This window comes from Nycticebus coucang, chromosome 4 (assembly GCF_027406575.1).
Source record: "Nycticebus coucang isolate mNycCou1 chromosome 4, mNycCou1.pri, whole genome shotgun sequence".
In the NCBI taxonomy this organism is placed as follows: Eukaryota; Metazoa; Chordata; class Mammalia; order Primates; family Lorisidae; genus Nycticebus; species Nycticebus coucang.
Genome location: NC_069783.1, coordinates 66,678,630 through 66,750,718, shown reverse-complemented (window position 1 = coordinate 66,750,718; position 72,089 = coordinate 66,678,630). Strand labels below are relative to the sequence as shown.

At 37.9% G+C, this 72,089-nt stretch overlaps 1 protein-coding gene across 6 annotated transcripts; it reads left to right on the top strand.

The window, feature by feature from the left end:
- The first annotated feature begins 23,070 nt into the window (after positions 1 to 23,070).
- Positions 23,071 to 52,009, top strand: C1D (C1D nuclear receptor corepressor). Of its 6 annotated transcripts, none has more exons than XM_053589227.1 (5): positions 23,071 to 23,133; positions 34,574 to 34,720; positions 43,072 to 43,138; positions 43,450 to 43,505; positions 46,237 to 47,112. In XM_053589227.1, the coding sequence occupies exons 2-5, from the start codon at positions 34,583 to 34,585 to the stop codon at positions 46,399 to 46,401; spliced, it is 426 nt and encodes a 141-aa protein (XP_053445202.1). In that variant the 5' UTR covers positions 23,071 to 23,133; positions 34,574 to 34,582; the 3' UTR covers positions 46,402 to 47,112. The 6 variants fall into 6 exon arrangements, with proteins under 6 accessions (XP_053445202.1, XP_053445207.1, XP_053445206.1 ...); XM_053589232.1 differs by lacking the exon at positions 46,237 to 47,112 and adding an exon at positions 49,867 to 52,009 and having other exon boundaries at positions 23,089 to 23,133; XM_053589231.1 differs by lacking the exon at positions 23,071 to 23,133 and adding an exon at positions 27,770 to 27,783.
- Positions 52,010 to 72,089: the final 20,080 nt, after the last annotated feature.

Below are 72,089 nucleotides of genomic sequence, written 5' to 3'. Positions count from 1 at the left end.
CGCCTTTCAGAAAAATAACCACTGTATGACTCTGCCATTTTACACAGCAGGTCAGCTGTCACTCCTTCTCATCCTGTCCTCTCCCCAGTCCCAACTTCACCTCAAAACGTCTTTTCTGGGTTCTGTTGATATTGACATTATTTTCCATGACTTGTATCCTTTGTCCCCCAAAATGCCTTCGATGGAATTTTTTTTTTTTTCAAGACAGAGTCTTACTTTGTCTCCCTTGGTAGAGTGCTGTGTCATCACAGCTCACAGCAACCTTAAACTCCTGGGCCCAAGCGATTCTCCTGCCTCAGCCTCCCAAGTAAGCGAGACTACAGGCGCCTGGCACAATGCCCAGCTATTTTTTTGTTCCAGTTGTTTAGCTGGCCCAGGCCGGTTCAAACCCACCACCCTCGGTCTATGCGGCTGGCGCTGTAACCACTGTGCTACGGGCACCGAGTCATTAGACGGAATATTTTTAAGGACGGATTTTAAATATTTTTCCTTCAAATAGCTTTACAGAAATATGCTGACTATGTCTAAATTCTGAGTTTATTTGTAAGGATCTAGAGTACTTGTAAATATAATGTTGACTCCCTCAGAAATGCCAGGTGAAACTTTCAGAGATAATTTACTATTCTTGTCAGGGCAAGATAGACAGTTATAAAAAAAATTACAGTAATATATTACAACTAATTAGAAGAAATGTGGTCTTGGAAAAACATCAGAACAAACATTTTAACTGTTATAAATTGCCTTCCATTAATTTCCTTGTTTTCCATCTGTGAGTAGCTGGCCTGTTAGTTACCTGTATTCAGCAAATGTGCTTGTTCATGAAGTAACTGGGTAGGGGACCTACCACTTCCCACGTCCTGTCACTTGATCTTACTGACATATGTACAATTCCTTTTGATCTATGCTAATCATCTTTATCTCAATGCAAATCTCAGCTTCCTATCTGTTGTTTTTTTAAAATGCTTTAATCAGAGGGTAGCAACAAGTGGGGTTGAATTATAGGGTTTAGGTTTAGTATCCCCCCCCCCCACTTTGTTAGAAACAAAGCAACATCAGATTTGGGCTTCTTCTTTCAAACCACTTAGTCATTGCTATTTTGATGAGCTAGTTTGTGTTTATTTCTTGAAAAAAAGAAAGAAGAGATAAAAGAACTAAAGAGCTAAGTGGTAGGTGGGTAGATGGAGAATAATTCTAATTTAATTTAAATCACCAAAGCTAGAGATAGCCAAATCTTTTTTTCCTTTCTTTTTGGTTTTAGTACAAAGGTGAATCAAAGTTTATGTAAGTTTGCCTGCTACTTAAAGGATGTGTTTAATTGTCTAGGATTTAGGGCTTTCCAAGTTGCCTGGATGGGTAAGGCCTTAAGTATTTAATACATTGCAGCAGAAAAATTCAAATCTATCAGAAGAAGGCAGTGTCAAGCACTAAGTGAAAAGGGTGTTGACCGGGGGTTAAAATCCTTTAGTTCCTATGGGATCATGTATTTTGACCAAGGACAGGTGATAGAATGTAAGTTAAATGTTCCTACATTTTCCTATTCACAACATGGTGAGGAAAAAAGTTTTTTTGTAATAAACTGTCCACATAAATATTATGTTTGTGGGCTACTTTTTGTTCTATGGCAGAAAAGAAACCATGCCCCCTGGAGTTTAGTTAGATCTTCAGAAAGAAGGAATAGAGCATTTGAGATAAATGGGATGCTTGTTTCCTTTTCAATATTTCTGTTCTATAAACAGATGTTATACTATCAATTTACACACACACACACACACACACACATATGCTGAACAGACGAAGGCGTCAGTGAATAAATCAAAAGTTCATTGTAGACACTAAAATTGTTTCATTAAACTTTAGATTTAGTCATACCTAAAGCATGGGCCATGTGTATTATTTTACTAAGGTTTGTACTAATCACTGCTGATAAGAAAGTGTCATATAACACTTCAAACAGAATCGTACAATTACTTAAATAAGCTTTTACTTCATCACTGAAGGCACAAACTTAGCCGTTCAAGTATTTTTCCTTTATTATTCTGCTCCCTGGATTGCCATATAACTTTAGCCAGTTTTTAAAAACCATCTATTGTAATATTATTTGCTTTTGTATATAATAGAACATTTTTATAATAAAAATGTTTCAAAAATTTCCCACTCCACTGCCCCATTTTTTTGTTCAGGTAAATAAATTAGGGAGTCTCTTCTTTATGGAAACCCTTTAAACCTGCAGTCCCCAACTTCTGGGCCATGGACTGGTGCCAGTCTGAGACCTGTTAGGAATCTGGCCTCATAGCATCACCACTTGAGCTCCACCTCCTGTTCCATCCCCCCGCCCCAGACTCACCACTTTGTGGAAAAATTATTGTTCATAAGTGGTGCCAAAATGGTTGGATGCTGCTGCTTTAAAAACACAGGCTTTATTCAAACCCAGTAAATCCAGTTGTTTATACCAAATTCCTTTAAGGAGTTTATACTATTTGTTATACTTGGTACATAGTGCCATATGCGAAAACCCAACCAAAAAAAATTAGGAAGATTAGTAAAGTGGAGTCATTGAGTAAAGAGAAAAGACAAAGTAGAAAAAGGAAGAGGCATCATGATGAGAAAGGTAAAGACAGGGACAGAAAGTGTGAAAAATAAGAAATTTTGTTTAAATTTTTTAATTCATATTGTTAAGCTATTTCAGATCTGCTCTCTTGTAGCCCAGGAATATATTTAGTCAAAACAAAGCTAAGTGGGAAGGACTGACTTATTTTTATAGTCTCATTTTGTAGACTTACATTTCACAGTAACTTGTTCAATATGAATTCTTCACGCCACTATCATCACGTGATTGTTTATACCACCCTCTGTGAAGCCCGACATAGGAAATTGATCTTCAAGCCTTACAACTGATTTCAAATAATCTTCCAGATAGGCAAGATGATTTTTCTTTCTGAACAAAAAACATTTTCTCCATTACTTTTAATAGCAGTCAATGTCAGTGAGACAACTTATCTATATCCCCAAACTAAAAAGAATTTGTTTGTTTTGATCAGCACAGATTTCCACAGTTCACTTAAATATCATTAGTTCTTTGAGTCTCAAACTGTTGTCTCAAATCAGCAGTGTCAGTGCCACCTGGGAACTTGTCAGAGCCTCTCCCCAGACCTGTTGAATCAGAAACTCTGGGGCTCATTCTTCTCAAGTTTGAGAACCACTGCATTCATTTATTCACAGTAGTGGTTTTATTTCCTAACCACATTGTTCCACTACATGGATAAACTTTACCAACCAGGCCAGCTGTATTCTAAGATGCTCTCATCTATTCTGCAAAGACTGAAGATACCATGTTTGGTAGTGCCTCTGAAGGGCAGTGGGCACTTGACACTTGCACAAAAGTTCTACATTAGTAGGTCATATTTTCTTTTTTTTTTTTTTTTTTCCGGCCGGGGCTAGGTTTGAACCTGCCACCTCCGGCATATGGGACCGGCGCCCTACTCCTTGAGCCACAGGCGCTGCCCAGTAGGTCATATTTTCAATCATTAAATCCTTATTAAGGATTTTTTTTTTTTCTTTAAGACGTATTTGAACCAACTTCTTTCTTGAGCTGATGGGTCCATTTTAAAGTGCATAAACAATTATGCTAACCTGTGTAAAACATACATGATTTCTTGAAGTTGAATCATTCATTTTCAATGAGCTGAATAAATCTCTTCTTGGAATTATTGGATGATGTAAAATAAAAATGTAAAAGGATCTTTATTATATCCTTAGACGTGGGTGGCAGACTATAGTAAACATAATAAAAAATGTATAATTTCAAATAAAGCCTTTGAGAATACGTGGATACCGTTCATAAACCCTTACGGAAAGAGCTTCTAAAGGATGTACTTCATGAAGAAAGAAACCAAATTCAGAAGGAAGGAAAGGAATAAAAGTAAGCATAACAACAACAACAGCAGCAGCAAATGTATACTACCATACTGAGACATGATTGGAAAGACACCGTCTTTCCCTTTTCAAATTTCTCTCCACAATCCCAATGGTGAAAATTTAAATTTCATACACACAAAAGTGTGTTGATTGGCCATCTACTTTGTGCCAGGCCATAAAGGGTTGTAACATACACTATCTCATTCATACTGCACATCCCACCTGTGTGGTAGGCATCATTTTATAACACATGTTTTGAAGCTGAAAGTTAGAGACGTTAAGGAACTGATCCAAGGTAACACAGCTAGGAGGCTGAAGGCTCTGGGTTTGACCCAGAACTACCTAGTTGCAGTGCTTACCCACTAGTCTAGCCCCCTCAAAGATAATCAAGGTTCTGAGTACTTAAGTAGCTTTTCAAAATAAGCTGTAGAATTAGTCTTGATTTTACATTGCTGTACTTTTAAAAAAGAACCCTTAAAATGTGATGACCTACAAATGGCCAATAGCACTTGAAAAGATTCTCAGCATCACTGGTCCTCATGGAAATGCAAATTAAAATCACAATGGGATATCACTATACACTCACCCCCATGGCTAAAATCTAAAAACTAACTTTAACAAGTGTTAATGAAGAAGGCCCTGCCTCCTGTGGAATACCACACTACCAAGGTCAGAGGCAAAGAGAACTGACATGGGTTTCAGTCCATCCTCACTGTCTCCAGCTGGTGCTCCTGGGGTCCAGTGTGCTCCTACCCTCCTCCACTGTGCATCCACCCTCCCTCCTGGCCTGATGGCCTACCCTGTGAAATTCAAGCTCCAGCACCAGACAAGAGATAACAACCTTACAAAAAGCAAAACATTTAACTGGTTTCCAACAATTACATAGTGCCAAACACTTGTGACAAAGCCCTCATTCTGTACACATCTTCTGGTGTTTCTGTTTCTCTGGTTGAAACACAATTGATCCAGAATTTTTCACTGGACCCAAATCTGACCCATACCTGCTTTTGTATGGCCCTTGAGCTAAGAATCATTTTTACATTTTTAGACCAACAAGAGTATGTGACAGAGACCACATGTGGCCCACTCTATGCCCTTTACAGAAATATTTGCTGATCCTCGATGTAGGAAAAGTAGGAATGTAAAATGGTATGCCCACTTTAGAACACAGTTTGACAGTTTCTTACAAAAATAAACAGACACTTACCATATGGCCCAGCAATCTTACTGGTAGGCCATTTACTGAAGAGAAATGAAAATGTCTGTCCACACAAAGATGTGTGCCTGAAGTTTGTAGCTTTTTGACTCATTTATTTACTAAAAAAATTATGCTAAACAAAAGAAGGCAGATAAAATAGAGTACATATTGTGTGTGTCCATCTATATGAAGTTCTAGAACTGGCAATACCATTCTAATCTATAGTGATAGAAAAGTAGCCGTTGGGCAGTGCCTGTGGCTCAGTCGGTAAGGCACCGGCCCCATATACCGAGGGTGGCGGGTTCAAACCCGGCCCCGGCCAAACTGCAACCAAAAAATAGCCGGGCGTTGTGGCGGGCGCCTGTAGTCCCAGCTGCTCCGGAGGCTGAGGCAAGAGAATCGCTTAGCCCAGGAGTTGGAGGTTGCTGTGAGCTGTGTGAGGCCACGGCACTCTACCAAGGGCCATAAAGTGAGACTCTGTCTCTACTACAAAAAAAAAAAAAAAAAAGAAAAGTAGCTGTTGCCAGGTCTGGCAGTGGGGGAGGGGCAGGAGTGAACTTCCTGGGAAATGTTTTACAGCTTATCAAAATTCTCTGAATTACATAGTTAAAATGCATGCGTTTTATTATACATAAATTAACTTCAATAAAATTGATTTTTTTTGAAGCTGATCACTAAAGCATTTCCTCCTTGGTTCCTCATGATCCATAGTCTCAGCTTTTGATACATTTTGTGTGTGTACACACCACACTGGTTTTTAGCCTACACTTCCTATGTAGGCTGCCTGGTTGTGGTATTAGTTTCCTAGCTCTTGTAACAAGCTAGTTACAACTATGTAAGCCATGAGTTGTGTGGCTTACACAACAGAAATTTAGTGTCTCACAGCTCCGGAGGCCAGAAGTCTGATATTGGGATTGGCTCCTTCTGAGTGCTGTGAGGAAGAATCTGTCCCAAGACTCTTTCCTAGCTTCTGGCAGTTTGTTGGCAAGCTTTGGTGTTTCCCAGCTTTAGATACATCACTCCAATCTCCACCTTCGTGTTCACAGGGTGTTCTATCTGTGTGGATTTCTTTGTGTCCATTTTTTCCCCCTTTTATAAGGACATCAGTCATATTGGATTAGGGCCCTTCCTAATGAACTCAACTTGATCATGCAACAACCCTGTTCCGTAATAACAAGGAGGCCTCAGTCACAGGTACTGGAGGTCAGGACTTGAACACATTTTGGGGGAACCCAGTTTAACCTCTAAGAGTTGCTTAAAAATTAAAAATTAATGTAGAGTTATAAGGTTTGGCTTTATGAGTGCATCTCAACAAGTTCCACTGTTCCTTAAGCCAAAGTCCTTGGAATCTTTGTCTATGTTTCCTGCCTGCTATGTTATCTTGATCTAGGCCAAATTCTACAATGTAAGCATAATGAATGAAATGCTTAGGGTTTAAGGCAAAATGCTATAGACAAATACAAACATATGTAATCAGTTTTTAGCTATACTGTTCATTCATTCATTGATTTACATGAAGGACTTAAAGTAAATACCACATATTTAGTCTAAATAGTACGGTTGCTGCAGTTGCTGCTGCAGCTATAATAGCCATAGTGCTACTAATAACTCATTGACAACTTTTTTATCAGTATAATTTTACTTACTTTATCAAAGTAGAAAGTTTTTAAAGGCTGCCTTTTTGTCTACCTATTTTTAAATGCAATATTTATTCATTCTAAATTTTTTAATGAAAGCATCAAAAGCATTTTTAATAGGCAAAACTGTTTCTGCTTTGCTTTTTCCTTAGTATTTCTTTTCTTTTATTTTTGTAGCGACAGAGTCTCACTTTATGGCCCTCAGTAGAGTGCCGTGGCCTCACACAGCTCACAGCAACCTCCAACTCCTGGGCTTAAGCGATTCTCTTGCCTCAGCCTCCCGAGTAGCTGGGACTACAGGCGTCCGCCACAACGCCCGGCTATTTTTTGGTTGCAGTTTGGCCAGGGCCGGGTTTGAACCCGCCACCCTCGGTATATGGGGCCGGCGCCTTACCGACTGAGCCACAGGCGCCGCCCAGTATTTCTTTTTTTAAAATTTTTTTTGAGACAGTCTGACTCTGTCACCTAGGCTAGAGTGCCATGGCATCATAGCTCACCAGCAACCTCAAACTCTTGGGCTCAAGTGATTCTCTTGCTTCAGCCTCCCACTGGGACTACAGGCATGCACCACCAAGCCCTACTAATTTTTCTATTCTTTTACTGGAGACGGGTCTTTGCTCAGGATTGTCTTGAACTCCTGATATCAGGAGATCTATTTGCCTTGGCCTTCCAGAGTGTTAAGATTACAGGTGTGAGCCACCATGCCCAGCCTCCTTTCATTTTTAAATTTCAACATAGCATAAAATTTTCACAGAATATTTTGAAAATAGAATAAAATACCACCCAAATGTCATTACCTTATATAGCCATACATTTTTCTGAATTTCTATACATATGACATTTAGATGTAATGATTGAACAAAATATATTCTTTTTCCTTTATCGTATAGATGTCCTTGTAGTAATTTTGTTATTTTATTTCTCATATATATGTATATATCTGTATCTATATATATATTTTTTGTTTTTAGGCAAAGTCTTACTCTGTTATCTGGGCTAGAGTGCTGTGGTGTCATTATAGCTCACAGCAACCTCAAACTCCTAGGCTCAAGCAATTCTCTTGCCTCAGCCTCCCGAGTAGCAGGGATTACAGATGTACTTTCACTGTATTTTTATTCCTGCTGAGACAATGATGCCAGGTTTCTTTATACTAACTAGTTCATATACATTTCCTAGACTTTTTTTTGGTACGGTAGGCAAGCAATTCTTCCACCTTGACCTTCCAGAGTGCTAGGATTATAGACGTGAACCATCGCACCCAGCCATAATTAATGTTATTTTTCTCTTCCAGAATCCAATACAGAGGAGGCGGAGCAAGATGGCAGCCGAGTAACAGCTTCCTTGCATCTGGGCACCGTGAGTCTGGGGAGATAGGACTCCAGGCGTCTCTGGCTGGTGGGAACTGCCTATCATCACTCCTATGAGGATACAGGGAGTCAGCGAGAGACTTCTGGACCCCAAGAGGAGGACTAAATCCGTGGAAAACCGGCAAGTGGTCGCGTGTGTTCAATCCGTCTAAACCCGCCCACAACTGCAAGTTCAGTAGCAGCGAGACTGCAAACCAGAAAGGCCTTACCTGTGAACTGTTTTGATGTCCTTGGACTTGGCACTGAGTTGAACTGCCTTGGGGAAGGCCTGAGCGGGAGTGCGAGAACTTTGGCCGTTGTCTAGGGCCCCAGTCTGAGCCGCTGAGCCAGACGGAGCTAATAGTGTTTGGCGGTGGGTCACACGGATCCATTGTCAGCGATCTGCCCCGGCAAGCTCCGCCCTCAGGGTCGCAGAGCTAGAAACGGGTGGGAGCTGGTAACCCAGCAACCAAGTAGCCTAAGGGTGGGGTCTGAGCCGCCTTGCAGCCCTAACCCTCAGGGGCAGAGTGAGACCGGTTTTGGCACACTGAGTAAGTGGATAGCCACTTCAGCAGCGATTCTAGCAAGAAAGCTGGGAAAGCTTCTGCTCAACAAGTTTACAAGTTCGAAGTGCCTTTTAAGTAGGCTGAAGAGAGATTCAGGGTGTCTACCTGCTGGGGTTTGAGTAATCAGCAGCCTCCAGTCGTATCAGACCTGTGACTAACATCTCATACCCCAGAAGACCACGTGTTGCCCAGACAATATTCAATAACATATACAAACTGCTTTGTTTTTGGTTGTGTATTTTTTTCTTTCTTTTTTTGCTTGGTTGTTTTTTTTGTTTGTTTATTTTGACGTTGCTGATATTCTTTTGTTTTTTTAATTTCAATCTTTTCCACACAGATCCCTTTTTCTTTCTCAATTTTCCTAGTTTAATTATAATTTCCCATTGCTGCTTTTTTTAATAACTTCAACTTCATTTTTGCTAGTGTTTCTACCGATATAATTTGGTTTTTCACCCAATTTTATCCCCGTAAAGTTTTCTGTTTGCTTCTTTTGGTTTGATTTATAGCATTTTTGTCTTTCCTCTCTACTTGGTAGAGGTGGGATACTGTGTCTGATCAGGTTAGCAAAGAGCTGCTGACCTCAAGGGAACCACGCAACTGGGCACCCCCAGAAGGTGGGGTTTTTTAAGGTTGTGTCAAAGTACCCTACTGTACACCTATATTGCCCTGTCTCCCTCTTTCTGTGCCTCTCTTCTTTTTGTCAATATTCCTTATACCCACCCCCTCTCCTTTCTCTATCTTTCTTTTTTTCTTATCACTCGGTCCTCCTTTCTTTCATCCCCTTTTTTTTTGCTCTTCAACCTTCTCACCCTTCTGGTCCTGTAACCTTTAGTCCACAGGCACAAGAACTTAAAGAGCAAGAGGAAGTGAAAGGAAAATTAGGGCAAGCAAACAGATAAAAGAAATCACTCATGAGGAAGAATCAGCAGAAAACTCCAGGCAACATGAAGAACCAGTCTAGAACAACCCCACCAAGGGACCATGAGGTAGCTACTGCAGATGATTCCACCAGTATAGAAATGTTAGGAATGACAGAAAGGGAATTTAGAATACACATGTTGAAAACAATGAAAGAAATGATGGAAACAATGAAGGAAATTGCTAATAAAGTGGAAAATAACCAAAAGGAAATCCAAAAACAGAATCAAATAAGAGATGAACGATATGAAGAATATAAAAAGGATATAGCAGAGCTGAAGGAACTGAAACAGTCAATTAGGGAACTTAAAGATGCAATGGAAAGTATCAGCAACAGGTTAGACCATGCAGAAGAAAGAATTTCAGAGGTAGAAGACAAAGTTCTTGAGATAACTCAGACAGTAAAAGAGGCAGAAAAGAAGAGAGAGAAAGCAGAACGTTCACTGTCAGAATTATGGGACTTTATGAAGCGTTCCAACATACGAGTTATAGGAATTCCAGAAGGGGAAGAAGAATGCCCCAGAGGAATGGAAGCCATACTAGAGAATATTATAAAAGAAAATTTCCCAAACATCACCAAAGATTCTGACACACTGCTTTCAGAGGGATATCGGACCCCGGGTCGCCTCAACTCTAACCGAGCTTCTCCAAGACACATTGTGATGAACCTGTCCAAAGTCAAGACAAAAGAAAAGATTCTGCAAGCTGCCAGGAGTAAGCGCCAGTTGACCTACAGGGGCAAATCCATCAGAGTGACCACAGACTTCTCTAATGAAACTTTCCAAGCAAGAAGACAATGGTCATCTACCTTTAATCTACTTAAACAGAACAATTTTCAGCCCAGAATTCTGTACCCTGCTAAGCTAAGCTTCAAAATTGACGGAGAAATCAAATCATTTACGGATATACAAACATTGAGGAAATTCGCCACAACAAGACCAGCTCTACAGGAAATACTTCAACCTGTTCTGCACACTGACCACCACAATGGATCAGCAGCAAAGTAAGAACTCAGAAACCAAAGGACAGAACCTAACCTCCACACTGATGCAAAAGATAAAACTAAGCAATGGACTCTCACCAAATAAGACGAATAGAATACTACCACACTTATCAATTATCTCAATAAATGTTAATGGCTTGAATTCCCCACTGAAGAGACATAGATTGGCTGACTGGATTAAAAAACACAAGCCATCCATTTGCTGTCTGCAAGAAACACACCTGGCTTCAAAAGACAAATTAAAGCTCCGAGTCAAGGGTTGGAAGACAATTTTTCAGGCAAATGGAATTCAGAAGAAAAGAGGAGTTGCAATCTTATTTTCAGATACATGTGGATTTAAAGCAACTAAAGTCAAAAAAGACAAAGATGGTCACTTTATATTGGTCAAGGGAAAACTACAACAAGAAGACATTTCAATTCTAAATATTTATGCACCCAATTTAAATGCTCCCAGATTCTTGAAGCAGACCTTACTCAGTCTGAGCAATATCATATCTGATAATACCATCATAACAGGGGACTTTAACACACCTCTTACAGAGCTGGACAGATCCTCTAAACAGAAATTAAACAAAGATGTAAGAGATTTAAATGAGACCCTAGACCAACTATGCTTGATAGACGTATATAGAACACTCCACCCCAAAGATAAAGAATATACATTCTTCTCATCACCCCATGGAACATTCTCCAAAATTGATCATATCCTGGGACACAAAACAAATATCAACAGAATCAAAAGAATTGAAATTTTACCTTGTATCTTTTCAGACCATAAGGCACTAAAGATGGAACTCAACTCTAACAAAAATGCTCAACCCCACCCAAAGGCATGGAAATTAAACAATCTTCTGTTGAATAACAGATGGGTGAAGGAAGAAATAAAACAGGAAATCATTAACTTCCTTGAGCATAACAACAATGAAGACACAAGCTACCAAAACCTGTGGGATACTGCAAAAGCAGTTTTGAGAGGAAAATTCATCGCTTTAGATGCCTACATTCGAAAAACAGAAAGGGAGCACATCAACAATCTCACAAGAGATCTTATGGAATTGGAAAAAGAAGAACAATCTAAGCCTAAACCCAGTAGAAGAAAAGAAATATCCAAAATCAAATCAGAGATCAATGAAATTGAAAACAAAAGAATCATTCAGTAAATTAATGAAACAAGGAGTTGGTTTTTTGAAAAAATAAATAAAATAGATAAACCATTGGCCAGACTAACTAGAAATAGAAAAGTAAAATCTCTAATAACCTCAATCAGAAACGATAAAGGGGAAATAACAACTGATCCCACAGAGATACAAGAGATCATCTCTGAATACTACCAGAAACTCTATGCCCAGAAATTTGACAATGTGAAGGAAATGGATCAATATTTGGAATCACACTCTCTCCCTAGACTTAGCCAGGAAGAAATAGACCTCCTGAACAGACCAATTTCAAGCACTGAGATCAAAGAAACAATAAAAAAGCTTCCAACTAAAAAATGCCCTGGTCCAGATGGCTTCACTCCAGAATTCTATCAAACCTTCAAGGAAGAGCTTATTCCTGTACTGCAGAAATTATTCCAAAAAATTGAGGAAGAAGGAATCTTCCCCAACACATTCTATGAAGCAAACATCACCCTGATACCAAAACCAGGAAAAGACCCAAGCAAAAAGGAGAACTTCAGACCAATCTCACTCATGAATATAGATGGAAAAATTCTCAACAAAATCCTAGCCAATAGATTACAGCTTATCATCAAAAAAGTCATTCATCATGATCAAGTAGGCTTCATCCCAGGGATGCAAGGCTGGTTTAACATACGCAAGTCCATAAACGTTATCCACCATATTAACAGAGGCAAAAATAAAGATCACATGATCCTCTCAATAGATGCAGATAAAGCATTTGATAAAATCCAGCATCCTTTTCTAATTAGAACACTGAAGAGTATAGGCATAGGTGGCACATTTCTAAAACTGATTGAAGCTATCTATGACAAACCCACAGCCAATATTTTACTGAATGGAGTAAAACTGAAAGCTTTTCCTCTTAGAACTGGAACCAGACAAGGTTGTCCTCTGTCACCTTTACTATTCAACATAGTGCTGGAAGTTCTAGCCAATACAATTAGGCAAGACAAGGAAATAAAGGGAATCCAAATGGGAGCAGAGGAGGTCAAACTCTCCCTCTTTGCTGACGACATGATCTTATACTTAGAGAACCCCAAAGAGTCAACCACAAGACTCCTAGAAGTAATCAGAAAATACAGTAATGTTTCAGGATATAAAATCAATGTCCACAAGTCAGTAGCCTTTGTATACACCAATAACAGTCAAGATGAGAAGCTAATTAAGGACACAACTCCCTTCACCATAGTTTCAAAGAAAATGAAATACCTAGGAATATACCTAACGAAGGAGGTGAAGGACCTCTATAAAGAAAACTATGAAATCCTCAGAAAGGAAATTGCAGAGGATATTAACAAATGGAAGAACATACCATGCTCATGGATGGGAAGAATCAACATTGTTAAAATGTCTATACTTCCCAAAGCAATCTACCTATTCAATGCCATTCCTATCAAAGTACCTACATCGTACTTTCAAGATTTGGAAAAAATGATTCTGCGTTTTGTATGGAACCGGAAAAAACCCCGTATAGCTAAGGCAGTTCTTAGTAACAAAAATAAAGCTGGGGGCATCAGCATACCAGATTTTAGTCTGTACTACAAAGCCATAGTGCTCAAGACAGCATGGTACTGGCACAAAAACAGAGACATAGACACTTGGAATCGAATTGAACACCAAGAAATGAAACTAACATCTTACAACCACCTAATCTTTGATAAACCAAACAAGAACTTACCTTGGGGGAAAGACTCCCTATTCAATAAATGGTGTTGGGAGAACTGGATGTCTACATGTAAAAGACTGAAACTGGACCCACACTTTTCCCCACTCACAAAAATTGATTCAAGATGGATAAAGGACTTAAATTTAAGGCATGAAACAATAAAAATCCTCAAAGAAAGCATAGGAAAAACACTGGAAGATATTGGCCTGGGGGAAGACTTCATGAAGAAGACTGCCATGACAATGGCAACAACAACAAAAATAAACAAATGGGACTTCATTAAACTGAAAAGCTTCTGTACAGCTAAGGAGACAATAACCAAAGCAAAGAGACAACCTACACAATGGGAAAGGATATTTGCATATTTTCAATCAGACAAAAGCTTGATAACCAGGATCTATAGAGAACTCAAATTAATCCACATGAAAAAAGCCAACAATCCCTTATATCAATGGGCAAGAGACATGAATAGAACTTTCTCTAAAGACGACAGACGAATGGCTAACAAACACATGAAAAAATGTTCATCATCTCTATATATTAGAGAAATGCAAATCAAAACAACCCTGAGATATCATATAACCCCAGTGAGAATGGTCCACATCACAAAATCTCAAAACTGCAGATGCTGGCGTGGATGTGGAGAGAAGGGAACACTTTTACACTGCTGGTGGGACTGCAAACTAGTACAACCTTTCTGGAAGGAAGTATGGAGAAACCTCAAAGCACTCAACCTAGACCTCCCATTCGATCCTGCAATCCCATTACTGGGCATCTACCCAGAAGGAAAAAAATCCTTTTATCATAAGGACACTTGTACTAGACTGTTTATTGCAGCTCAATTTACCATTGCCAAAATGTGGAAACAGCCTAAATGCCCACCAACCCAGGATTGGATTAACAAGCTGTGGTATATGTATACCATGGAATACTATTCAGCCATTAAAAAAAATGGAGACTTTACATCCTTTGTATTAACCTGGATGGACGTGGAAGACATTATTCTTAGTAAAGCATCACAAAAATGGAGAAGCATGAATCCTATGTACTCAATCTTGATATGAGGACAATTAATGACAATTAAGGTTATGGGGGGGGAAGCAGAAAGAGGGATGGAGGGAGGAGGGTGGGGCCTTAGTGTGTGTCACATTTTATGGGGGCAAGACATGATTGCAAGAGGGACTTTACCTAACAATTGCAATCAGTGTAACTGGCTTATTGTACCCTCAATGAATCCCCAACAATAAAAAAAAAAAAAAAAAAAAGAATCCAATACAGAACAAAACATTGCATTTAGCATGTGACAGTTTTGTCATTAAAAATGCCAATCAACATTTGATTTTGTTTTTATTCACTCTAAGAATTAGTGTGTTGCAGTTATAACCAGAATTTTGTTAGATACATTTTAAATCATATTTTGTATTACAACTTTCAAATTAGAGTACCAATCAAACCATTTTTTATACTATTTATTATCAAAGTTTACTTACCATTTGTCAAAAATTAACTCTGGCCGGGCTGGCCGGGGTGTGGTAGCTCATGCCTGTAATCCAGCACTTTGGGAGGCCGAGGCCTGTGGATTGCCTGAGCTCAGGAGCCCAAGACCAGCCTGAGCAAAAGGAAAGAAAAGAAAAGAAAAAAAGAGAGGAAAAGACTTGCCCTTGACTCGAGAAACAATATGCCATTAAAGATTGTGGCACTAATAGGATTTTCCACTAACAAGCTGGAGGTTGTTTTGTTTTGTTTTGTTTGCAGTCTTTGGCTGGGGCTGGGTTTGAATACGCCACCTCCAGCATATGGGGCCAGCACCCTACCCCTTTGAGCCACAGGCACCGCCCTGGTATTTTTTTTTAATTTTTAATTTTTTATTAAATCATAGCTGTGTACATCAATGCAATCATGGGGTACAATGTGCTGGTTTTATATACAATTTGAAATATTTTCATCAAACTGGTTAACATAGCCTTCATGGCATTTTCCTAGTTATTGTGTTAAGACATTTATATTCTACATTTAGTAAGTTTCACATGTACCCTTGTAAGATGCACCGTAGGTCTGGTATTATAATTATATTTTTCTGTGGTTTTGGACCAAGACTAATATTTTGCCGTTCCTTTAGTAGGGTATTTTTACGAATGTTTGTGTTTTCTTTTAAATGCAATCATTTTCACAAGTTTAAAAATTCATTTTATAAAGGATCTAGAATGCTAAGTAAAGATAAGTCTTATAGTGGGACCCATGATACTCAAGAAAGAAAAACAAACTCAACCTGCAAAAATAATTTCTTACATTTACCAATGTCACTTTTCAATTTTTATGAAATGAACCCTAGTGGATTAACCTACAAGCTTATATGTTGGCATTTTTATATTTTTTAAGTTGATAAAAAAACTCTTAATATCTAGGAGAATTAACATTTTCCAAGAGCTAAACTCACTCTTCTTCTCCTTTATATGTTTTTACTGAAGGTGGCAGTTAGTGCCACAAAATTGCTGTATGGCACACAACATATGTAATAGATTGAATTGTGTCCCTCTCAAACCCAATGTGGCTGTACTAGTTGGAGACTGGGCCTTTAGCAGGTAACTGAGGCTAAACAGGGAAGAAGGGTGGGGCCCTCACCAGTAGGACCAATGTCCTTAGAATAGTGGAACACATACACCAGAGATCTCTCTCCTTCTGTGCACAGAAGAAAGGCCATAGGAAGATACAGCGAGAATGTAGCCATCTGTAAGTCAGGAAGAGAGGGCTTCACCAGAAACCAACCATGATGGCATCTTGATCTTGGACTTACCAGATTCCAGAATTGTAAGAAAATGAATTTCTGTTGTTTAAGCCAGCAAGTCTGTGGTATTCTGTTATGGCAGCTTGAGCAGGATAATACCACAATATATATTGATTTCTCAGGAGCCTTTCTCAGAAAGGTTCAGCCAAGTTGGACTTCCTGTGATCTTGACTGGGGTTCACTCGTGTACCTTGGGGACGGGCTACGAGTCAGTTGTGAGTATAGACCAGTCTTGCCTGGGGTGACCTGGCTCTGTTCCATGGGTCTCTCATTTTCCTCCGGGGATAATGGGCTAGCTAGCTGGACCTGTTCTCACTGGGTTAGTAGGAGCACAACATAGCAAGACCAGATTTTTAAGCCTCTTTCTGCATCACATCCACCACTAGCTTGTTGGCCAGAACAAGTCAAATGGCCAAACTCAGAGTCAAGGGGTGGGAAAATATTCTGTGACCTGCTGATGGAGGGAACAGCAAAGTCACATGACAAAGTCACAGTCACAGAGGGCCGAAAACACAATTGATCAACTAACTGCCTGTTTGTTTCAATGATTTAGGTGTCTCATAACAGGGGCCTAGCTTACCTACAAGCTAAAAATTCAGTAGAATCTCATCTTATAAGGAGTACATATGGAAATATTTTCAAATCCTTAAATTTGCAAAACACAGGACCTAATTTGTAGCATAACATGTAGGAAAAATATTACTGAGAAATGTTACTCTTCTACCCTGACTTCAAGTTTGTTGTCTTAGAAAAGTTATATCATAGTTATATAAGTTGAAGAAAGGTTAATCCATGATGTGAAACTTTTCACAGGAAACATGACTTTCTAGAAAGAATTCAACAGAAACTCAGAACTTAGACAAACAATTTTGTGAAATTACTCATTTGATGAACAATTTCTGCACCAGCTAAAGTTATCACTGGGTAATTTTTCTGTGTACGTGAACTCATGTATGTCTTACACCTAAGTCAAATATGAAATTCTAAATTATACGTTCTGATTTTTCCACAAATTTTGCTTTCATGTTAAGATTTATCATTTAATTAAATTTTTAGTTTGATATTTTCACTCTTACCAGTAGCGCAAGCTGCTAGATTTCTTTTGGGAGTCATTGTTCACATACAGAAAACAACATTTATGTCTCTCTAGAGCAGTGGTTCTCAACCTTCCTAGTGCTGGAGCCCTTTAATACAGTTCCTGTGGGTTGCGATCCTCAGGTTGAGAACCGCTGCTCTAGAGTTACAATACACATGAGATGCACAAAGAAGATCGGAAACCTGATCAAAAGGAGACGCTAGTTGGCCATCTAGGCATATTCATGATCAAAGTGGTTTTGAAAAGTAGTTTTCATCCACTTGTTAGGAATATCAGACACTGATACAGTTTGGAGAACTTGGAGGTTTTTTGCAATAATCAAAAATTTGAAAATTAAATTCACATACGCCAAGGACTTCTTGAACATTTCCAACTTGAATAGTTTAAACTCCCACATTCCTTTTCTCATTTTTCCTCAGAACAGTTGTTTTAACAATAAATGAGATTTCTCACTTTTCCTCATAATTAGTAGGTCAGGAATCATTATTTTACGGAAGTAGGTTAGAAGTACTTAGCTGAACAATCACCTGTGGTTGAGATCTGATCTCTGAATTCTGATCAAGGCTTTTTTCTTTATACTTTGAGCATCAGACCAGAAAATTCAGGTTATTCGTGATGTAGGAATGGCAGGAGGTAGTTTTGGAATCAGAGCAGATAGTTACATTCAATCACAGAAAGTGTTCATTCTGAGTAATAAATATACTTATTTTCATTATGCCTATAAACATTGATTTTTTTGAAGGATGTTGGATGTTATTTTGTGGCAAGGTTTCAAGATGGTTTAAAGAAGTATGACAGAAATCGATTTTTAAAAAAAGGATTGCCTTTTCGTGGTTAATTTTTTGAAATAGCTAATTTTAGGCAGGTTTTGGAATCCTGTCTTTATTTTTAAAAAATATACATATCATTTAGGAAAATAAAACACAGAGAGGTGAAGATTAGGAAACAAATACAATTTTGCAGAGTCTTTAGAATGATGTTTTTTTTGCAGAGACAGGGTCTCTCTTGCTCTGCCACCCAGGTGTGAGTGCAATGGCCTCATTATAGCTTGCTGTAACCTCCAACTCCTGGGCTTCAGCCATCCTCCCATCTCAGCCTCCTGAGTAACTGGGACTACAGGTGTACACCATCATGCCCTGCTTATATTTTTTATTTTTATATGGAACAAGGGTCTTGTTATTTTTCAGGTTGGTCTGGAACTCCTGGCCTCAAGCAACACTTCTGCTTTGGCCTCCCAAAGCATTTGGATTACAGTCATGAGCTACCACGCCTGCCCACTTTTCCCTTGTTTACTTTTAATACCCAACCAGGGAAGGGTGTAGGAGAGTGATTCATCCACTGTTGGCTCAACATCACAATTAATAAATGAAATTACTTAATGAGAACATGCTTCCAACTGGTCATGTGAGATAGTTCAGTTATCTCTGAATGCAAGTTTTATTTATTTATTTGTAATTGTTGGGGAATCACTGAGGGTACAATGAACCAGGTTATACTGCTTGCTTTTGCAGTATAACCATTCAGCTGCAGAGGGTGAAGTCCCTCTATTACTAGCTGCAGAGGGTGAAGTCTCTCTATTAATAGTGTCTCGCCCCCAGGAGGTGTGTCCACGTTGTGGCCCCACACCCGCCTCCCTCCTTCCCTCTCTCTAAATGCATGTTATGTTTAGAGACAAAGCTTGATAATAGAATTCTTTATGTCAATAGGCCCGGGCTTTTCTTCACAAAATTGGAGAACATTAACATTTCTGAACTATAGGCCAGTTATTTTTTAACAATACCCCTAAATTTGCATGTTTCTGATATTTCCCTGGGCATTAGATTCAGGCAATACATTTTGGTAAAAATCATACACTAGTGATATTGTCATCTTCCTTAGTGGATCACAAAACAAGGCACATGACATCAGCTTGTCTCATTATTAATGATGCTGACACAGAACACTTGGATCTGTGTCTACCGGCTTTATCCATTAAAAGTGTCCACTTGTACCCTTGTAATTCAAAAATAACTTGTGATGAGATGATGTGAGGTGGCACAAGTATCCACTTTTACCCAGTAGTTTTAGTATCTATGGATGAGTTTCACCTGAGGCTATTATTGTTACCATGGCTGTAAAATGGTGAATTTCTTATGCTACCATTCAGAAGACAAAAAATGATGTTTATGTTCTGCTCTGGTATTACTTGGGAACTGATTTGTTATTCTTAATTTGAATGCTAAGATTTAAGAAACTTCCTAAATTCCACTTCAGAACTTTCCAACTTTTTCTTTTACAGTGATAATATTATATCACCACTACTGTTACTAATAATTCATGTTTATTAAATGCTTATTCTGTGCCATGCACTGTGGTATGTTTTCAGATACTCTGTCTCTTTTGGCCCTCATAGTGCCTACAAAATAGGTACCATTATTTCTTCTATTAATATTTTCCAGAAGAGAAAACTGAGGGCCAGAGAAGTTAAATAACTTGCGTAGGGTCAAATAGCTAGGTTGCCCTGAATAGCTGGTTCGGCATCACCCACCATCTTTTGTACTACTGGGTATTCAAATGGAAAGAAATTGCTCTGTACTGGGGAAGTGCTTAGTGCCTTTATCTTTAATTTCCAAAGCCAGCTATATCGTCCCCTGTCAACTTTGTCACTAACACTTTGAGGCACACTCACCCTTCTGATGTTGTGAAAGGGGGTAACAGAAACTGTGAGGTGGTACTATATAGTGGTTTTGCAATGTGATCAGTAGGAGGCTTTCTTTTCTCCTCTGAGTCCTGAGGCTGTGATTAACTTTTCTTTTCTCTATTATTATTTAGGGAGATGAACAATATTAAGCATGCATCAGAAAGGTTCAATTGCTTAAATGGACAAGGATTTAAGGAGGAAAAAAATGGCAAAGGGAAAGAATGGGAGAGCAAAATGGAGTAAAGTGGAGAAAAAAGAAGAGGTAGAGGGATTCTTAGTGAAAAATTTGAATGTATGCTCCATAGGGTGAGGGACTTCACTTCGGTATGTGTAACACATAGAACAGAAGCTAACACATAATGGGGCCTTAGTAAATATTTGCTGTACAAATTATGGGATTGTGGTGCTGTTGTTGTGTGGTTATTTAGCATATGACAGCAAAAGAGCTAAATCCCTTAGATCTCCCTTAAAGAAATAATTTACCATTCAGCTGCAGGAGTGCAGTTAGCTGACAGCCTCCAGGTGATAGCACCTTCAGGATGTGCCTCAAGCTGAAGCCACACTCTTGCCGGACAGTCTCTATCAATGACTGAACATGGCGGAGGGCATAGTACCTGGCCATTTCTGCCCAAAGTGATCTTCTTAAGAGGTTAGCTTTCCTCTGGAGCTCACTGCTAGGTGAATTAGCCATTATGGTCTGCTAATCTCTCTGCCCAATCTTGTTTTTTGCCTTTTTACTATCCAGAGACCACCTCCCTCCACGTTAACCTCTTGCACTCCTAACTCTATTTTAGTGTTTGCTTCCTGAAGGACCAAAGGACCCATGGTGTGACAATTGGACTTGAAACTTCAGTATCACCTTGGTGCAGGACAAACTGTCAAATTCTGCCTTATTGTGAGTGATGCTTTCTGTCTTCCTTGGTCTTTCCCATCTTTGTGATAAGCGTGTACCCAATTCTCTAGGACAGCGCTTCTCAAAGTGTGGTCTGTGTTTGTCAGTCCAGGAGCTATTTGTTATTACCTCTCCATGGGATGAGTGTAGAGAATAACAATTTAGAAAATTTTATAGCAATTCTACATTGCTGCAACAGTCGTGATCAGCAAGTTGGTTTTCTTGACTAGGAAACAAATTAGTTTGGATATTGTTGAACTCATGTGGTGAGTCCCCTGTTGTGTAAACTGTGTACCAGTCATACACATCAGGACTACATTCCATTCCATTTCATATTTTATGGCTAGTTTGGTCATTGTGAGACTAATAATGTCCAAAATCTGGAATTAATTTCTTTGATCAAAATATAATTTAAATTTAAAGATAACTTTAAAGGATGGATTGTTGGAATTGGCAACTGATAGAGGATTGAAGATGAAGTTTGAAAATAGGGCCTTCTTTGTTTTATTCTAGATAAAAGTTAAAAATGAATATCCTTAGCTTGCTAAAATAACTTCAAAATCTCCTCTTATAATCCCATAAATGTAGCTATGTGCTACTTGTTTCTTTACTATGGTGTTAAAACAGAGAAACAGTTTGAAATACATGCTATTCTCTGCAAGTCCCACAAGAAGCAATGTCATTAATCCAATTGTAGAAAAACAAAGCAGAAACAAAATCATGTAGTACTTTCTGAGAAGGGACACTATGAAAGGGGGCTCAAAGGGGATGGGAGGAAAACCTAGTCTGTGGAACCAGAAAGTCTAAAGGGCCCATAAAATGGGAGCATGGGGTAACCAATGACCAATAGAAAAAGACAATAATCAATGACTAATAGAAAAGGGCAATAATGCCTGGGGGAGCTGAGAGGCCAATGAAAGACTTGCAACCAATCTGAAATGGAGAGAAAGAGAATTATTTATACCTCTGCAGGGCCTTTACATCTCCTGTCTCATCTCTGTTTCACCTTTGCTTCTTCACAAGAGGGCCCACTTCCAACTCTCTTTGGATGTGCTCTAAACTTTCTCTTTGCTCTTTTTAAACTTCTTTGTTACTCTGAATCTTGTGGAGGTTACTTTTACTTTCCATTCATGCTGCCTGTGCTGCTCCAGTTTTATTTTCTGTTTGCATTCAGTTTTGCTTTCAATTACCCAGTGCTTTGGTTGAACTTTCTAGCTCAGCTGAGTAATTGAACCAGGTAAACTGGATTCAGGGAACTGGGACCCCCCTGACAAAACCCTTTCAAAACTTCAAATCTTGACATACATGATGCTTATTCAAAGTGTTTTTATAGAAATTTAATATGCTATGCAAACGCTGTCTCATGCATAACTTTTATTAAATTACAACTGTGAAATATACCCTTGCATTATGCACATTAGGTGAGATTCCCTAAGAGTAAATTTTAAATGTCTTACCACAAAAGATAAGTGAGGTGATGGCTGTTAATTAATTTAAGCATTCCACATTGTATATCAAATCATCATATTGTACCCCATAAATGTATATAGATTTTAATTAAAAATTAATAAAATATAAAATATAAATAAATTTATGAAAAATTACAACTGTGAAAGACAAAGTTATGAATGTAAAACAATGCTGTTAATAGCCGATAGTACACTTTCAATTAACAGTATGTACAGATCTTGCAATTCTTTCTCCTATTGTTTTCATTGTACATACAGAAATGTAATTTTACGTTTATTGCAACTAATAATTAAAACTCCAGGCTTATATTTTGCACATGCTTATTTTTTTTCATTTTTCTAGTGTTTCATTTTCACTATATTTTACAGAAGTGCCATTTAGCGATGGATTGTCAAAATAAAGAAACCATTGTTCACCACCAAAGCTCTAGGAAGCTAATTTTGAGGCTCACAATGAAAAAAGTGAGACCACGGCCCTGGAACAAGCGTTAGCAAAAGTAAAAACTTGAACAAAGCTTTAGTAACTAACATTTTTTTCCTGGTTAAATATGCCAAATTTGTATTTTGGGTGGGTGATGGACAAGTACACATCTAGCCAAACGGTCCTAAAGCGTCGCCCCAAACTTCCACATTTGTAAAGGTTTCGGGGGTAAAGTGAGCAGAGCGGCGGACCGGCGGCGTGACGTCATCGGAAAGCGCCGCGCCGCGAGCAGAGCCAGCGCGTCATTGACGTCATCGGCGTCCGACGGCTTTCTGGGGGAGAGAAGTCGAAGACCGAGAGGTATTATTCAACGCTGTGGTTTGAGTTTTTCTTGAGCTCTTGTCTAAGTCTTCGTCTCGTGTCCTGCGATTCCCCTTTCATCCTCCGGGCAGACTGGGAGGAGCGGGTCTGGCTGCACAGTCTTCCAGGAATGAATGCGATCCCTCACAGCTGAGCGTTGGGGGCAGTATCCTTCTAGGTCCCTCCTTCGGCTTGTCTCGTGGTCGCTTGGTGGCTTTGGCTTGGTTCTACTTTTCTGTCATGGTCCTGTCTCTTCGCTTGCTAACTTCGCCTCTCAAATCTTGGAGGGCAGAGAAATTAAAAAAAAGAAAAAGGACTTCACAATTTTCGGCTACCTTTAAACTTTGTTTCAGGGAGCAGGGCTAAAATGGAAGGGGTAGAGGAGCAACTTGCCTACGTTACCTCCCGTTTGTCATCACATTCATGATCGCAAACTGCCGCTGCAGTATTAAATTATCTGAGTTAGTGGGCTAATTTTGACCTTCAGTTGAAATCGTAGTGGATAATCTCGAGAAAGCAGCCCCCCCCGCCCCTTTAATGGCCCAGGATAGTTCAGGGTGACTTAAACTTTGAAAATAGCTTTAATGTCTTTATGTTTGTTGATCGTAGTTCTCTTTTGGCTTGATAAAGATGTGTTTGTCCCACTGAGATGTTTGCTATCCACTTATTAACTTGTTTTTACTATTTGACAGTAGTACCTCACTTCTCTTTCCAGCCACACATGCCAGTTAGGTGTTTTAAAGATGCGTTTGCAGGTCCTCTTTCCTCTGCAGCCACTAGTCAGTTCCCCACTTCGGGTAATTTTAGATCCAGGTCTACTGAAATTGCTAAGGTAATTGTGGAGTAGTGACAAGAATAGAAATTGAAGGTGACGTTGGAGTAGAGGGGCAAAAGTGGGAATCAAGCTGGGATGGGTGAGAGGACCAGACTTTGAAGGATCTTATGTGTCATGTAAGAGAGGATTTTGTCCTGAAAGGGTGAGGAACCACTGAAAGAATTTGGGGGAGATGCTTTCCTCCATTAGCTCTGGATTCCATACTGTCAAGTTTTAGGAGTTATTAGCAATATTATGTTAAGTCTTTATTCTGCCATCCATAAAGTGAAGTTGCTGTCAATACCCAGTCATAGCGTCGTGAGAAGTTCCCCCACTACCAGTTTTGTGTGCTTAATTCAGCTCTGTCATCAAGAGTGCTTTCTTTAGGAAGAATTGTGTTCCCTCACATTAAGGGATGTCCTTGTGTTTATAGTCTCTTAGCACCATGCATTTCTCCATATCATTATTGTAATTTTATATTTCTGTGGTTATTTGATTAATGTCTGTCATCCACACTAGACTGCAAGTGCAATGCAGGCAAGTTTTTGCTCACTGCATGTCATAGATGTAGATACCTGTTGAATAAATGAGTCCATAGTGTCTGGCATATGGCAAATGCTCAGAAAATGTTATGCATTACATGGCACTACAGTATGTGCTGGGGAGTTACTCGAGGATAAATAAGGAAATTGTCTAGCAACTGAGAGAGGACCCAGTTGAGGTTGGATAGCATTAATTTATGTCTTTTGTGAATTTCTTTAGGAATGTTCAGTAGGCTTGGCGTTAGAATGGTTACCTAGAACTGGGAATTGGCTAATGGACACAAAGGAAGGACAGGAACTTGTAAAAGCATCTTTAAAAAAGCTGACTGAGAGGCATGGCCATGTAGGAAGCAAGGCCAGAAGAGGATTTTCTACCATGAGAATAGAGGGAAAATGATCTCATGGTGTCTAGAAAATGTAGGCATAGGGAATATATTTATATGGTTTTTTATATACGGGATGCCCCAAAAGTCACCCCTAAAGTCACCATACATAAGGGAAAATGGGAAATTATAGTAAATGTATAATAAAAGTACTAAGTGTACTTTTACAAAATATTCATTACAAAATTTACAAAGAGGTGGCCAACACATAAAGAATATTTTGTAAAATTTTGTAGTGAACATTTTGTAAATAAAGGTACATTTAGCTACAATTTCCCATTTTCCCTATGTATTGTGACCTTTAGGGACACCCTATATAAAGAACTAAAGAATATAGGTTTGATTTAGCTGCTAAGTTGGGGAAAATGACATTCTATCTGGCATATTTGGGAATAAAGCAAATTTCAAAATTTGAGATAATTGGAATTTTTATTTATAAACTTAAATATTATTGTAATATGTTACATTATTGTTTTAAAATTATAATTTAGAGAAAGTAGTAGAATGCGCTGTCTTTTATGTGTTTTGTTTCCTAGGAGTAAGTGTAGTTAACAGCTTCTTTTGGATCCTTTAAGAAAATTTACATGCATATTACCCTACAAATATACCTTCACACTCTTTTATCTTTTTTTCTTAAAAACAAATGTATTTTCTTAAAAACAGGATTATTATACATGCTGTTGTTCAACTTTTCATATACCTTAGGAGTCTTTCTAAAGCTTTGCTTTATACTTTTTCACCACTGGAGAGTATTTTATTGGATGGGCACACCATCATTTATTTAACTAGCCCCTGTTGATGGTTGTATAGATTGTTCTGCTTTAAATTTTCACTGTTTTGAAGAGTGTTGCAGTGGAAGTTCTTGAACATTTATCTTGCACGAAAATATACACTTAGTGGAGTAAAATTACAGGTCAAAGAATATATACATGTACAATTTTGAAGCATAGTGCCAAATTACCCCACAAAAAAATGGCTCAATTAATTTACATTCTGACTAATAGTGAATGAGAGGCTGTTTCTGCTCACCTTTGCCATATTAGGTACTATTAATCTTTTTAATTTTGGCCTGTTTGACAGATGAAAAATGACATCTTGTTTAAGTGTTTTATGTTTCCTTAATTATGAAAAAGGTTGAGTAGCTTTCTTTATGCTTATTGGTCATCTGGATTCCTTTATTTCTGAACTGTTTTCTTTGTCCATTTTTCTTTTGGGTTGTAGGTACCTTTTTTTCCTTTTGGTTATTGTTAAATTGATTTGTAGAGGCTCTTTTTATCTGTCTTTGGGTTGCAAATATCTTTTCCTAGTTTTTCATTTGCCTTTAGACTTGGTCTGTTTGTTTATTTTCACATGCATACATTTTTAAGGGCCAAGTAAAGATATCAGAAATTAGGAATTTTTTTTAAAAAGGAAATTTGTGAAATTCTTGAAAAAAATAAATACTCTAATGTCAGCCTTTGTTGGAGATGTTAGTTGTAACAAATTTCATTTCAGGCCATAGGCTCCATCTTGTTATTTTAAGTTTTGTTTAGCAACTATCGCAGATGTAATAAGCATCCAGTAACCTTCCTCTCCCTCACACCTCCAATTATCCTTGGAATTGAACTGAGATATAATAGAGCTTCTTAATATTACATTACACCTTCTCTTTCAGTATCCTCCAATATATAAACTGAGTTATATTCTAAAAGTTAATTTATGAGTTTTCTAATTTCACTGTAGAAATAATATATGTAGGTTCTTATCTATACTTTCAAAGTTTAATTAGTCCATGAAGGCTACTTTCTTTTTTTTTTAAAGCAAATTTAAGATGTTATGTAATTTTATCCCTCTGTACTCAGTATACATTTTTAAATGATAAGAACAATTTTTTTATATAACTATAACACCATTTTCATAGAATTATCGATAATTTGTTCTTTTTACTTATTATCTATTCTATGTTCAGATTTTTTTCTCTCAAAAATATTATATTACATTTGATTTATTTGAATCAAAATCCAAACAAGATCTCTATGTTTCATTTGGTTGTATTTCCCCTAAATCTCCTTAATCTCTTCTTCTACCTCCCCTCCCTTTACTTTATTTTTTCTTTATGCCATTGACTTGTTAGGGAAACCTGGTCAATTCATTTGTTTGTTTGCTTTCTTGTGGCATTAACTTGTATTTTTATCCTCCATATTTTCTGTAAAATAGAAGATAGTCCTAAAGGCTTAATTAGGTTCAGATTCTACTTTTTTGGGAGTTGGAAATGCTTTGGAGATGGTTCTGTGTATGTTACGTTGCTTCACGTCAGACGGTTTGTAATACTTGTCTTGCTTTTGGTGATGTAAATATTGGTAAGTGGTTCAGGTAGTGATAGTCTCATTTCTCCATTGTAAACTTCCCCATCATCTTTTAATCTGTCGTGATTATTGCCTGAATTGGTAATTTCATTAGGGGTTGCAAAACAGTGATTAAAAAAAATACCATTTCTTCCACATTTGTTAGATGGAATTTGAAGTCTCGTTTTCTTGGGAAGTTATAATTTGGAGGCTTAACAGAGTATAAAGGTCTTTTTAATGTGTCAACTGGATCTTCAGTTAGATGTGTATCTAGGTGTTGCTGGAAGTTATTTTGTAGATGTCATTATACTCCATAACCAATTGTCTTTAAGAAAGAAGATTATCTCAGATTATCTGGGTGGGCCTAATTCAATCAAATAGAAAGGCCTATGGGGTGTCGAACGTTTGGCCTTTGGACTGCATGTGGATTATTTGAAGTCTGTTTTGCTTGTCTGTGTTGAATTTTGTGACAATTATCCATGGACTTTTTTTTTTTTTTTTTTCTTATCAGCTTTTATTAGTGTTTCTGTATTTCATGTGTGGCTCAGGATAACTCTTTTTCACTGTGTGCCGGAGGGGAAGAAAAAGTTGGACATCCCTGCTAAAAGCAGAACAGGCTTCTGTGACAGAAAAGAAGAAATCCCACCTGTAAACAGCAGCTTCAGTTTGTGGCCAAGAGTTCCAGCATGCCCTTCCTTGGTGGCCTTCCCTATGCAAACCAATCCGTGTCATAGCTCTCTTAAAAATTCCTGCTGCTGGTTCTGCTTCTGTGGTTGAACCCTGACTGCTATAAGGAGCAACTCCTCTTACTCTCTTGATCTCTTACAAAATGGGATGGGGAGTGGTGGTTAAGAGTCAGAGGACCTACTTTGTTTTGCATGTCTATGTAATTTCTTTGTTGAAATTGGTACTTCTGAGAGAAAAAGGAGAAGCTGACCCAATGGCAGGCTGACACACAGACGTAACACAGGACTACCCTGGGCAAATTGAGACATAGTCCTCCTGTGTGTCAGCCACTGCACATGCAACATCAATGTGACTCAAGGAGCTTATAGTCAAAGGGGAAGTCAAGGGGAAGTCAAGTAAATAAACAGACATTGTAAGATACTGTTTTAAGGGACCTGACAGCTTGCAGTTGTTTATCTACACAGAGAAAATGGGAGGAGGACATGTAGAGAAGTCTTTGTTGAAGTGAAACTTGGTCTTACCTCCAAAACTAAGCAGGGTTTGAACAAGTGGAGTTGCAAGGGCATTTCAGGCATAGAGAACCACAGTCAAAGTTTAAAGTGAGAAAACATGGCACATTTGGAAAACTGCCATCATGGCTATAGCTATAGGATTGCAAGAGGGAAGCCAAGAAAGACGGGGTTAGACAAACAAGGCCTCCATCATAACATGTCTTGTGTCCATGCTAATTGGTTTGGAATTACCTTCCATTGTGGTAGGGAACTATTACAGAATTTTAAACAAGGGAGTATCATGACCAGACTATTTTTACAGAAAAATCATATGTTATAAAGTTCTAAAATTGTGAGTGGAAAAATTCTAAAATTCTAAAATTGAGAGTGGAAAAAATCAACAGTAGGGAGACTACTCAAAGGCCCTTGAGATAATCTAGTTGGTGAGAATGGAGGAAAGCTTATGGTGAAAGGAGTTTAAGGAGCCATATTGACAGGACTGATTGGATTTGGGGCCTGTGGGAGGAGTAAACAGTGACTCCCAGGTTTCTGGTTGGACTAACACCTGAAGCTGATGTCTCCAGTTCTGTATGTGATGCTCTACACCCTTCCTTTTCTCCTGTCAGTGCTTTGGCTTCCACAACCAGTGAAGGGAGTGGGGATTATGCCATGTAGGGATACTGGGCAGTGTTCCTTTTAGTCTCAGCCGTACCTTACTGAGGGGTGTGGCTCGTAAGTGTTCTCATGCCCTCACCATTTATTTCTACCCTTTCAGCCAGTGCTTTAGGAAGAGTAAGTGGAGGGGTGAGGAGTACCTCTAGAACCCAGAAGAGGGTGAGGAACAGAGCTAGCTGAGTTCTTTTTTTCTTTTATTTGGAAATTTTAGCATGGACAACCTTGAGCAAGTTCTTTACCCTCACCGTAGGTCAGTTTCTTCTGTAATCATTATCTGAGCTAGTGGGTCTGGAGTGCTTAGAATAGTGCCTTTGGCACACAGTGCTATTCAATTGTTTGCTCTTGTTGCTGATTCCACAGGCACTGCTGGGCCTTCGGGACAGAGGAAAATTTCTGCACTTCTCCTGTGGAAGATACAAATATTCAGGAACTGCATATTTAAAATGGAGTAGAAATAATTTGAATTGGGAGGAATTTCAGATGAGAGAAAAATTTTTATTTTTCAATCCTCCTTGCCTTTATTTTTTAGTTATGAAAAAGGCAAATGGTTCCATTCAGATTTAATGAGGGCAATTATTCTTACTTACTGCCTTGCTTTCAGTGTTCAACCTAACCAGTTTCAGCAATAAATAACTGCTTGTTCACTGGGGCTTAGGGACAGGGAATAATTGCAGGAAAATTCTCTACCATGTTCCTATTTTTCTAATAGGAAAATTGGTTGAAAAAAATTTACTTTTAAATAAAGACCTTTTTGTGTTTTTTAATACCTATAGCATTTGTTAAAAGCCAAAATTTTTTTTTACAAAATATACCTTTATTTAAATTTGATTGTTTATTTTTTTATTTCACATTTAATATGTGCTCTTTGAAACAAAATTTAAACAATGAAGAATGGAGAATTTAAAAAATGAGTCTGCTTTGAACCTATTCCTTAATCCCTGCCTCTTCTCAGAGAAAATGTCTGTTTTTTTATATGTGTTCTTCCAGATCTTTTTCTACATATATATGCATGTACAGGTTTTTTTTTTTAAAAAACAAATGTTATACTTTATGCACATTATATGCTGTATATAATTTTCTATGACTTTTTTCACTTCTCTTCATGTGTCACTATCTGGATTTACTTCTTTGTTTTTAATAGACATATAATATCCTAAAAAATAGATGTATTATAATTCATTTAACTTTTCCTGTATGTGAATATTTAGATTATTTCCAGTATTTGACTGTCAGGCAGTACTTGTAACAAAACACAAAAATTTCTGCTTTCATGTAGTTGCTTCTTTTACGGGTAGATAGACAATAAATGAATAAGAAAAGTAAATTTATGTCAGTCATTATTGAGAAATGTAAGGTGGGGCAGGAGATGGGGGGTGAGGGGGAGGGGTGTGCATTTTAAAATGAGGGGGAGTCAGGAGAGGTACACTGATGTGGCATTTGAGCAGAGATTTAGTGCATTTGGTAAGCTGTTGGTAGGGGAGGAGGAAAGGAAGAGAACATTCTAGAAGAAGAAAGGTACAAAGGCAGACAGCCTTGATGGCTGACATCTATAATCCCAGCACTTTGGGAGGCTGAGGTAGAAGATTGCTGGAGGTCAGGGGTTTGAGACCAGCCTTGGCGCCCAGGGGTTCACTGTGTGTGTGTGTGTGTGTGTGTGTGTGTGTGTGTGAGAGAGAGAGAGAGAGAAAGAGAGAGAGAGAGAGAGAATGGAGGTCCTGAGGTAGGCATAGGCCTAACATAATGGGGGGAAAGTACTGAGACTATTATGGCTGGAATGAAATGAGCAAGGGGAGAATGAGAAGAGATGAAGTCATAGGAGGGGAAGGGAATTAGGGCCAAAATTTGTTGGGCTTTTTTAGGCCACTGTAAGGACTTTGTCTTTTACTGTAAGTGCTGGGGCAAGCCTTTGAAAGTTTTTGCATCGAGGCTGATTTGCATTTTGAATAGTCTCTCTGCTTCCTTGTTAAAAGACTCTGGCTAGACGCAAGGAGGCTATTGCAATAATTCAGACAAGACATGGTGGTGGTTTGGACCAAAGTATTAGCAGTAGGATGTGGTAAGATTATGGATATGTATTGAAGATGTAGTGAGAGAAGAGTGGAGAGTCACTCGGAAATTTGGGGTCTGCACAATTGGAAAGTTGGAGTTGCTGTGAAATAAGATGAAGGTATGGCAGTAGGCAAGATTAGGAATTCGGCTTTGTGCCCGTTACATTTGAGAATTTATTAGACATCCAACCAGAGCTATTGAGTAAGCAGTTGAAAATATAAAATTGGAGCTCTTTGGAGAGGTCAGGGCAGAGAAACAAACCTGGGAGTCATCAGTTTATTAATGCATTTTAAAACCCTGAGCTTACCTAGGAGTAAATTAGAGAAGAAAGTCAAGGACAGTATTTCGACACTTCAAGGCTGAGGATATGAGAAGGATGCTCATCAAACAGTCCCAGAAGGCAGCCAGTGAGGTAGAAGAGAAACCAATAAAATGTGTTATCTTGGAAACCAAGAGAAGGGAGTCAAGATGTTACATGATGAGAATTGAGAATTGACTATTGAATTTAACAATGTGGCAGAATGAGGGACCTTGACAAGAACAATATTGAGTGAAAAGTAGGAGATTCCAGAAAGAATGGAAAGAGGGGAATTAGAAACTGTTAGTTTAAACACCTCTTTTGAGGAGTTTGTTTTAAAAGGGAGAGAGAAAAGGGGCCTTTGCTGGAGAGGATACAAAGTCAGGATATTTCTCTGTTTCTTGGAAAAATAAAGTTTTAAGCTTATGGGTAATGATCTAGTAAAGGGAAAATTTGATGTAATAGAAAGTGGGGGAAATTCAGGAAAGTGTTAAGAGTCCATTTTAATAAATTTATGTGGATATGTACAAGGATTTCGGTAGGCTAGATTCTTTTTTTTTTTTTTTTGTAGAGACAGAGTCTCACTTTATGGCCCTCGGGAGAGTGCTGTGGCCTCACCCAGCTCACAGCAACCTCCAACTCCTGGGCTTAAGTGATTCTCTTGCCTCAGCCTCCCGAGTAACTGGGACTACAGGCGCCCGCCACAATGCCCGGCTATTTTTTTTTTTTTTATTAAATCATAGCTGTGTACATCAATATGATCATGGGGCACCATACAGTTGGTTCCTAGACCATTTGGCACATTTTCATCACATTAGTTGACATAGCCCTCCTGGCATTTTCTTAGTTACTTTGCTAAGACATTTACATTCCACATTTACCAATAGGCTAGATTCTTAAAAGGATTTCCCTAGTCAAAGGGAATGTGCATTTTAAAAACTTGCACCAATTTATATTCCACTTTTATTGTATATCCTTGCTAACATTATAAATCTTAATCTTGAAAATTATTGCCAATCCAATAGGTGATGATATCTTCGTTATTTTAGTTTGTTTTTATTGCTTGCTAGGAACTCTTTATATAATCTAACTAATTCTTTTATATATTTTGCCAAGTACTTTCTCCTAGCTATCTCTTGCCTTTTAACTTTGCTTATTATATCCTTTTATTGTATAGACTTTCAGTTTTTATGTAGTTAACTTTGTAAGCCATTTCCTATTATGCATTTGGGGTTCATTTGGATATAAATATTTTATATAATCTAATACATTTGTACACTTATATTTTTAATTCATCTGGAGTTTATTTTTGTTTGTTACGAAATAGGTATCTAAGTTTTCCATCTTTCTCTATATTTTTAAACAGTTAACTACCACAGGAATTAGCTGTTTCTTGAAGGTTTGGAGGAAGTTACCTATAAAATTTTTTAGGCTTAGAGCCTTTTGGGACAGTAGGTCTTTGACTATTTTGTAATTTTTTTTCTTTCGATGGTTAATGATCTATATGTTTTATGTGCTTCTTTTTACTTTGGTAATTGGTAACTTCCGAGAGTATCACTGTTTTCATCCATATTTTCAAATTTACTCATTTAAAATTCTCATAAAAAGAGGAATATTAAGTCTTCTTTATATTTTCAGTATATTCTAATACCTTTATCTGGGCAGCAAATGGTGGAGCTGTTCTTTCACAGATCTGGAGATTGGTTTAGCTATTTTCAGCCCTTGTCACCTTTTATCTTGGGGTCATTCCTAGATTCTCATTTCCTTTTGATTGTAAGATGCCTTGGCTCTGTTTTCTATCATTCTGATCCTGTTTGCTCTTTAGCTTACAGAATTTCTACTATCGAAGTCTGTTGGTGGACCTGCCCTTCTTGGTTTCAAGCATTTTTATTTTCTGTCATATTGGAGGGATATGGGGAGGGCTGATGGGCAGATGCTTTCAGTTGATGTTTTGAAATAGAAACATCATAGTTCTTTCCTGTGTAGTTTTCTTTTATCATAGTCTTTGTTTAATTGTTGATTGAACAGTAGTTGGAGTGTAATTTCACAGCTCAGGTGGTGATAGTAAGACAGACTTCACCTTTTTTCTTTTTTTTAATGAAACCAGCTCTGGTGGAATATATTGATTGAGAAGAAATGTTAATATAGTATGACTAAATATTCAAATAGTACTTATAAACTTAAAAGACATAGCTATAACATTTAGAAAGTAAGAGACTTTACAGGTCATTATACCAGCTGCCTTATTTTATCAATGGGGAATTTGAGGCCCAGAGAGACTCAGTGATTTAACTAAGCTGCCAGAGTCAGTGATCAACCAAGACAGAAAACCCAGGTCTCTACTTCCAGTCTGCTGTGTTGTTTGCTGTTACACATGTTCTTACTGTTCTCCTTAGCTAATGAAAAAAATAATTTTTTTTTAACCTAAAGGTTTAGAACTGCCTCTGAAATTTGGTCTTAGATACTTTTATTTAGTATATTGATAAAGATTTTGCTTTTTCTCACATACTTATTAATTGTGATATAAATGTGAATTTTAAAAGTATGGGCTGCCAAAATTGTGCTATAGCCTAAATTAAAATCATACTGTTTTCCCCAAGTTTCCTCTTTATAGGCTTTATTTGATTTATGGACTCTTTGGATTTCTTATTAATATTTTAAATAAGCTTAAGGAATATAAATATAGATACACGTAGGCTTGAAAAGTGATTTTGGTGAATAATGAGGATATTACAGACCTAAGATTTCTAATTTTTTAGTTTAAATATAGCATGCTGCTAGATCAACACCTAAATTTAGAAGAACTAAAATATGTAAACTTTTCAAAAAGAAAAAGTGCTTTGCTTATCATTTCTTCAGCAATCATCAGGGAATGTATTTATCAAACAGTTTTTCAAATGTAAAGACATGACTGATATCATGTCTTTAGTGCTCAAGTGTCAAGGGTTTGTTATGTGTAACGTTAGTGGACTTGGGTAGGTTTCCCCCTCATCCTGCAAGAAACTTAAGAGAAGTTAGAATGTAGTTGCTATAGAATTGTATTTTAAAGTTTGATATCTTCAGGTTTTAACTGTTTTAGTCCTTGAAATATATGACCTATTGACTTTTTTTTTTTGTAAACTAAAGAACAAGTTCTATCTCCAATATGAATTTTAAGAATTTAATTTTTTTTTCTAGTTGGTCCTAATGGCAGGTGAAGAAATTAATGAAGACTATCCGGTAGAAATTCATGAATATTTATCAACATTTGAGAATTCCATTGGTGCTGTGGATGAGATGCTGAAGACTATGATGTCTGTTTCTAGAAATGAGTTGTTGCAGAAGGTATTTTTATTTCTATTTTATTTTGTTTTTTAACTTAATTTTTATTAAATCATAACTGTATACATTTATGGGGTACAATGTGATGATTTGCTATACCATGTGGAATACTTAAAGAAACTAATTACCATAACTGTCACCTCATTTACTCTTTTTTGTGGTATGACATTTGTAATGTACTCTTAGTTGTTTTGAAGTGTACCCTTGCATTGTGTACATTAGGTGAGATCCCACCAAATACCCTCCTTTCTCTTGCCTTTGCCCAGCCCCTCCCCTCCCCTATCCCTTCTCTCTTCTTTTTCGTTTTGGATTATCTTTGTATTTTATAATTCGTATGAATGTGTAAGTGTTTATATATTGGTTTCATAATAGTATTGTGTACATTGGATACTTTTTTTCCCATTCTTGAGATACTTTACTAAGAAGAATATGTTCCGGCTCCATCAAGGTAAACATAAAAGATGTAAAGTCTCCCTCTTTTTATGGCTGCATAGTATTCCATAGTATACATATACCACGCTTTGTTTATCCAGTCACGGGTTGATGGGCTTTTGGGCTGCTTCCATGGACTTGGCTGTTGTGGATTGGGCTGCAGTAAACATTCTGGTGTAAATATCTTTGTTGTAAAATGATTTTTATTCATCTGGGTAGATACCTAGTAATGATATTATAGGATCAAATGGTAGGTCAACTTTTAGTTCCTTGAGAATGCTCCATACTTTTTCCCAAAAAGGCTGTATTAGTTTGCAGTCCCCTCAGGAGTGTAGAAGTGTTCCTTTCTCTCCACATTCACACCAAAATCTGCAGTTTGGGGATTTGGTGATGTGGGCTAATCTTACTGGAGTTAGGTGATATCTCAAAATGGTTTTGATTTGCATTTCTCTTATGATTAAAGATGATGAGCATTTTTTCATGTGTTTGTAGGTGATGCACCTGTCTTCTTCAGAGAAGTTTCTGTTCAAGTCTCTTGCCCACAAAGAAATGGGATTGTTTGTTCTTTCCTTATTGATTATTTTGAGTGCACTGTGGATTCTAGTTATCAGACCTTTGTTGGAAACATAACCTGCAAAAATCTCCCATTCTGAAGGCTATCTGTTTGTTTTACTTACAGTGCACTTAGCTGTGCAGAAGCTTTTTAGTTTGATCAGATCCCAGCAATATATTTTTGGTGTTGCTTCAGTTGCTAAGTGGCTCTTCCCGGGCCAATATCTTCAAGCATTTTCCCTGCACTCTCCTTCTAGTATTTTTATAATTTCATGTCTTACGTTTAAATCTTTTCCAGTGAGAATCAATTTTTATTAGTGGTGAAAGGTTTCAGTCCAGTAAGAGGGTCCAGTTTCAGTCTTCTCCAGTTCATTAGCCAGTTCTCCCAGCATTATTTGTTAAATAGGAAATCTTCTCCAATGTATATTTTTGTTAGACTTAACAAAGATCAAATGACAATATGTGGCTGGGTTCATCTCTAGGTTCTCTATTCTGTTCCATGTATCGACGTTCTCTATTTTTGTGCCAGTACCATGCTGTTTTGATCACTATAGATGTATAGTATAATCTGAAATCTGGTAATGTTATGCCTCCTGATTTGTTTTTATTTCTAAGTAATGTATTGGCTATTGGAAGTTTGTTCTAATTCCATATAAAATGAAGTGCTATTTTTTCAAGTTCTTTAAAGTATGACATTGGGGCTTTGATAGGGATTGCATTAAATATGTAGATTGCTTTGGGTAGTATGGACATTTTAACAATGTTCATTCTTCCAGCCACAAGCATAGTATGTTTTTCCATTTGTTAATATATCTTCAGCTATCTCTTTTCTCAGGGTTTCATAGCTTTAATTATAGAGCTATTTCACCTTCTTTGTTAGATAAATTCCCAGGTATTATATCTTCTTTGGCACTACTGTAAAAGGGATAGAGTCCTTGACTATGTTTTCAATTTGACTATAGTTGGCATATATAAAAACTACTGATTTGTAAGTATTGATTTTGTATCCTGAGACACTGCTATATTCCTTATCACTTCTAAGAGTTTTATAGTTGAGTCCCTGAGGTTTTCCAGTTATAAAATCATGTCATCTGCGAAGAGTGAGAATTTGACCTCCTCTGACCCTATTTGAATACCCCTGGTGCCCTTCTCTTGCCTGATTGCAATGGCTCTGATTTCCATTACTATGTTGAATAGCAGTGGTGACAATGGGCATTCTTGTCTAGTTCCAGATCTAAGTGGAAATTTTTTCAGTTTTACTCCATTCAATATGATATTGGCTGTGGGTTTGCTGTAGATGGCCTCTTTCAGTTTAAGAAATGTCCCATTTAAGCCTATTTTCTTAATTCTTCTAATCATGAAAGGATGCTGGATATTATCAAAAGCTTTTTCTTCATTAATTGATAGAATCATATGGTCTTTGTTTTTTATTTTATTTATGTAGTGTATTATATTTATAGATTTATGTTGAACCAACCTTGTAACCCTGGGATAAAACCAACTTGATCATGGTGTATAATTTTTTTGATGTATCATTGAATTCTGTTTGCTGGGATCTTACTGAATATTTCTGATATATTTATTAATGATATTGGTCTATAGTTTTCTTTCTTTGTTGGGTCCCTTCCTGGTTTGGGGATTAAGGTGATATTTGCTTCATAGAATGTGTTAGAGAGGATTCCTTCTTTTTCTATGTTTTGGAAAAGGTTATGTAATATAGGTATGTTCTTCTTTGAAGGTTTGGTAGAATTCTGATGTTAAGCCATCTGGTCCCAAACTTTTCTTTTTTTTGGGAGATTTTGTATAGTTGATGCTATTTTAGTGTTTGATATAGGTCTATTCAAAATTTCTAATTCTTTCTGTTTGATCAAGGAAGGTGTGCTTCCAAGTATTGGTCCATTTCCTCCAGATTATCGTATTTCTGAGATTAAAGTTTTTTGTAGTAATCATTGAAGAGTTTTTGAATTTCTATGGTATCTATTGTTATTTCTCCTTTGTCATTTCAGATTGACGTTATAAAAGATTTTACTTTACTGTTTCTGGTTAGGTTAACCAAAGATTTATCAATTTTATTAATCTTTTCAAAGAACCAACTTGTTGCATTGATCTCAATGATTCTTTTGTTTTCAATTTCATTTAGTTCTGCTCTAATTTTGGTTATTTCTTTTCTTCTGCTGGGTTTGGGGTTGGATTGTTTTTCTTTTTCCAGTTGCTTGAGATGTCCCATTAGGTTGTTAACCTCTTTCTGTTTTCTTTTTCTTTTTTTTTTTTTTTTTTGTGGTTTTTTGGCCGGGGCTGGGTTTGAACCCGCCACCTCCGGCATATGGGACCGGCGCCCTACTCACTGAGCCACAGGCGCCGCCCCTCTTTCTGTTTTCTTAATGAAGGCTTCTAATGCTATAAATTTCCTTCTTAGGACTGCCTTTGCAGTATCCCACAGGTATTGATAATTTATGTCTTCATTATCGTTATATTATAGAAATTTGATGATTTTCTTCTTACTTTCATCTTTGATCCAGTTATCATTCAGCTTCCATGACTTTGTTTGAGTATGAAGATTTCTGTTGCTGTTGAGTTCAACTTTTATTTCATGATGGTCCAAGAAAATATAAGGAATAATTTCTATTCTTTTAAATTTGTTGAGATTGGACTTGTGTCCTAAGATACAATCAATTTTAGAAGATGATCAGTGGGCTGATGAGAAGAATGTGTATACAATTTTATTAGGATGAAATGTTCTGTAGATATCTGCTAAGTCCATTTGTTCCAGGGTCAAGTTTAAGTCTATTATTTCTTTGTTTAGTTTCTTCTTGGAGGATCTATCCAGAACAGACAGAGGGATATTAAAATCGCCAACTATTATAGGGCAGGAAGATATCAAGTTGTTCATATTCATTGGGGTTTGCTTTATAAATTGAGGAGTATTTAGGTGGGGCACATAAATGTTAATTATTGAAATCTCTTCATGTTGAGTGTTTCTCATGACAAATATGTAGTGTCTATCCTTGTCTTTCCTTATCTTTGTTGGTTTAAATCCTATTGTATCTGCAAATAAAATTGCAATCCCTGTTTTTTTCTGATTTCCATTTGCCTGTGTTAAAGATATCCATCTCTTCACCCTGCATCTTTTTTTATCTTTTGAAGTAAGATGAGTCTCTTGTAGATTTTGTATCCAGTCAGCCAACATGTGCCTCTTTAGAGGAGAATTTAACCCATTCACATTAATTGAGAGAATTGATAGGTATGGTAGTGCTTGGAGTGTCATGTTTTTCAAAGGTCTAGTGCATATTTTTAATCCTTTCACCATTGTGGAGGTTGGGTTTTGTTTGATAAATTCTGGGTGAGTTTACTTTGATGATTGACCATTGTACTGGTCATTATGGAAATTGGGTTTGAGTATTTCCTGGAGAGCTGGTTTAGTTACGGCAGATATCCTCAACATGTGTATGTCGGTAAAGTATTTGATTTTGCCATCACAAATGAAACTCAGGTTAGTTGGATACAGGATCCTGGGCTGAAAGTTGTTTTGTTTTAGGAGATTGAAGGTCGATGACCACCCTTTTCTGGCTTGAAAAGTGTCAGCTGAAAGATCTGCAGTCATTCTAATATTTCTCCCTTTGTAGGTACTGCTTTTCTTATGTCTGGCTGCTTGCAGAATTTTCTCCTTCATATTAACTTTGGCAAAGTTAATCACAGTGTGTCTAGGAGATGCTTTATTTGGATTGAGTCTTGCTGGGGTTCTGAAACTGTCTACTATCTGAAATTCTGTATCTTTTGCAATGTTTGGGAAATTCTCCATAATATCTTGGAGTGGAGCATTTGTGCCTTCAGGACCATCCTCTTCTTCAGGAATTCTTTTAAGTCAAATGTTTGTTCTTTTGGAATGATCCCACAACTCTCTGAGGAAATGATCTGTTTTTGCTTTCCATTTCTCTGCCTCTTTGAGTGCTTGGGATTGTTTAAAAGCCTTGTCTTTAATTTTAGAGATCTTTTCTTATGTCTGCTCAACTCTATTATGGAGGGATTCTACTGTATTTTGAAGCTCCTCAAATAATTGTTTCATTTTCTTGAGCTTTGCTATCTCTTTTCTCATTGTGTCCATATTTTTGGTGATTTTTGTCTTTGAATTCATTAATTTTCTTTTTCTTTTCTTTTCTTCTTCTTCTTCTTTTTTTTTTTTTTTTTGTAGAGACAGAGTGTCACTTTATCACCCTTGGTAGAGTGCCATGGCATCACAGCTCACAGCAACCTCCAACTCCTGGGTTTAAGTGATTCTCTTGCTTCAGCCTCCCGAGTAGTTGGGACTACAGGCACCTGCCACAACACCTGGCTATTTTTTTGTTGCAGTTTGGCCAGGGCTGGGTTTGAACCCACCACCCTCAGTATATGGGGCCGGTGCCCTATTCACTGAGCCATAGGCGCCGCCCTGAATTTATTAATTTCTTGAGACAACTTTTGAACAACTCTTTGGATTTCTATTTTCATCTTTTCCTCCATTCTATTCATTTTATTTGCCATCCATATTCTGAATTCTGTTTCTGAAAATCCACCCATTTGTCTGTGATTGACATCTTCTGTTGTATCTTCTTTGTCATTCCTTGGAGGAGTTGATCTACTCTGATTATTCATGTTGCCACAGTTCTTCCACTGGTTCTGCTCCGTGATTGTTTTCTGTAGTTTGGTTGGTAGAACTGGTAGGCTGAGATTGTTTTGAGGGCCTCAGGAAATGGAGTTAACTAGCCCTTTACAATGAGCTGAGGCTGGTGGTTGTGGCTTTTCCCCTACAGCTTTACAAAGGTCCATTTCGGAGCTGCAGCTGGAGACTCTGAGCTGCAGAGTCTGCAGCTTGGTGTGATAGTGCTAGCTGGCTCTGTCTTGCAGTCAGCCGGTCTCTGTCCAATCCTAGTGAGTTGTTGTATTGGGCTGAAGTCTCAGCTGGGGAGAGATACAAGCAACTGCTTCACTCTGCCCCCAGCCAGCAATAGCTGGAAGAGGAGAATCAGTCCCTCCCACTACAAAACTAGCGCCACTCAATGTTGGAGGGTCCCCAGGTGGACAGCCCAGGTCAAGAGTTCTAGTCTGATTGTCCCAGGTTATACAATCACTGCTCAACAGGAAGAGTTCAAAGGGTCTCCAGCGACCTGATAGTAGGGATCAGGCAGTTCCGTCCCAAAAACCCAAGGGACAGGAGTCTGGTTCCCTCTGGTGAACCATGGAGTTAGGAAGGTGCACCCCGCAAGAGTCTGTCCAGGGGCGTCAGTACCTCTACCCCCTGTCATGCCCCACTGCTGGCAACCCCGCAGGGCTGGAGCCTGGTTCCCTTCATTGACCAACAAAGTCAGGGAGGTACACCTGCCAGAGTCAGAGGGGAGCCAGCATCTCCTCCTCTGCCACACGCTGCCCTGGCAACCCCAAGGAGCTGAAGCCTGGTTCGCTTGGTGGGCAACCAGATAAGGGCAATGTGCCTCCAGATTCAGACCAGAGGCATCAATGCCTCTGCCCGCCTCACGTGACACGTTTCTCTCTTCTCTCTCCTGCATAGTTAACGCCTCACCCCCACTGCACACTGCTGCCAGCAACTCAGAGGAGCTGAAGTCCAGTTCCCTCCACTGAGGAATGGGCTCAGGGGAGTGCACCACCAAAGTCTGGCCTGGGGCGTGAGCACCTCTGCGGTGCGCGTGTGTCTCTCTCTCTTGAGAGAGAGTTTCCCCTGTTTCCCCTCTGCTGTCCAGTGGCCCACACAATACCTAGGCTTCTCACAGAATTGCCAAACACTCTGGGCTCTGCAGGGGGCAGGGCTACAGTCCACTAGGCAAGGGGGGAGGGGTAGACTGGGAATTCAGAATTGCAGGGAAAATATTTGTTTAATTTTATGCTGGGCAGGATGATTCCTAGGCTTAAGTGGGACTTCCTTGGAGAAAGAGGCCTGGTATTTAGCAGCTTTCTCCTGTGAGATAAAATGAGAGTTCTTTTGCTCTCTGCTCACTTGCAGAGAGTACACAGGGAACCTCTCTCTTTGAGGGAGGGATCTCTTGTCCTCTCGGTGATAGGCTTTGTACCTGGACTTAGTTTTCTTAGAGGCACAGGTTGCCTCTGCAGAAATGATGTGCATTTATCTATCTTTTTTCTTAGCTCAACTCTCCACCTTCAGCTTCATTGAGTCCATTCTGTCCATTATCTTCCCTGTGGACAGGAGCCTCTGTTGAAAGCTGCCTCTAGTTGGCTATCTTACTTTCTTCTCCCAGAAGGTATTTTTAAAATGTAATTCCTAAAATTTCTAAAATTGAATTTTTTTTTTTTTTTTTTTTTTTTTTTTTGAGACAAGGTCTCTCCTGTCCCAAGGCTAGAGTGCAGTGGCACAATCATAGCTCACTGGCTCACTGCACTTTCAAGATCCTGAGCTTAAGTGATCCTTTTACTTCAGCCTCCTGAGTAGTTGGGACTACAGTTGCATGCCACCATACCTGGCTCATTTTTTATTTTTTGTAGAGAATGGGGTCTTACTATGTTGCCCAAGCTGGTCTTGTACTTTTGGCCTTAAGTGGGCTGCTGTCCAGCGGCCACTCATCTTCCCAAATTGTTAGGATTGTGGGTGTGAGTCATGGTGCCCAGCCTAAAAATGGATTTTGTAAAAAGCAGAGTGCTGTTTTATGAAACATAGGGAAGAAGAAATAGATTAATGTTATGTGTTCCTTTTCTACTTTATTTCAATTATTTGGGTGTTTTTAGGGGGGCAAAAAAACAAAACGAAAGTTTAGCCTTAGGAAATATTACCTAACTGTATTTTTATTTTGACTTGGTTTTGAAAAATAAGGAGCACTCACGGCATTCTATTTGACAGACTCGACTCTATCTTTGACCTTTTAAGTATTACAATGATGTTATCAGGGTTTCTGGAAACCCTATAGGACAAAAACAGTAAATTGACTTTGACAGTCTAAAACAAATCTCATTATGTTTCTTCTGTCTTTGGTATTGCCTAAGCATTTTAGCCTGCTTCTTATACATAAATGCGTCATGTACAATGTTTATATTGATAAATTACTTTTGACATACAAAGCCCAGATCGTAACTCCTGAATTAAAATAATTCAAAAGAATTTTTCTGGGATTATACTCATTCCTTGTCTTAAAGATGATACCCTGAAGTGAAAATTTGTGGACAAAAGTCACTGGTTAAGAAAACTTCTCTTTGCCAATTATTTCCAGATCGATTGGTTATTAGATTATAGGAAGTGAAAAAGAATTCTTTGATACATTGTGCTTGGTAAAAGTTTAAAATGTTATCTGACGATGTTCAAAGTTGATGCATATGTTTCTTTTGTCTTTTTTCTCCTCTCTTTGCCTTTCTCTTTTTTCCTTTTTTAATAGTTGGACCCACTTGAACAAGCGAAAGTGGATTTAGTTTCTGCCTACACATTAAATTCAATGTTTTGGGGTATGTATATTACTTTGGAATTAATTAGAAACCAAATTACTTATTGTGTTAAGGATGATTTATTTTTTAAATGTTAGTAATTTATATAGAATTATACTTTATGGCAATTCTAGTAGTCAGGTATTTATTTCTTTAAATCAGAATTCTGAATGCCCACGAGCCATGTATAAATTTAATATTAAATAGAAGTTAAATAATTTAAGATTTAGTCATTCATGTGACTTTTCTTTTTTGTGACTAGCTACAGTTTCTTTAATTGGAATGTTTTTAATATGTATACCATTTTATTGTATGAAATCTTTGTTTTGTAGTTTACTTAGCAACTCAAGGAGTTAATCCTAAGGAACATCCAGTAAAGCAGGAATTGGTAAGAGTTCAGTTAATTTCTTTTTATTTTACATATCTATTTGTTGTAATATTACTGAAGTTCAAGTCACTTTACCTTTATTAAACTAATTATGGGGATCAAACTAGTTATAAAAATGAGCCAGGCCTTATTGTCTTTGGTTTTTCTTTCTCTTACTTACCTTTGTCAGAAAATTGGTATTCCATATACATGTTATATTTTAAAATCTTTGGATCGGAAAATGTTATGATCCTAGTAATTGTAACTTACATATTATTTTTTCTATAAATTCTTAAAATCCTGTTCATCTCTAAGACTACTTTTTTATTTTTTTTTAACTCTTACACAATTCTTAAAAGTATATTTCAGTTGATTTACTAGCAAAGACGGGAAAGTTTCCCCCCACCTTTTCAATTCCTCCATTAATTCATTTTCTCAGCAGTAAAGAATCCAGTTCAGCAACAAAGCTAAAAGCTTTTTTGGCACCAGTTGTATGTGTACTGTCCAGTAATTCTGCATTAGTGACATATTTACAACCTGTAATAAATCTTCTAGGTTTGTCTTTGTATTCCATTTAGATGTATAAGTACAGTATATAAGGTCTGGTGTCTTGGAGTTTTTGCTGAGTTCAAAAATTAAATCATATCACTTAATTTGAAGGGAAAATTAGAAATCAAACGAATGGTTATCTTTTTGACTTGGCTTTATGAATAAGAGTATTAATAAATTTATTCTTTGTGTTTATAAAATATTAGGTAAATATATATGTGAAATACACTTGACATTATATTCTCATTCTCAAGTCTTAAGGTTGTTGATATGTATGTTAGTTACAACTTTGTAAATCACTTATTCATTTATTTTTTAAAAATGAGTAAGCTAGATCTATTGTCTTTTTTTAATGTGTGGACTAAGACATTTTCTTCTTTCAAAGTTCTTGGGAGAAAAATAAATTTATTTTTAAATATAGCAATTGTGAAAAATATTTAAAGCAAATGTATAAAGCAATATGATATGTGGATCTTGGTTTGACCAATGATACTGGGTTTAAACCTTCAGAAGTATGGGTTATATCATCTGTTTTCAACTTTCTAATATTGGCTTTACATTTATAAAATTCCTTTTTTTCCCCTTAACACAAAGTTTTTTGGAATATCTATACTGTCTTTGTGAAAGGATTAGGTAGATCATTTGTCTTCTTTCTCCCTGACCCACTTTATGGAGAAGTACATTAATATTCTAGGCAAGGACTGACAAACAGACAACATACATAAACTTATCCCCCTTTTCTGACAGCATCCCAGACATTACTAACTGATCGCAGAGTTAGTGTGTGATAGGAAACCTGTTTCCCATAGCATATATCTCAAAGGAGGAAAGGCATTGAAATTGCAAGAGGGACTTTACCTAACAATTGTAATCAGTGTAACTGGCTTATTGTACCCTCAATGAATCCCCAACAATAAAAAAAAAAAAAAAAGAAAATAGTCAGTTTATTCATTCAACAAATATTTGAGTGCCTACTGGGAGCCTGGCGTTCTTTCCAAGGGAAATGATTCCTCAGTGGATAAAATTGATCCTTGTCCTTGTGGCAGACACCAGACTGTATCTGATGAGGGAGACAGTGAACATAATAAAATATACAAAAAAATAGTAAATATATATGAATATGTAGTATGTTAGAAAGTTTTATGTTGTGAGAAAAAGGAAAAAAAGTAGAGGAGGGTAAGGAGATTGGAGTGGGTGGTTGGGATTGCAGCTTTAAATAGTGAGAGAGGGCCTTACTGACAAGGTTAAGATTTGAGCACACTGGAAGGCAGAGAGGGAAGATCCTTCCAGGCAGAGGAGTAAGTGAGGCAGAGGCCCAGCTAGGGCTGAGGTGGGTATGCACTGTTTAAGGACTGTGGCTTCTACTCTCCTGGAAATAGGGAGCCATTAGTGTTGAGCAGAGTTGCTAGTCTTTGGAATGAAAGACTTCTAAGGTTCTACATTTTTCTGTATATGTTTATGTAACTATTGGTTATTCTAATGAAACTTGCTTTTAAGCAGCCATCAGTCATTTAATCTGCAATTTTATGGCTCTCATCAATTTATTTCGCCATTTGAAGTATAGGATAGCCATTTATGGTGATTAATGGTGTCAGAAGATTCAAAGTGGTACAGCAACATACTACGTTTCTCATCTTGTAAAGTCTGATTAGAGCTGTATATTTTATTAGAAAATTTCATGCCCTTATCAATCAAAAGTATGAAATTGAATAAAAGATCTTGTATTTTCATTCTAATGGTGACAGTAGACAGTAACATAGAAAGATAAATAGTTGAGTACTACCTCATCTATTTCCCTTTGAAAAAATTCAGGAGACTTTGTGTATTGTAAGTATATGAGATCTCATACTGTAGACTTCAGATATAAAACATTTAGTATGTAGATATAGGTTAATGCTAATTATATTTAGAAATCAGTGTTTATCTCTTTAGTGATGTTTGGTACAGTTCTTCTTTGGACATACTCAGAACACTTATGAAATGACTTCTTAGTGTCTCTCTTCCTGCCTTCCCCCCACCCCCACCCTCCAGACTGAACTCCAGGAAAGCACAGAGGACGTTTGTCCTATGCACTTGCATTTACTAGCACCCTGCACTTAATAGGCGACAAAGATCTATCTGTTAACGGAGGGGGATGGTATAATAAAATGTAGTGGTGGTGAACAGCATAATAAATCTATTACCTTTCTTTTTTATCTTTAAGGAAAGAATCAGAGTGTATATGAACAGAGTCAAGGAAATAACAGATAAGAAAAAGGCTGGCAAACTGGACAGAGGTGCAGCTTCAAGATTTGTAAAGAATGCCCTCTGGGAACCGAAACCAAAAAATGCATTGAAAGTTGCCAATAAAGGAAAAAGTAAAAATTAACTTTTTGGTTTTGATGTACACATATTCAGAAAGTACATCGTTTTTATTGTTTTCACAAAATAGATGATTATGTGACAATACAGGGTTTAAATATACTCCTTATTGAATTCATATGTAAATTTACACTTTAGATTTATAATGCTAAATACTGTTTTCTCCCAGAAAGATTAAGTTATCTTTATTGATTTTCATATAGAGCACTCTGAGGTTTTTAACATTGTGATGTATTTTATATTTATAGTTTACCGTTACTCTCGAAAATAAGAGTTTTGACGAGACTCTTATTTCTCTATATAGGTCAGTCTTGCAAGAACCATTTTATAAGCAATTGTGAAATTTAAGTTGAATGTTCTTTGTAAACATTTGTACTATTTTAAATGACTTCATGAAGTATGCTATCTGTAGACTGAAGTTATAAGTACATCTGTTTTTACTATATGATATTAAGAATGAACAAAATGACTTAAATGTCCATTTTTTTCCTGTGTAGTCACTTCATGTTTTCATGATTTTAGGAATTACTGCTTTTTTGATATTTGAAGTATGAAATTAAAATTTTATGGTTGTACTTTAATTCTTGGCGTGTTGCCTGTATGTTTCATTTAAAATAAAATATATTCTCGTTAACTTTAAATGGGAAATAAGGTTGTATGTTGATGGATGAATTTTGGCATAATGGCCATACCCTCTCAGTAAAGGCTGTAAATGTTGCGTAGCTGAGCTGACCTGTTGATATTTTTCTTTTGAGTAAATTTGTTTTCCAAATTAGGAAGATAGGTTTCAGAAGTCATCTTCAATAGAGAAATTTGTGAGTTTTTGTTCCTGATGCATAGTACCATGCTTCTTTTGGTCTCACTTTTTTAGATTTTTTTGATGACATGTTTTTGAGGCTATATCAAGTACATATAAGCATTTTGTAACAACTTTCTGTGTTACATAATGCCACTTAAACAGAGGAGAAATGCAATGGAGATTGTGTTGTATTTATATTCTGATTTATTTTTCTGGAATATTTGCTACAGAGAATTCTACATATTAAACTTTTTAAATTTTATGTCTAAGCCCATGAATTTTAATTATATGCCCTTAATGCTTTCAGTGTTTGAATCCACATTATGTATAGGAATGCCAAGTGTAGTAAAGTACTTTAATTTTTGAAAAAGGAGTTGTTAAAATTTTCTATGTGATTAATTCTCCATAAGTAACCTTGAATAAATGGATTTCTTGATTTATGATAGCAGATATTGGAAATGGTCTTAAAATATAATGGATTTTGTAAAGCATGTCGAACTCTTTCTATGACACATGAAAAGGAAGTCACTGATAGATGCAGAACATCTCTTCTGGCTCTGTCATCAGACAGCTTCTGAAGAGGAAGAACATTTGTAGTTATTTCATTCCTTTTATCATCTTCATCTTCAAATTTCTAGCTATTTTTTAAAGTGATTTCTTCCCGAGAGAAATGTGTCACTAAGATCGAGTGTAGTGTACATGTCTGTGTTATTGCAAAGAAATTTATAACTTGTATTTTGGTGCATTTTCTAACTTCATAAAGAATAAAAGCTTAAATGAAAAATATTATACAGTTGCAGAAAATCATCTACATTCTATTAAATCGGAGATTCTTAAATGAATAATTCTTTCAGTGTTTATTAATAGAAATAAAAAATAACTGAGTATATTCCATTTTCTTTATGTATAATTTTAAATACTTATTACTTGGCTCATAAGGACCTGAATGGTGGTGGTACATTGAGTTGTTTATATATTGTTTGTTTATTCATTCCACAAATATACTTACTGACATTTGCATTGCCAAATACTGTGTTAGATTCTAGGTTCCAAAGAAGACAACTGGAGCCTTTATCCTATTTTTATACAGTGTTATGAAAAAAATAGTCTTTTTGTTCAATTTAGTTTTTCAGAGTTTCTGGAAAATTTATTACAAATTGTGCTCATTAACCTTAGTCAGAACCATGAAGGGTGATGTAGTTGATGTACTTGACTATGATGCACTTATTGTTAACATAGTTTGTTTCAAATGACAAGTCTGCTCTAAGTTTAGATGTTAATTACATTTCTTTTTAATCTCTTTGGGAATTAACAGGTTGGAAAGGTGGTAGTTACAGATATTTTTAAGGTCAGAATTGTAGACTATTAATCTAATACTAAATAACAAGATCTTATCTTTTAATATTATTTAAAGTACAATTTTCTTCTTGTTCATAGTTGCAGGATGGGAATTCATTTAATAAAATAGAATATGTTTAAAATTGAAGCTTGAATTATGGTTTATATTCCTGGAATTAAGAGTTTAAGATGCCCCAGATTAAAAGAATTCTTCTACTTAGCTATTAGAAATGAATGGTATTATTTCTAAGTAAGCCTTTTAAAATTAACTAGAAATGTAGGAAATGCTTCACAAATGGACAGCATATTGAATGTAGATACTTTTTTCTACACTTGATCTTAGCCAAAAGTCTGAGAAGTGATACTTTTAAAAAGATACTTTAGGAATCACTTAGTTTATGATACAGTAAAATTATAATTTTATGCAATACATTTTCAGGAATTTTGGCTTTACAAAGTGACATCAGCTGAGAAAAATTTGAACAATGATTCTGGGCCCCATATGATAGATAAGTTTGGTATGTAAGGGGAAGGAAAAGAAGCACCGGTGTCTCTTCTTCTCCCTTCAAAGCATTGTTGCAAACTTGCTCAGATAAATTCAGTGGCTTTTATCAAATGATCTTGCTGGCAACTTATTTTATGTAAATATGGTGTGAATATACTTGACAAATACCAATATTTCTCTTTCTAGATATCCTGGTCTAAAACTCTCCAGTTTAGGAAATACAAGCCATATTTTGTTTATTTTATGCATTTTCCTTTCATTGGTATCATTATCAATTATGTTAGGGGGAAAGAGTATAGAACTTTATAATAGAATTCTGTAGATTTGTTCTGCTAGGATAATTTATTACATTACTTGTTAGCAGGATTTCAAGAAAATGCTTTGAATGTTTTTGGTTTGCAGATTCATGTTCCTATCAAAGTGAGGTAACAGTTATAGACTACTCTTTAGAGCAGCCACCCTCTGGCTTGTGCCTTTGTAAAGTGCATAATTTTTAATACAGCCAGAAAAATTAGTAGAGCTATTGGCAATTGGAGTTTAGTTTTTAAATTCTGAGACTCCTCTGCCCCCTCCAACTAAAACCCCAACCAGCCATCTCTGTATTACTTATCTTAATCAGTTGAAAGAAGCAGCCAGTTTTTGCTATCCTTCCCCCCCCAATAAACATTGACGTTTATTTAGCAAGTCTATCATGGCAGTGTAACTGCATGTAAGATGTCAGTTTTGTGAAGTGATATATTTCAGACAATATACAAAATTTGATGGTGGGGAAAAATGAGCTTTTATAAATGAAACATTTAAGAGACTCTTTTTTATTATTTGCTTTTCAGTTTAGTGTTGCCTTTAAGGTGTACCATTTCAGTTTGGCAGCTACAATAAATGACCGAAGGAAATTGAAGATGATAATTCAACATTTCAAGATGCTTCTGCTGAAATGAATGCAGGCCTATCCAGGGCTTGAATTTAAAGTTTACAGTAATACAGCATTTTAAAGCCAAGTACCCAGGAAATTCATGGTGATATGATTTGAATGAGATGATGAGGAGAAATAGGAAAGAATGCCTTCAATTCCTTGTTCTGTAGGTATTATCTATTGAGAAGCTATGTTGAAAAATGTTATCGTAAAAAGAAAGGACATTTGTTATACACAGTTTGCTATAAGAGTGTAATTCATCTTGGACCTTATCGAAAAAGATTTAGTTATTAAAGTAACAAAATTATTATAAGAAGAAGTTGCTTTCAATTTAGTGCAATAGCAGTGGATTGCCTGTAGAACATGTTGTAATGTATTGGGTGGTTTTTTGTGACTTTGCTCTCTCCAGTAATGCATCCCTTGACTTATTGAAACTGAATTCATTTGCTACTCTAGTCTGATACTTTCTTTTCTATTATTTTTCCCCTTAAGAAAAATCATTATTTAAGAGTATGTATAGTAGTTGCTGGTTTTTGACATTTGTGGCTTTTTATATTTGTGATTTTTACTATTTATGAGTGACATGTATGTATGTATCTATTTTCTTTGAGACAGAGTCTCACTTTCCTGCCCGGGCTACAGTGTTCTGGTGGCATAGCTCACAGCAACCTCAAACTCTTAAGCTTGAGCAATCCCTTTACCTCAGAGTAGCTGGAACTGCGGGTGCCCGCCACAACCCGTGGCTAGTTTTTCTACTTTTAGTGGAGACGGGGTCTCACTCTTGCTCAGGCTATTCTTGAACTTCTGAACTCAAGCAATCTACTGCCTTTGCCTCCCAGTAGGATTATAGGCGTGAGCCACTACGCTTGGCTGTGAGTGACTTTTAGAAGTCTATGGAGTGTTTCGTAATTTTGCCACGGGACAATTTTTGTTTTAAGTTTCAAATTAATATGAGGGTACCAATGTTTAGGTTACATTGTTTTCACTTATAAGGTAAAGTTCAAGTGTAGTTGAGCCCTTCACCTAAGGGGTATGCTGACATCCTCACGTTGTGCACAGTAAGTGAAATCTCACCAATGGTCCTCTCGCCATTGCCCTCCCACCAATCACCATGGCACAATCTTAATTCCTTCTAATTCCATGCAGGAAGGCATTACTCAGCTAATGATTTAGTTTAGCTAACCTCTCAGCATCACACTTTTTCTCCTCACTTATAGTCTTATTCATTTATTCACTTGTTAAAATGGCTGATTTTAGTTGAATTGTACACATAGTCCCCTAAAATTCATATTGTAAAGCCCTAAGTCTCGAGAACTCCTAATGTAACCTTATTTAGAGATAGGGTATTTGCAGATGTAATTAGTAAAGATGAAATCCTAATCCAATATGGCGGCCTTATGAAAAGGAGAAATTTGGACACAGACATATGTGCACAGGGAAAGGGTCATGTGAAGCTGAAGGCAGAGATTAGGGTGATGCTTTTATAAGCCAAAGAATGCCGGAGATTGCCAGCAAACCACCAGAGGCTTGCTAAGAAGCCTGGAGCAGCTTCTCACAGCTCTCAAAAGGAACCAAGTCTGCTGACACTGACTTTGGACTTGTAGCCTTCAGAACTGTGAGACAACGCGTTGCTGTTGTGTAAGTCACCTGGTGTGTGAAGCTTTGTTACGGCAGCCCTAGCAAACAAATAGCAATGTCTGTCAGATGAAGGGAAACCACTAAAGAGATTAATAACTTAGGGAAGTATGTGTACAAATCTTCGATGGAAATGTAATAAGGATGAAAATGTAATAAGATCTCAGGACTTAAGACTTGAAATGTTGAGTGTCTGGTATATTTTCTGAAGCTGAAATGTTCGCCCTTTTAACTGATATTGTCAGTTATGACGGAGTGTGCCATCTGTAAAACTCTTACCTTGGTTTGGAAAAACCTGTTTAAAGAAAATCCTGTCAGGTTACCACGGAGAGGAGATTTCTCACCAGGCCTATTATGTGCCCTGTGGTCTTTTCCTTCTGTAACACAGCAGTCAGGTTCAAACAATGAAAATAAATAAATACAACATCTTACATAAGTTGTGTGTAATTGTGCTCTTAGATGAATACATACCACTTAAAAAATCCCATATTGAACTCATCTGGATAGAGATATTTTTAAAAATAAGTCTTTTAATCACTAATTGTGTGATTTGGTGTGGTATTCAGTTTTCTTTCTTTAAAGTTAGGTATTAGAGGACTCAGAAGTGGGTTTTTACTCTTAATGATTTGGGCCCAGTTTCATTTTTTCTCTTTTAATACCGTAAATGCTGCTTATTGGTTTTCGGCTTTTAGAATCAACTGGTAGATAAAATATGAAAGAGAAGAATAAATTAAATCAACCTTGACAAAACTGATGGATGAATAAGATATTAAGTTTATTTAAGTTGCAAAGGCAATAGTGATATTATTTTTAATAATTCCACCCAAAATTGGAAGGAGCCAGTGGGGGAGAAGTATAAATTAAATCCTAATTTTTCAGGCTAAGGAGTAGGATGTCCAATAATATATAGTACGAAGGTAATCACCAGAACTAAAGGCAGAATGGTTTAAAAGTAAGGATCCTTTGCTCCAGCAGAGGGAAAGTAGAAGCACAAGGTTTTGTTTTGTTTTTGTCATGTACATAATTTCTTTAGTAAAGCAAAAGAGAAAAGAGTACTGACACAAAATTTGTTCAACAAAAGCAGCATGACAATCAGAATGCAATACTTGGTTTTTATAAGTTTAGGCAATAAAAGACTTCAGTTATGGGGAGCGATATACGAATGCTTAAATATGATGGCAAATACTTCATTGTGCCATGCATATATATAAAGTATAGTCTGTAGACATTTAATAATTTTTTTAAATTTCAGTTTAATTTTAGACAAGTTGCATTCCAGTTATAGCTAGAGGATAAAAACTCATTTGGAAGTGAGTGTCTTTCTACTGCCTTCCATGGTATTTTGAAACTTCTAAATACTATTTGAGGTAAGTTTAGATACCACAATAGTAGAGTTATCATATGTAAGTGATAGTGTGACCTTCGCTTGAAATAATGCTAAATTGGAAGAGGGATTTTATTGTACCTAATTTTTCATCAGGGGAGACTAGTTGACAGGAAACATTTATAAATAACTATATTACTGAAAATTTTATTTTAGTACCAGTTTCTATTTGACGTTTCCCAGATACGCTATGTTGCCTAAATATGTAACACTAGAAACATGCATTTAAAATTGCATTCTTTAAACAAGGCATTTACAATAACTTTAAAGAATTAAATACATAACATTGAAAAAATAGTACAGGCAACTTTTGGACATGGTGTTAATGTGGGTTTAATCCTTTATGGGAAATACTATGTACAGCTTAATACATGTATTAAATTTTGATTTGCTATGCTTAATTCTTATGTGCTGCCTTGAAGTTTACAGAAATATTTAAAGTAATCATCTCAAGCTGCAATAGTGTGATACATTTTTGTTGTTAGTATTATTCTTCCCCCTTATATGTAATTTAAGAAAATTAGGGCAGTTTTAGGTTCACAGGAAGTTCCTATATACTCCGTCCCCACATGGGTCCAACTTCTCCCAGTAACAACATCAGTTGACTTGAATCCATAGTTTACGTTAGGGTTTACTCTTGTTATCGTATATTCTGTGGTTTGCACAAATGTATAATGACATGCATTATAGCATCGCACAGAGCAGCCTTACTGTCCTAAAAATTCCCTGAGCTAGCTGTGCACCCCTCTCCCCACTTCAACCTCTGGCACCCACCAAACATTTTGCTGTCTCTGTAGTTTTGCTGTTCCCAGAATGTCATATATTTGGAATCATATAGCCTTTTCAGATTGGTTTCTTTCACTTAGAGATATGCATTTAAGGACTTCCATTTCTCTTCATGGCTTGATAGCTCATTACTTTTTGGCATTGAATATTCCATTGTCTAGATGTACTACAGTTTATTTATCCTTCACCTACTATAGGACATCTTGGTTGCTTCCAAGTTTTGGCAAAAATGAATAAAGCTGCTATAACCATCCATTGGTAGGTTTCTGTGGGAATGCAAGATTTTAATTCATTTGGGCAAATACAAGGAGTATAGTTGCTAGGGTCTGCATCCTCAGCGGCTGGGAGCTAGAACATTTCATTAAGGATAAGACTTGGACTTTAATTTGAAATGCATCTTAAAGTTCCTTAAATTTTTTGACTCACTAGACTACATTTTCAATATATGAGTCAAAATATTAGAATCCTCTTCCTCAAATAGGTGTTTTGTTAGAGATGAATAAGAAATGCTTATTGATATGTGAGTTGGGAAGCATAATTGATTGTATTGAGGCTTTGTTTTTAATGGCATCCTTACGGGCAGTGCCTGTGGCTCAAAGGAGTAGGGTGCTGGCCCCATATGCTGGACGTGGTGGAGTCAAACCCAGCCCCTGCCAAAAACTGCAAGAAAAAAAAAAAGGATAATGGCATCCTTACCAATTGTCTTAAATACTTTTGCCTTTTATTATGATAAAATGAATAAAGTGGAATAAGGGATATTTTAAAATTCCCGCTAGATTATCACTTTCACACTTGGAACCCAAGTGCATTGTTCCTTTTTTATATTGGTGTCTGTAACTAAAGCACAGGTTATTAAAGTAAAAAGATTATTTACAGCAGCAAGTTGTCCGATGGTTCCTTTCTCTCTGAATAGTAATTGTTTTGCATGTGTGTTATTAATGTATATGTCCTCATGTCAGAGGGTATGCATTAATGGCAGCTAACAACAAGTCCTTGTCACGAATCGTGTTACCTCATTTGTGATCTATACAACAAGCCAGTTGAGGTGGGTATTTGTTATTTTCTGCTTACCAGCAAAGTTACTGAGACTCTAATGAAGGAGGCTAGGATGTGAGTCTATCCTGGAGACTAGGCTTGGTTTCAGGTTGGATTAATATGGTGTTGGTGTTAAATTTGCACACTGACTTTCAACTGTGAACTGGAGCCATATCACATTTCCGATGGCGTGCTCTGTTGCTGGTGGCAGCAATGGCGACATCATTCTGAATAGCCATTTTTGATCCTGTTTGACAATTTCTCCTCTGGCTTGGACCATGTTAAAACTATTAAGAAGCACACTATTGATACACCTCAAAAATAATTCTTTCCTTAAATTTATAGATTCTGTCTTCCCTTGGCCATGTAAAACATGCTTTTCACAGAAAATAAATACTCCACCAGGGACTTACTTAAATGTTAGTTGCTGACATTTAAAAGATTTTCTTTCTACTTGTTTTCCATTTATACTCAAATGCAAATAGCTTTGCATCATGCTCCCCCCACTTGATTATAATTAGCATTTTGATGAAACAGATAATAAAAATGTAGTTGTAAGAACGTGTTTATTGAGTGCCTGCTCTGTGTGGACGCCCAGTTAGCTTGGGGCTGGGAAGAGCGAAGAGCGCTCAGTGTTAGCACTCTTGTTTGAACTTACAATTTAGGGGAGGTTTTTCTCAATCTTTTATGCAACACAAGGGCATGTTTTGTAATTTAACTATCCCCCTTTATAACTTACCGCTTTTAACGACTTGGATTTTCCTTCTTTGGGTTTTCCTAAAAGTGTGCGTGTGTCTCGCTTTCATGCACAGGGAACGTCTTTCTGTCCCCTTTGAGATTTGTCGTCACAGCATTTATGGATCAGTGCCACTGGGAGGCAGCAAAGGCACATAGATATTCTGTTTTGCAGTTGTGTGCGCACAAATGAATAAAAGCTATTACTTGTATTTCATGGGTGAAAAGAAAAAAATACAGTGATTAAAACTTGATGTGTAACTACTAGATGAGACCCTAACACATCCATAGCTAAATATATGTTACCCTGAGTATAAAAAGTTAAATTTCTGCTTTATTACTATCAAAGTCATACTATTAAGTTCTCCTTTTTAGTCTCTTTTAGTCATAAAAATATCTTTCACGATTGCTATGCAATTACTTTTCTATTTATAATAGTGAAATGGAAAACCTAAGCTAATAACAAAGACAAACTTGTTTAGTAAGGACTTGTTAACAAAGATTTTAAATGTCAAGAAACAACGGGAAAGAGTCACTTTTCTCAACAGCCTATTCCAAAGAGCATTCTTGAGAAAAATTGAGTTTGGAGATCTTGTTCATAGACAAGTGTTTTCCTTTTCTCTTTAACAATTGCATAGCAAGCAGATCATAAGTAATGTGAGTCTCTTTGAAGATTTCATGCCATTCTTACAAATTTACAATGGCTTGATTCCAAGTTGAGTACTTTAGGATATGATACATGTATTGCAAACTAAAAGTGGGAAATGGTCATGAGGCAGAAACAAGGTAGCAAATGCTTTTTTTTTAAGTACAGAAATTTGAAATCTGTTTAGGTGAAAAAAGAGCTTCCTATTTCTCCCAAACACTCTCTAAGTTTGCTTGCTTTAAATAAATCTTAATTTTTTAGAAAAAATACATTTAGCTTACTTAAAACTTCTAAATGGAATTACAAAAAATAAATGCAGAGTGGAGGGACTGCTCTTGTCCAGACAGCTCAGTACTGAGCAAAGCCAAGGTATCATCATTCCAGGGCTTACTCGGGAGGGCTACGGGAGAGCAGTGTGTTTTTTCCCTGTTGAGCTTAGGGCCTTCCAGGTTACTTGGAGCATGAACCCTTCTTGATTTATTTCTTGTTGGCAACATGATCATTGTTTTTGATGTATGTATGATATGGATCGGTGACCCTTATGTTATTTGATTCTTAATGGAATAAGTTTGGGAAAATAGGTAATTCCTCCCCCCTTCAGTAATGTATATGGCCACCAGAGGCCCTATGCTCACTTTCTTTAATAGTACTCAAGATGTTACAGGTGTATTTATAGGTCCTGAGACCCTGGACCCCAATATGAAACCTTTCCTGGCCTTGGATACCAGTTATCAATATCTACTACAAACAAAGACAAAGGGAGAAGAATAATTCTTATTTTTGCCAGTCTCTGTTTTGGGGGTGTTTACTTTTTTGAGGGTAGGACATGAGGGGAAACATTTTTATTGTCCCAGTGCAAGACAGATTTGTGTAAGATGTATTTAGTTTCTTCTCTAAAAACTATGTAGAGTTACTATGCTGAAAGGGTCTAATTTGCTTTTGTTAGTAGTCCAGAGTAAATAATCGCTTATAATTTCCCCCTTATTCGTACCATTTTGTCATATGATTTTATACCTACACGTGAATTAGCTGTCTATTAAGGGAACTAGACAAAATTCATTTGAAACTCAATGATGGTAAAACTAAAAAGTAAAGGCAAATATAATTTGTACATGGCTTTATAAACGATAGTGACTTATCTTTCTAATTGTAGGATTTATTTCCTACAGATTGATTATTTTTATGGTTGTTTTACATTTCATGAAAGTTGATGATGTAGACTAAGATCATGATTCCTAAAATACATCTTCAGGTAAGTATTTATGAAATACTTTTAGTACGAATTATAGAACATCAGAAAGAACATGACAACACAACTGCAACTTCTTGCTTCCATCAGTAACTGTCGACTTTGAACAAATCACTGAAACTACGCAGTCTTCTCTGTCTTTCAAATGGGGATGAACATGCCTGTTTCCCTCACTGACTATACTAATGCAAATAAAAAGGAGCCAAGGTTTTAGAACATGCTATTTAAAATGTTATGTTGGCAGTACACGTACTAAAATTAAGATGATATTTTATATTAAAATTGGGCAAGTTTGGTAGAAACTCTGCTTCTAGTTCTCTATTTTCTTTGTCCCAAAACAAAATTAATATTAACTGAGTTAATAGTTGAAGCAGTCATTTCAGGAAGTTAAGAGTTCTCAGAACCTTGTGCTTGTAAAGTTCTTAAGGGTTTGAAATCTGACTGTGGAGTCCCATCATTCTGCTTGGACAGCTAAGCTTTTACTAGGTTGTTTGAGACAATGACCCAATCCTTGAAGGTGGTGATAAATTTCTAACAAAAGCAACGGACTTTATCTTTTATGAGAAAGTGCCCATCCACCCTTCTCTAGTTCATTTGAAGGAAGAAGCTCACACCACAAGGCATAGATTTCCATTTTTGTAACTAGTGCAATTGTTTCTCTTAACCCCACAGCAGCATCTGGAAAAGTGGCTATCAGCTCTGACATTACTCCAACAGATAAAAAAAAAAATCCCCATTGCTAGGTCCTGTCCTGGACCAACAAATTAGACTTGCTGGGAAGGGGCCCAGGTATCACATTCTTTGATGCTCTTCGGCGTATGTTATTGTGCATACATGGTTGACAACTGAGAACCACTGATCCAGAGACCACACACTACAGAAGGTGGTCAAAGGCTTAAACAACAGAACAGTCTTCAACTGCTTTGTTTGTGCTTTTATTATCTTATTATTTTTTTTTTTCCAAAGAGGACCTGTAATTTGAAGACAAACAAAAAGGACACTAACAACTATGTGCTCAAAATCTTGTCAGCTAACCATGATCCTCCCTGGCACAATCCTAACCATTCCTGTACCCCTGTGAGGGTCCCTCCCTCCCTCCCCCTTCTTCCTTCCTTCTTAGTATTCCATTAAAAGACACATACAAATGAACATAAGATTCATCTGAGCCATTTCAGATACTGCTGAATTTCTTAGACATAGACACAAAACGATGAAAATTGTTTTTCCAATTTGAACATGAGCCTATTTGATAATTATGGGTTGTAAGAAATTGGTGGTTTCTCTATTCTGTTTGAAATGATAAAAGGAAACCTCATGCCTCAAAATTATTCAAATAATTAAAGAAATCATTTGTATATACACGCATAAGCAAAAATATATCCAGGAGATATCAGTTGTAGAATCAAAGCACTCAGTTTAATTTTGTGGTACAAAAAAGATTGATCTGATCTGGGAGATAGAAATGAATTTGGCTTGAGTTGGCCCTGGCTAACTGAGACCTTAAAAATTTCCTTTACTTCCATTCAACTTCAGTTTCTTAAATTATGCATCTGTGATCTGCCACTTCTGTGATGCTTATCCACTTCTCCAAACAACCCTGCGATGGAGACAAGTTCCAATTAGCTATAGATCTGCTTTAGAAATATTCCAACCACAGGTCATAATTTTTGCTGGGTGAATAGAAAAGAATGTTGATGTCATTTACTATCAATTGCATTTGTCCCCTTTTATGAGGAAGATAATGCAGACATTGGATTAAATTTCAAGGCTGTCTTACAAAGACACATTACACAGAGAACTGGGAAATATTCTTTTCACTGATTATGTTACAGACAGTAATGTTTAACATGATGCATAAATCAGCAAAGTAAATGAGCGAGAGTCTAATATATTTTAAAAAGGAACCTAGCAGTGTATGTTTGACATATAGTTGGTGTTCAAAAAATGTTAAATGGTGAATGAATGTGAAAAATTAAAAAGCAATTTTTCAGTCTCAGATGTTAACCCGAGGAGGTTCTAAAGATCAAAATTCTTTGGTCATAAAGTGTTTTTGATTTAAATTGTGTTTCCTTAAATGGTTAAAAATTTGGATACAGTAAGATTGGAAAAACAAATTTTTGGACATGAATGGTGATTTTTTTGTTTTTTAGAGACAGAGTCTCATTTTATCACCCTCAGTAGAGTGCTATAGCATCACAGCTCACAGCAATCTTCAACTCCTGGGTTTAGGCTATTCTCTTGCCTCAGCCTCCCGAGTATCTGGGACTACAGGTGCCTGCCACAACGCCCGGCTATATTTTTGGTGCAGTTTGGCCGGGGCTGTGTTTGAACCCACCACCCTTGGTATATGGGGCTGGTGCCCTACTCACTGAGCCACAGGCACTGCCCTGAATGAATGCTGATCTTTAGTTACTACTTGAGCTAATATACTTGTATAATGATTTTGAAAAGTTTACAATAGTTACAACAAGGTTTGAAATATCTTTAGTCTACTATATTAGAACCGTAATCTCAATGAACAACTGTAAGGTAAATTTTTCTATGAGGTATACCTCAAATATTCCTATGGTTATATTAGCTTTGTGGCTATGAGGTCTGACAATTAAGTTTGCAAACTCATCCTAGAAAAAGTTCTACAAGCCTATTGCTGAATATCACTGTGGTCATCGTCAAAGTACTCCTCTTGGGAAGCTATGCACCAATGTCACTGTCTAGTCTACCCTTCAAAGCAATTTTGGAACTCTTCTGGAATGGCCATCAGACCTGTCACTATATTATCCTTGATACACTGAATGTCACCAAAATGTCTTCCTTTAATATTTACTTTATCTTTGGGTAAAGAAAAAAGTCATTGGGGCCAGATCAGGTGAGTAGGGAGGGTTATTTGTTTACTGCATAAAAACTCACTCACAGACCGTGCTGCGTAAGCTGGTGCATTATTGTGATGCAAGAGCCACGAGTTGTTGGTGAGAAGTTCAGGTCATTTTTGTCTAACTTTTCCATGCAGCCTTTTCAGGACTTTCTAATAATAACCTTTGTTAACTGTTTGTCCAGCTGATACAAACTCATAATGAACAATCCCTCTGATATCTAAGAAGGTTAGTGACATCATTTTGACTCTTGATTTAGACTGATGGAACCTTTGGTCATGAAGAATTGGTTGACTTCCATTGTGCACTTTGATGCTTTGTTTCAGGGTTGTATTGGTACATCCATATTTCATCACCAGTGATAATAACATCACCCAAAACGTCATCTTGTCTCTCCAAAAGGTCTTGGCAAACTCCGATTCTCCTCTGACTTTGTTCATCAGTGAGTGCCTTGAGGACCATTTTTTGGCACACCTTTCTCCTGTTAAGATTTTCAGTTAAGGCTCTTCATCAGTAGCTTAGCAGCTAGGCCATGAGTCAGATACACAGGAGCTGGTGGGTTCCAACCCAGCCTTGGCCTGTCAAACAACAATGACAACTACAACCAAAAAATACAGTTGTGGCAGGTGTCTGTAATCCCAGCTATTTGGGAGGCTGAGGCAAGAGAATCACTTAATACCAGGAGCTGGAGGTTGGTGTGAGCTGTGATGCCACAGCACTCTACTAAGGGTGATATAGTGAGATTCTGTCTCAAAAAAAAAAAAAGGTTTTCAGTTAAGATTTTCTTTTTTTTTTCCCCTTTGGAGATAATTTTAGCATTTCTTTCTTTTTTTTTTTTTATTAAATCATAGCTGTGTACATCAATATGATCATGGAGCACCATACACTTGTTTCATAGAATATTTGACACATTTTCATCTCATTGGTTGACATAGCCCTCCTGGCATTTTCTTAGTTACTTTGCCAAGACATTTACATTCCACATTTGCCAAGGCTCACATGTACCCTTGTAAGATGCACCACAGGTGTGATCCTTTCAATCACCCTCCCTCTACTCACCTCCCCCTCCCTCCCCACGCTTTCCCCCTTCCCCCTGTTCTTAGGTTGTAACTTGGTTATAGCTTTCATGTGAAGGTCCTAAGTTAGTTTCATAGTAGGGGTGAATACATTGGATATTTTTTCTTCCATTCTTGAGACACTTTACTGAGAAGAATATGTTCCAGCTCCATCCATGTAAACATGAAAGAGGTAAAGTCTCCATCTTTCTTCAAGGCTGCATAGTATTCCATGGTGTACATATACCACAATTTGTTAATCCATTCATGGATCGATGGGCACTTGGGTTTTTTCCATGACTTAGCAATTATGAATAGGCCTGCAATAAAGATTCTGGTACAAATATCTTTGTTATGATGTGGTTTTTGGTCTTCTGGGTATATGCCCAGCAGAGGAATTACAGGATTGAATGGCAGATCTATTTTTAGATCTCTAAGTGTTCTCCATATATCTTTCCAAAAGGAATGTTAGTTTGCATTCCCACCAGCAGTGCAAAAGTGTTCCCTTTTCTCCACATCCATGCCAACATCTCTGGTCTTGAGATTTTGTGATATAGGCTAGTCTCACTGGGAGTTAGATGATATCTCAAAGTAGTTTTGATTTGCATTTCTCTGATGATTAAAGATGATGAGCATTTTTTCATATGTCTGAAGGCCGCTCGCCTGTCTTCTTCGGAGAAGTTTCTTTTCAATTCTCTTACCCAGCCTGTGATGGTATCCCTTGTTCTTTTCTTGCTAATGCGTTTGAGTTCTCTGTGGATTCTGGTTATTAAACCTTTGTCAGAGACATAACCGGCAAATATCTTCTCCCATTCTGTGGGCTGTTTGCTTGCTTTACTTACTGTGTTCTTGGCTGTGCAGAAGCTTTTTAGTTTGATCAAATCCCAAAAGTGTATTTTTGAAGCTGCTTCAATCGCCCGGGGGGTCCTTCTCATAAAAAACTCACCCAACCCAATTTCTTCAAGGGTTTTCCCTGCACTCTCTTCTAGTATTTTTATAGTTTCATGTCTTAAATTTAGGTCTTTAATCCAGTAAGAATCTATCTTGGATAGTGGTGAAAGGTTTGGATCCAGTTTCAGTCTTCTACAGGTTGCCAGCCAGTTCACCCAGCACCATTTGTTAAATAGGGAATCTTTTCCCCACTGGATGTTTTTAATTGGCTTGTCAAAGATTAAATAACAGTAAGTAGCTGGGTTCATCTCTTGGTTCTCTATTCTGTTCCAGACATCTACTTCTCTGTTTTTGTGCCAATACCATGCTGTTTTGATCACTATCGATTTGTAGTATAGTCTGAGTTCTGGTAGCGTAATTCCTCCTGCTTTGTTTTTATTTTTGAGTAATGTCTTGGCTATTCAAGGTTTTTTCTGATTCCATATAAAACGAAGTATCGTTTTTTCAAGATCTTTAAAGTATGACAGTGGAACTTTAATAGGGATTGCGTTGAAGGTATATATTGCTTTGGGTAGTATGGACATTTTAACAATGTTGATTCTTCCCAGCCATGAGCATGGTATGTTTTTCCATTTATTAACATTCTCGGCTATCTCTTTTCTTAGAGTTTCATAGTTTTTTTTATATAGATCTTTCACATCCTTTGTTAGATAAACTCCCAAATATTTCATCTTCTTTGGCATTACTGTGAATGGGATAGAGTCCTTAATTGTTTTTTCAACTTGACTATTGTTGGTATATATAAAGGCTACTGATTTATGAATGTTGATTTTGTAACCTGAGACGTTGCTGTATTCCTTGATCACTTCTAAGAGTTTTGTAGTAGAGTCCCTAGTGTTTTCCAGATATACAATCATATCATCTGCGAAGAGTGAAAGTTTGATCTCTTCTGACCCTATGTGGTTGCCCTTGATTGCCTTTTCTTCCCTAATTGCGGTGGCTAAAACTTCCATTACAATGTTAGAAAGCAATGGAGACAATGGGCAGCCTTGTCTGGTTCCTGATCTAAGTGGAAATGATTCCAATTTAACTCTGTTCGATATGATATTGGCTGTCGGTTTGCTGTAGATGGCCTCTATCAGTTTAAGAAATGTCCCTTCTATACCGATTTTCTTAAGTGTTCTGATCATGAAGGGATGTTGGATGTTATCAAAAGCTTTTTCTGCATCGATTGAGAGGATCATATGATCTTTGTTTTTTACTTTGTTTATGTGCTGAATTACATTTATAGATTTATGTATATTGAACCAGCCTTGAGACCCTGGGATAAAGCCAACTTGATCATGATGTATAATTTGGTTGATATGTTGCTGGATTCTGTTTGTTAGGATCTTGTTGAATATTTTTGCGTCTATATTCATTAGTGGTATTGGTCTATAATTTTTTTTTTGTTGGGTCTTTTCCTGGTTTGGGGATCAGGGTGATGTTTGCTTCATAGAACGTGTTGGGTAGTCTTCCTTCTTTTTCTACATTTTGGAACAGTTTGAGTAATATAGGTACTAATTCCTCTTTAAAGGTTTGGTAGAATTCTGATGTGAAACTATCTAGTCCCGGACTTTTCTTTTTGGGGAGGTTTTGTATGGTTGATGTTATTTCTGAACTTCAAATGGGCCTGTTCAATATTTCCACTTGATTCTGGTTAAGTCTTGGAAGGTGACGAGCTTCCAAGTATCGGTCCATTTCCTTCAGATTTTTATATTTCTGAGAGTAAAGTTTCTTGTAATATTCATTAAGGATTTTTTGGATTTCTGAGGAGTCTGTTGTTATTTTGTCTTTGTCATTTCTGATTGATGAGATTAGAGATCTTACTCTTTTTTTTCCTGATTAGGTTGGCCAATGGTTTATCTATTTTGTTGACCTTTTCAAAAAAACAGCTTTTTGATTTATTGATCTGTTGTATTGTTCTTTTGTTTTCAATTTCATTTAGTTCTGCTCTGATTTTGGTTATTTCTTTTCTTCTACTGGGTTTGGGGTTGGAGTGTTCTTCCTTTTCCAGTTGCTTGAGATGTCCCATTAAGTTGCTAACTTCCTCTCTATCCGTTCTCTTGAGGAAGGCTTGCAGTGCTATAAATTTCCCTCTTAGAACTGCCTTTGCGGTGTCCCAGAGGTTCTGATAGTTCGTGTCTTCATTGTTGTTTTGTTCCAAAAATTTGGCAATTTCCTTCTTGATCTCATCTCTGACCCAGCTATCGTTCAGCATGAGGTTATTTAACTTCCATGTTTTTGTATGAGTATGTAGATTCCTGTTGTTACTCAGCTCAAGTTTTATTCCATGATGGTCCGAGAAGATGCATGGAATAACTTCTATTCCTTTAAATTTACTGAGGTTAGATTTGTGACCTAAGATGTGATTGATTTTGGAGTAAGTTCCATGGGCTGATGAGAAGTATGTGTATCCAGTTTTGTTAGGATGAAATGTTCTGTAGATGGTCTGCTAGATCTGAATGCTGGATGGTTAGATTTAAATCTAAAATTTCTTTACTCAGCTTTTTGTTGGAGGATCCATCCCTCACTGCCAAAGGAGTGTTAAAATCTCCGACTATTATGGAGCTGGAGGAAATGAAGTTGCTCATATCTGTTAGAGTTTCTCTTATGAATTGAGGTGCATTCTGATTGGGTGCATAGAGATTAATAATTGAAATCTCATCATATTGAGTATTACCCTTAAAAAATATGAAGTGACCATTCTTGTCCTTCCTTACTTTTGTTGGTTTAAAGCCTATTGTGTCTGCAAATAAAATTGCAACACTTGCTTTTTTCTGGTTACCATTTGCCTGAAATATGGATGACCATCCTTTCACCCTGAGTCTGTATTTGTCTTTTAAGTTAAGATGTGACTCTTGTAAGCAACAGATATCTGGTCTGAGTTTTTGTATCCAGTCAGCTAACCTATGTCTCTTTAGAGGACAGTTTAAGCCATTCACATTAATGAAGATTATTGATAAGTTTGGTGAAATTTTGTGTATCGAGTTTTTCAAAAGTCCAGTGGACAATTTTAATCTTTTCGCCATTGTAGAAGTTGGAGTTTGATCAGGAGTTTCTGAGTCAGTTTACATTTGTAGCAGAGGATTGGGTTGGTCATTATGGAGGATAGGTCTGAGAATATCCTGAAGAGCTGGTTTGGTTGTGGCAAATTTCTTCAACATATGAATGTCGTTAAAGTATTTAATTTCTCCATCATAGATGAAACTCAGTTTAGCTGGGTACAAGATCCGGGGTTGAAAGTTATTTTGCTTTAGGATATTAAAAGTCAATGACCACCCTCTTCTGGCTTGAATAGTTTCAGCAGAGAGATCTGCAGTCATTCTAATGTTCTCACTTTTGTCGGTAATGGCTTTCTTTCACCTGATAACCTTTAGAATTTTCTCCTTCATGTTGACTTTAGTGAAGCTAATTATGATATGTCTGGGGGATGACTTATTGGGGTTGAATCGTGCTGGAGTTCTGAAACTGTCTGCTATCTGAATTTCAGAATCTCTAGGCATGTCTGGAAAATTCTCTTTCATAATTTCATGCAGAAGGGCCTCTGTGACCATTGATGCCACTTCATCGTTTTCCGGAACTCCTATTATTCATATATTTGCCTTCTTCGAATTATCCCAGAGCTCTCTAAGAGAAAGATCCATTTTTGCTCTCCATTTCTCTTCCTCTTTGAGAGTTTGGGAGCATTCGAAGGCTTTATCTTCGATGTCAGAAATCCTTTCTTCTGCTTGGTCCATTCTGTTGCTGAGGGATTCTACTGTATTTTTCATATCTTTAAGGGCTGCAAATTCTTGCTTCAGTGTGTCTAAGTCTTTGGTGGTTTTGTCTTTAAATTTGTTAAATTCTTGAGACAACATTTGAATTTCTCCTCGGATTCCTAATTCCATTTTATCAATCTTGTATGCAATCCAAATTCTGAATTCAATTTCTGACATGTCTGCCAGTTGTTTATGAATGGGATCTTCAATTACATCCGCCATTTCTTTCCTTGGTGGTGGTGGTGGGGTTGATCTATTCTGGTTATTCATGTTACTGGAGATTTTCCGCTGATTCTGCCCCATGGTTGTTTTACTCCCTTTGATTTTTCCCCTAGGATTTTGTTGAGGGCCTGTTCAGTGTTGTAGCCTGAGAGACTGGGGCCCTGTCTGGTGTGGTGGGGCTGAGTGGTTCTGACTTATTGTCAGCTGGCTTCTGTTTGACCTCAGTGAAACACTTACTCTGGGTTGAAGTCTCAGTTCTCTGAGTTAGCCCTACCCTGGATGTTTCCAGGGTCTATGAGTTACCTCAGGCAAATCTTATACTCAGGGGTGGCCTCCTCTGGTTGCCCAGGGAGGCAGGGGGTATGGCTTCAGCTGCCTCAGGGAACTTCCACTCTGATGTGGGTCTCTCTCAGCCTCACTCCTGTGTCCCAGAGTCAGGACCGACCAGCCACAGTTCGGGCACTGTCCACACCCCGACAAATCCCTCAAGAATCTGGACTCCCGGGGGACAGGCCTTCAGATCCCAGAGTGAGGGTGGGGTGGGGTGCTGGGAGCTCAGAGCCACCGGCAGCAAGCTCACTCAATTCCTCCCAATCTTTGGCTCCACCGCACCACTGCAGCCCAAGCCGCCAGGCTTCAGAGTGAGGGCGAGGTGGGGGGAGTGGCTGGAGCCCAGAACCGCCGGGCAGTGAACAGACTCAGCTCCACCCAGTTCCTTGCCCAGCCACACGGCATGCGCTCAGGTCTCCAGACCACAGAGCGAGGGCGGGGGGGAGAGCCAGGAGCTCAGAGCCAGCAGGAGCTCCAAGCCACAGGGAGCCCGGTCGACAGCGAGCAAATTCAGTTCCTCCCAGTCTCTTGCCTGGTTGTACCGCTGCAGCTCAAGCCTTCAGGCTTCAGAGTGGGGGCGGGGTGGGGGGAGCGACTGGAGCCCAGAACTGCCGGGCAGCGAACAGACTTGGCTCCCCCCAGTTCCCTGCTCAGCTACACGGCAGGTGCTCAGGTCTCCGGACCACAGAGTGAGGGCGGGGGAGCTCCTGGAGCCCAGAGCCAGCATGGGCTCTGAGCCGTAGGGAGCCTGGTTGACAGCAAGCAAATTCAGTTCCTCCCAGTCTCTCACCCAGTTGTACCGTCGCAGCACAAACCTTCAGGCTTCAGAGTGGGGGTGGGGTGGAGAGAGCGGCTGGAGCCCAGAACCACCGGGCAGCGAAAAACAGACTCAGCTCCACCCAGCTCCCTGCCTGGTCACACGGCAGGCGCTCAGGTCTCCGGACCACAGAGCGAGGGCGGGGGGAGCGCCAGGAGCTCAGAGCAGCTGGTAGCGAGTTCGACTCAGTTATATGCCTGGTTGTATTGTTGCCCAAGGAGGGCTGCTGCACCTTGCCTTGGGGAAGTGCCGCCCTGGTGAGGGTCTCCCTCCGCTGACTGTCCTCACCTCTCTCCTGTGCCCCAGAATCAGCGCTGACCAGCTGCAGCTTGGGGACTTTCCTCTCCCCTTTAGGAGTCACCCAAGAATCCGAACTCCTGGGGGACAGGCTTTCAGACCTCAGAGAGAGTGGAGGGAAGTGCTGGGTGCTCAGAGTTGCTGGCAAAGGATATTTACAGATTTATACATTTTTATGCCTGGCAGGAGTATGCCTAGGCATCCTAGTAAGGGAGGTAGGTCCAGTTTGTAGTAGGTGTCTCCCGTGAAGTGTAGTGGGATGGCCTTTGATTTCTGCCCTTTTGTTTGTGGGGCCCTTAAGCCAATCAGGTGGGGGAGGGGGAAATCCCATCCTCTTGGTGATGGGTTTTGTACCTTTTGTTTGCTTCCTTGTGGTTGCAGCTCTCCTCAGCAGGGTTGATGTGCGTTCTTCAACTTTCTCGCTTGGTGTTGCTCAAATCCATCAGGTTACTTGCTAAATTTTCATCCCCTAACTCTCCTTCAGGATGGGAGCCTCTGTGGAAAGCTGGCTTCAGTCTGCTACCTTCCCATCATCCCAGTTAAGATTTTCTTAACTGTTTCTCTATCAATGTTTACTTGGTCTGCTATGCTTCTCACAGTCAGCCAATGATTTTGATATATAATTTGACAAATTTTTGCAATGTTTTCATGAGTTCTGCTCATTACTGGCCACCCTGATCTCTGTTCATCAGTGATACTATCCTTCCTTCAGAAAAAAACATTTAATCCATTTATATACTGCTGTTTTCTTTGTGGCATTATTCCCATAAACTTAGACTAACATGTCTCTGGTTTTGTTTCCATTTTTACCAAGTTTAACAAGAAATTTAATATTTGTTCATTGCTCTAATTCAGGCTCTAACATTCTCATGGTGGCAAACAAAAAACATGAACCAACAATGAATGCCACTCAGGAAGACACTGCCTTGTGTTGACACGAACACATGAGAGATAACAGGGTTATGAAACCTTCTCAAGCTGGTTGTACAGGGCAGCCAATGTAAGTGCATGGTGGCAAGTCCGTGAGGTTAATTTTTAGATCTCCTATGAAACACAGTTGTGTTAATATCTTAAAGAAAGTAAAAGACACATTAATGGTCTGACATGGCCATTAATTTAAATTAAACCTTCTCAAATAAATGAATTTTCTCAAATGAGTAGTTAGTTTCTTTACATTAATTATGAATTGATGAACCCCTTAAGAAAAGGAAGAATTAAAAAGCCTTTCTTCTCCTTAGACCCTCTTATTTAAAATTAAAAAGAATGGAAGAAATTATGTTTAAGTATATTCTGCTTTTAATTATAGTAGACAAAGGAACTTTGACCCTCTTGCTGAGTGCAATTTGAAAAGTCAACAAAAACTGCTTATAGATCCCAGAAAGACAGTGAACAATCCCAAAGCCAGGATGAAGAGATGGGGCAAGGCTCAGAGGGAGGATCCTGGAGTTGGGGCTGCTTTTTCCCCTTTCCTAGAAATGGAGGCTGAAATGTCAAGTGGTCATGTAATGTTTTGATGGTCCATGAAGATAAAGCAACAGGGACTGGTGTCCAGGGTCCACTAACACTGGAATCCTAAAGGGTTATTCTCAAGGAGCACAGAAAGGTTAATTGGAAGTTGATCCTTGAAGGTGATTCCAAGTCCTAGTATCCCAATGTGGAGAAAATACAAATCCCTCCTGGAGAAACATAATACCATCATTTAAGTCCTCCAAGTAATTCCATGGGGAATTTTGCAAATACAGTATTCAGGGAATAATAAAAATTATCCCAACAGGACACATAAATTAAAACTGACAGAAACAACACAATGGAAATAAATTCAGGGGGGCTATAGATATTAGCATTAACAGATGTAGAATTTAAAATAAATATACTTTGATGAAGGTGGTAAAGAACAAGATTGAAATTTTGGCAGAAGTGGAAAATATATTAAAAAAAAAAAACATACAAAATTTGGAAGAGAAAATGTAATGACCAAAATAGGAAGATCTCAGTAGTTGGTTTTAAGAGCAGATTAATAGAGCTGATGAGAGAATTAGGAACAGCCTGATGGGTTAAAGAAAATATCGGAATGAAATATGGAGGAACAAAAGGGAAGGAACTTTAGAACAAGGGTGAAAGCTATGAGGATGAAGTGAAGTGGAAGTTCTACCTTATAAGTAATTATGGTACCATACAAAGAGGAGAAAGAGAATAGGGTGGAAGAAAAATTTTAATAAATTACAGAATGTTCCACAGCTAATGAAATCCAATAAGCCACAAAGAATGTCTACAAATCCAAAATGAGATGAATATGAAGAAAATCATATTTAGGCATTCAATGATAATATTCCTGGAAACCAAAGTTTACAAATAAAATATTAGGTAAAAATAAAGGCTGTCTTCAAAGAAGCAACAATTTGACAATTGACAGAAATGACAAAAACTGGAAGGCAATGGAATCATATTTTAAAATGCTGAGAAAAGATAATTGCCAACCTTAAATTCTAAGCCCAGTGAAAGTTCTTTCAGGCAAGGACTAAATTTAGACAATTTGTCACTATTGAACTTGCCCAAATAAAAGTTCTAAAGGGCATTTTTTAGAGAGAACAAAAATCATTAAAGGGGGTGGAGGCAAGATGGCCGAATGGAGCCAGCTTTCCACAGAGGCTCCTGTCCAGAAGGAGAGTTAAAGGACATAAGTTTAGCAAGTAAGCTGATGGTTTGGAGCTGAGCCAAGACAGAAAGTTGAAGAATGCACATCAACCCTGCTGAGGCAAGCTGCGACCCCTAGGAAACAAACAATAGGTACAAACTCCATTGCCAAGCGGACAGAGTCCCCTCCCCCATGAGAACGGCTTACAGTATACTTTCTTTCTTTTTTTTTTTTTGTAGAGACAGAGTCTGACTTTATGGCCCTCGGTAGAGTGCCGTGGCCTCACACAGCTCATAGCAACCTCCAACTCCTGGGCTTAAGTGATTCTCTTGCCTCAGCCTCCAAAGTAGCTGGGACTACAGGCGCCCGCCACAACGCCTGGCTATTTTTTTTTGTTGTTGTTGTTGCAGTTTGGCCAGGGCCGGGTTTGAACCTGCCACCCTCGGTATATGGGGCCAGCACCCTACCGACTGAGCCACAGGCACTGCCCGGCTTACAGTATACTTTCTACAAACAAGTGAGCAGAGTTCTGATATCCTCCTATTTTATCCCCCAGGAGAGACTCTTTAAAAACTGGAACTGCTTCCCAAGAGAGGACCACAAACACTAGTGCCCTCTCCCACCAGGCATAAAACTGTATATATTCTCTACCTGCAGTTTGGCACTCCCAGCACTCCCCTCCACTCTCACCCCAAGGTCTGGAAGCCTGTCCCCCATGGAGTCCAGATTCTGGGTGTTTTCTTGAGAGGTGTGGACAAGGCATGGGCTATTGCAGGTCTGTGCTGATTCTGTGACATGGGGGTAAAGAGAGGACTGTGGATCAAGAGGGAGAAGTGGTGCCCCAAGGCACAGAGCAGCAGCAGCAGTGGTGAGAACAATAGGGCTCACACTCCTGGGATATATTGGAGAGATATGCCCCATCTCTCTTGGCAACTAGTGGCAGCCACTGGCAGAACAGATCTGGGATGGAAATTCAGGCCCTGTGAGTAAAGGGTATGCCTGAGGCAATACCTTCCTGGGCAGGATGTGGCGGGGATGGAGACTAGAATATGCACACGTAGAGACAGCATACTCTCAGGGCAGGGCTAAGTCAGAAGTGCTGCTTCAGTGAGCCTAAGAAGCATCTGGCCTCCAGGGGAACATAGCTGAGACAAAAACGGGGGAGCAACAGCACCAGCCCAGGAAGAAACAGACACTGAGAGCTGAGTGTGAGCTCTAACAGAGCCTGCTCCAACACAGAGTGCAGCAGATACACTGAGCTGCAGTTCAGTGAACTCAGAGCCTGGCCTGCAGGGAAATATAGCTGGGACAGAAACACTAATTCTGCAAGAATATAAGTGGCAGCAACATCAATTTGGGGCTGAGCTGGAACTGAGTAAATTGTCCCAGCTTCCATTAAGCACCTGAGGTTGTCAGGTGAGTTTACTCAGCTCCCCCTGCTGGCTGGTGGCAGAATGCAGCGGTCTGGCCCAGGAGACATAGATCTCCCTGTGACTCAGGCAGGCGCAAACCCCTAGAGCATCTGCTCATTGGAGGGAACTGGGTCATAGCCCTGCGGAATTACCAGTGACTGGATGTGACAGAGGTGCAAAGTGGGGAAGGAGGCATCAACCCTCCTGGACTAATTCATTTGCTGGGTGGGTCCTTCTGACTCCACAGAGCACTGGAGCGAGTCATACTCGAGCTGCCAGCAGACCCCTGCTATCTAGTTGCTCGAGACCTTTTGAACTCTCCCACTTGAGACTGGGTGCTG

What these genes read in the sequence shown, in the direction of transcription:
- C1D (XM_053589227.1), top strand. Translation starts at nt 34,583, where the DNA reads ATGGCAGGTGAAGAAATTAATGAAGACTATCCGGTAGAAATTCATGAA. An exon ending in ATTAAATTCAATGTTTTGGG is followed by an intron (nt 43,139 to 43,449) that starts GTATGTATATTA and finishes TTTGTTTTGTAG; the next exon opens with TTTACTTAGCAACTCAAGGA. An exon ending in ATCCAGTAAAGCAGGAATTG is followed by an intron (nt 43,506 to 46,236) that starts GTAAGAGTTCAG and finishes TTTATCTTTAAG; the next exon opens with GAAAGAATCAGAGTGTATAT.